At 40.5% G+C, this 72,089-nt stretch overlaps 1 protein-coding gene and 1 pseudogene across 1 annotated transcript; one reads left to right on the top strand and one right to left on the bottom strand.

The window, feature by feature from the left end:
- The first annotated feature begins 1,227 nt into the window (after positions 1-1,227).
- MRPS31 (mitochondrial ribosomal protein S31) lies at positions 1,228-33,671 on the top strand. Its single transcript, XM_058686585.1, has 7 exons — positions 1,228-1,460; positions 6,282-6,566; positions 14,064-14,222; positions 15,216-15,356; positions 18,288-18,367; positions 21,739-21,882; positions 32,475-33,671. The coding sequence occupies exons 1-7, from the start codon at positions 1,336-1,338 to the stop codon at positions 32,702-32,704; spliced, it is 1,164 nt and encodes a 387-aa protein (XP_058542568.1). The 5' UTR covers positions 1,228-1,335; the 3' UTR covers positions 32,705-33,671.
- On the bottom strand, positions 5,238-5,926 carry LOC131489226 (ubiquitin-ribosomal protein eS31 fusion protein-like; annotated as a pseudogene).
- Positions 33,672-72,089: the final 38,418 nt, after the last annotated feature.

A 72,089-nucleotide genomic window follows, 5' to 3' on the forward strand; every position in this document is an offset into this window, starting at 1 on the left:
ATTAAGCATCTGACTCTTAGTTTCAGCTCAGGTCATGACCTCACAGGTTCCTGGGTTCCAGCTCTGAGTTGGGCTCAGCACCCATAGCACTGGCAGCGCAGAGCCTGCTTAGGATTCTCCCTCCCTCTCTCTCTCTCTCTCTCTCTCTCTCTCTCTGCCCCTCGAGTGTGTGCACAAGCTTTCTCTCTATCTTTCTCAACATAAATAAATAGGGGCACCTGGATGGTTCAGCCAGTTGAGCCACCGACTCTTGGTTTCAGCTCAGGTCATGATCTCACGGGCTTGTGAATTTAAGACCCTGGTTGGGGGTCTGCGTTGACGGTGCAGAGACTCCTTAAGATTCTCTCTCTGATCCTCCCTCTCAAAAATAAAATAAAATATAAATTTTTAATTAAAAAAATATGGGCACCTGGGTGGCTCAGTCGGTTAAGCCTCCAACTTCGGCTTAAGTCACAATCTCACAGCTGGAGCCCCGCATCTGGCTCTGTGCTGACAGCTCAGAACCTGGAGCCTGCTTCAGATTCTGTATCTCCCTCTCTCTCTCCCCTCCCCCGCTTATGCTCTGTCTGTCTGTCTCTCTCTCTCTCAAATATAAACATTAAAATTTTTTTAATTGAAAAAAATGATAAACTTAAACATTAAGCCAGAGGTTCCCATGTGACCTATTAGCTGGCATCTTCCCAGAGGGTTTATGCTCACGCACTTCCAGGTTTGATCACCGCTCATCCACTGTTCACTGCCTTCATGAAGGGCAGGAAAAAGTCAAGCCTTTCTCTTGCAGATTTCTATCCGTAAAACCATTTTTGAAAAGACGAAACATGTATGTCTCACGTGTCTTGACTCTACAACAAGAACAGTGCCTGAAAAGAAATACTAATTTATCGGGCAGCGTGTCCTATGGTAATTTTTCTTTTTTAACCTTGGTGGCTACAGATCATCTAGAGGATGTGATAAACGCTGTGGATCCTCTCCCCCAAAACCGCCCAGTAAGGTCAGTTCTCCGCCTCCTTTTAGTGGCCCCCACAGTAGCATTTGCACAGTAACCCCCCCACCCCTCCACACCCTCCCTCCTCCATCTGGGTCCTGCCTCAACCAGCTTATCTTAGCTGAACTCAGGCATCGATTTTACCTCCTCGACTAGAATCTCCTGGAAGCAGCGCACGCAACGTGGCCGCCCGCGGGCGAGTCCGGAACGCAGTTACCCGCCCCTGTTGCCCACCGGAACCGGAAGAGAAGGAACGCGCCAGGCTGGGGAACGGAAGAGAGGGCGAGGGATGTGTTTAGCAGAGGGACCCGCCACTCCGTTGTGTGTGCGGTTGTGTTTGCTTCTCGGCGATGTTTCCAAGAGTCTCCGCGATCATACCTCTTCGCCTCCTCTCCCCTTTCCCTTTATGCCCTGGAGGCTCAGAGGCACCGGCAGCTGCGATTGTGCGACTCGGTGCTCCGCACGGAACGGTCAGGTACCGCATTTCGGCGCTGTGGGCCCCGCAGGTCTTCAGGCAACCCCTGGCCTCCCGCCGGTGTATTCAGTGATCTTTCTCCTGGGGTCGATGTTACTACCCGCGAGGTCCTAAAAGCCGTTGCTTTACATCTGAGGAAAGGGAAATCCCAGAAAGGTAAAATGACTTGCCCAAGGTCCTATGTGAGTGAGAAACAGAGCTACGGATACGTGCATGGTCTGTCCTGTGCTCTCTACTACGTACCGCGCCTCGTACCTCTTGACACTTCTCCCCTCATTCAATCCAGCCTCCAGAAGTAAAGTTGTCTTATTTTATTTTATTACTTGCCGAGAATATAGTGGTCTCATTCCAGCCTCCATTTATCCTCTGGTTCATTATTGAAAGTATTTACAATGTACCAACTCTGCTGTTAAGTCCCTAATAAAAACGATCCTGCCATCACGGAGCTTATGGTTCCACCAGGCAGGCAATTCAAGTACAGTGGAGTAAAGCTGAGATGGTGTAGGTAACACAGACTGCTTTATTAATACAAGTAACCGCTGGGTGAGCAAGTCGGGACAGCTAACCATTGTAGGAAAGAAAGGTTCAGAGTATCCTTTCTGGAAAAGAAATCTGATAAACTGTGGAGGGGAACTAAGGGTTGGAGCTAGCCAGGCAACAAAGGCTAGTTATGCATGCTTTATGTTGGTATTTCTTCTCTGAGAACTCTCATCATGATGAAAACTTAATTTTACTGCATTATAGTCCCTGCAGAACGATTTGGGGCCAGTCTGGTTAAGTGCAGCTCTAAGCAAGTTCGTAGCAGTGGGGATGGAAAGTAACAGCTGGATGGAGGAGAAAAATTGCACAGGTAGAATTGGTATGATGTGACATATGAGGAAATAAGGGTAAGGTAGTGAAAAGATTTCAGCTGGCTGCCTTGGAGGATTAGGGTACCATTAATGTTAACAGAAGAATGAGGAGCAGCTTTGAGAAGCCTTTTTAAAATACGTCACGGTTTTGAAAATACAAAATATCTACTATGGGAAGGAGCCCCTTCGGCACAGAAGGGTGAAAAATGGAAAGTCAGTAGGAGAGGGGACTCTTGAAGGTGGATTTGGATGTGTTGGATTTGAAGTGCTATGGAGGGGCGCCCGCGTGGCACAGTCGGTTAAGCGCCCGACTCTGGGTTTCAGCTCGGGTCACGATCTCACGCTTCGCCCGCATTGGGCTCTGTGCTGGCAGCACGAAGCCTGCTCCGGATTCTCTCTCTCCCTCTGTCCCTGCCCCTCCCCCACTTGCGCTGTCTCTGTCTCTCTCAAAATAAACAAATAAACTTAAACAACTTTTTCTTTTCTTAAATGAAGTGCTGAGGAGATGGAGGCTCTCAGCAGAAACAAGCCCAAGTGGGAGGTTACGACTGGAGTTTTATTATTTTAGTGTTATGAAGTTAGCTGCCTGTACCTGAGTTTCCTGTAATAAACACAGATTACTTTCTGTAGCCTTGTAACAGCCTTGGAAGGAAACATTGAAGGAGGGAGGTTATATGTGAGATTCATTCTCCTGATTGACACCTTTCTGTTATAACACCTTTAATGTTAATTTAACTTGTACATACAAAATAATAGAGCATTTTCCTAAATTGAATTGTACCACATGGTGAATGATATTATGATGAAGGTCGTGTGTACTGATTATGAGGATGCTAGTTATGTGCCTGGTTTTGCATTCTAGTTGTTAAGTGCCTGATTTGATAGCCTCTGTCATTTTTTTTTTAAATTTATTTATTTTGAGAGAGAGAGAGAGCATCATGGGAGCGGGAAAGGGGCAGAGAGAGAGAGGGAGAGAGAGAATCCCAAGCAGGCTCTGTGCTGTCAGCGCTGAGCCGACGTGGGGCTCGATCTCATGAACTCCTGAGATCATGACCTAAGCCAAAATCAAGAGTCGGACGCTTAACTGACTGAGCCACCCAGACACCTGAGCCTCTGGCATACATGCATGTATTTGTGTGTGTGTGTGTGTGTGTGTGTGTGTGTGTGTGTGTCTATTTATATATACACACACACACACACATATATAAAAGAGGCTTTGTGCCCAACGTGGGGCTTGAACTCACGACTCTGAGATCAAGAGTTGCATGCTTCACCAGCTGAGCCAGCCAGGCGCCCCACCTCTGAAATTTTTATCAGCAGATCAGATAATTTGGTTCCACATTTTTGGAAATAGCCATTTTGTCTTTCATTAAAAGGTCCCTAGCCTGGTACTCGCATTTGCAAGCTTTGAGAACTTGGTATAATAAGTAACCCAGGGTCTGATGTAGGGTCTTGAGATGAGTTATATCAGAATCACCTGGCATCTTGGTTAAATGTAGGCATGTCCTTGGGCCCCATTCCAAACTTAGCAACTAAGAATCTCAGGAATATGTTTTAAATAAGCTTCCTATGTAATTCATATGATCCCTAAAGGTTAAGAGCCACTGATTTAACATCTTTGAATGTTAAGTTTCTTCTATAATACAGTTTCTTCTTCTATAATACAAATAGTAAAACCGGTCCTATAAGATTGTAAGGATTAAATGACATACGTAGCATAGCTCCTCCAATGTGGTCCTCTGATGGGCAGTATCAGCGTTACTTGAAACTTGTTAGAAATGCAAACTCTGAGTCCCTCTTCAAAGCTACTGAATCAGTTCCTTGGTTGGACCACAGAACCTGTTTTTTAAAAGTCACTTAGGTAACTCTTAAGCATATTGAAGTTTGAGAAACAGTGTTCTAACCTGTTATCTTCATAAAGATAGGGATCATGAAATTCTTATTTACTAATGTATCACCAGTGTGTAGGGTAGCGCTGGGCACAAAGTAGATGCTCATTGTGTTTAATGAATGACTTTTCATACGTTATACTCTCTTAATCTAACACATTGATTAGTTTTTAAAGTTCTTCAGCATCAAGTATCAAAAGGTTTTTAACATCACAAAATAAAATTAGCTATTTGGGTTACTTAGATTTGGCAAATCTTTTGCATGAATTTGAAATAGATGTAATCATTTGTGTTGTTCTTTTTCACAAATGTATCTAATGAAGAAAGCAGAAAGTAGCCACTGAATATCCTTTTTTTGTTCCATTTTAGCTTAGTTTACAAATGGTGATTGGTTAAATGACACGCAGCTCAGGGAGAAAGTTAATCAGATTAGAATAATACCCAGACATGGCTTTTGTTTTTTTATTTTTTAAGTTTATTTTACTTATTTTGAGAGAGAGAGAGACAGAGAGAAAATGGGAGGGACAGAGAGAGAATCCCAAGTAGGCTTCACACTGCAGCGTGGAGCCTGACGTGGGGCTCGAACTCAACAACCATGAGATCATGACCTGAGCCAAAATCAATACTCGGCCACTTAATTGACTGAGCCACCCAGGCGCCCCTTTCATTTTTTTATTTTTAAACAATTATTTATTCTTGAGAGAGAGAACACACGTGTGGGGGGGAGTGGAGGGAGGGAGGGGGTGCAGAGAGGGAAAGAGAGAATCCCAAGCACACTTCTGCATTGTGGAGCCCAATGCAGGGGAGATCATAACCTCAGCTGAAATCCAGACGTGGACTTAACCAACTGAGCCACCCAGGAGCCCCTATCCAGACATGTTTTTTAAAGAAAGTAACCTTTCTTTGTTAATAGAAATGTTTATAGCTTTCAAAGAGGTATTATTATATCATGTTAAGGACACGGCAGTCAGTCAGTTTGGGGTTTGAAAATAATAAATAGAAATTTACTAACCCTGTCAGTGTTTTGCAACCTTTTTTTAAAAAAATGTTAGTTCCTGTCTTTTGTTAACCTGTAAACAATTCCTTGTTTTTGATTTGTTGAAGCAATAGGTCAGACAGCATATGTCACAATATCTGTCAAAGTGACTAGCCACATTCATCTGAAGGGCATTCCTGACAAAGGCAACTGATTTGCCATTTTCGTCCACTTAATAGTATTTCAGGACAGCTACCTTAACCTTCTTTCTCTTATGCTTATTCTTCTGGGAGTGGTATAAGACTTCTTCCTTTTCTTAACACCGCCATGAAGTCTTAACACAAGATGAAGGGTAGACTCCTTTTGAATGTTGTGACAGGCCCGGTATATCCATCTTCCAGTTGCCCGCCAGTGGAGATCGGTCTCCACTGATCAAGAGGAATTCCTCCCTTATCCTGGATCTTGGCCTTTCCATTTTCTCTTCTTTTTGAGGGATCAGCCTGGAGAGTGATGGTCTTCCCCATAAGGGTTTTCACAAAAATCTGCAGCTCGGCGGTCGTTCCGCTGCCAAGAGCAGATCAGAAAGTTGCGACCTTTTTTAATGTCATGGAACAAATAGAAAATGATCTTTGTATCAAACCCTGAGGTAAATGGAGGGAGGCAACAGTTAGGTGCACCAGCAGCCCAGGCCTCCCTCAGCTACCGCAAGGACAAGGTGATCAATCGGTATCTCAGCACATCTGTACCCATTTGTGACTCACCAGCGTGTCTTAGGTCTTAGTGAGCTTTAAGCTACATGACCTTGGGTAAATCGCTTCACTTCTCTGGTTTCCAGTTTCCTTATCTTTAGAATGGGGATAATACTTGCCTTATGGAGTTGATGTGGGTATGAGAAAATGTACATAAAATATGTTGCACCAGACTAGGCACATATTCTGTATTCAATAAATGTTAAAATTGCTTCATTATGGTTGCTGACAATAATAATAAAAAGCAAAAGGGAAGGGTTCGAATTGGAAAAATTTTAAAACAGAAGCAGTGGTTTTGAGTCACTTTATTATTTTGCATTGTATTTTTCATTTTTTTCTTTAATACATCTTTCTAGGACAAAAAATGAAGTCCACCGATATTTTGGCACGAACAACGTGATCTGTAACAAGAAAGATGAGCAGTCTGCTCCAACACGTGATATTTCCAAGGAAACAGAGACCCAAGAGAGTGTGAAGGAGAACACAAAAAAAGACTTGTTAGGTATTATTAAGGGCATGCGAGTTGAATTAAGCACAGCCAAAGTACAAACAACAAGGCCACCCAATGGAAGACAACTTAAGAGTATAGAAGCTACAACTGGCAGGCTTCACAAAGTTCCGGAAGATGCCCCAAAAAAGAGGTAAATTGAATGGAATTTCAACTGCGTTGAAAGTACTTTTTGAAACTCCTTTTTCTTTTAGAAAGGAATTTTAAATTAGAGGATCTGGGAGATACTGCATGAAGATTATCAGTTTGTCAACACGGAGACTTTAATACTTCCTTGAAAGATACTATTACCCTTCTGTATTTAAATAGGAAGGGAACATGTGCATACAATCTAGAGAGGAAAAAGTAGGGATCTAATTGAGAATTCCACATATTCTTTTACATATTCATCAGTGTTATTAACTGTCACTTAATTGCCTCTTTAAACTGTTAATCACCAAATTGTTTATATCCTGATTTGGAAGTAGCTTCGTGTCTCTGAAGGACTTGTTTCTTTGAAATTTCCATTTAAAAAATTCCACCTAGGATAGAATGTAAGCATGTTGATTACAACTGTTGTATATGATTTCCTTTGACCAGTAATTATCAGTGTTCTCTACTTACATGATTTCCTTAACATGTAATTATTTGTGCTTGTCAAAAGAGTATTATACTTCATTGATTCTAAGTGCAATCAGTAATATCTTAGCATTGTGTTGTGGTTTCAATGACAGTGTTTTGTTTTAATGATAGATAATGGTGTTTCTTACATCAATCAAGTAATAAGGTATGTGGCTTGAAGATCCCCATCTCTGACTTCTCTTAGCAGAATCAACAGATAATGTAGATTCCTATCTTCCAGAACGACTTAATATTTTCATGAAACTTCTTGTCTCTATACTGTATCATATTGTATCAAAACTACCTCTGGAAAGCATAATTGGGTGGTAGGAAAAAAGCTAGTTCAAAAAATGAGTGGCCATCAAAGCTACCTCCTTCTCTTTACTTTTTTTAAGTAATCTCTACACCTAACATGGGACTTGAACCCATAACCCTGAGGTCAAGAGTCAGATGCTCTACTGAGCCAGCCAGGTACCCCATCCTCTTCCTCCCTTTTAGAAACAAAATAAAACAAAAATACTACATAAAAGTATATGGAATTAGGGGCACCTGGGTGACTCAGTTGGTTGAGCAGCCAACTCTTGATTTCAGCTCAGGTCAGCATCCCAGGGTCATGGGATTGAGTTCCACATTGGGCTCTGTGCTGAGCTTGGAGGCTGCTTAAGATACATTCTCTCTCCCTCTCTCCCTTTCTATCTCTCTTCCCCTCTTCCCCCCACTGCTCCCTCTCTCCCTCCACTCCTCTGCCCTGCACGTGCACACACACACTCTCTTTCTCAAATAAAAATTAAAAAAATTTTTTTTGTTATTAAATTTTGTTTAATGTTTATTTTTGAGAGAGAGACAGAGACAGGGTGTGAGCAGGGGAGGGGTAGAGAGTGGGGGAGACACAGAATCGGAAGCAGGCTCCAGGCTCTGAGCTGTCAGCACAGAGCCCGACACAGGGCTTGAACTCAAACTGCGAAATCAGGACCTGAGCCAAAGTCAGATGGTTAACTGAGCCACCCAGGTGCCCCTCCCCCACCCCCATTTTTTTTTTTTAAGTACACAGAATTAGATAATACAGACACACGTGTATAAAAATACTTACCAAGAGTTTTTTTTAAACTTGTAGACCTGTTTGTGACCCATTGTGCTTTTTTTATAATTATACAATTTAATTATCTGTTATAGAAAAGGTTAAAATGAGCTGAATGTTTTGCAAAGACTCAGGAAAGGAAATTTTAAAAATTCCTTTCCAATTAGGTATGAATGAGACAAGTAGAAAAATGTAAGAAAATTCTGCATTCAGACTGCTTTGTAAGCATTTTTAAGTTCTTGCTGCATGTTTCTGCTTTAAAGAAACCAGAATTGGAACTCTTGGAGGATGTACTATGGGTGCAGCGTATATATAAAAGATATATGTTGGAACTTCTATTCAAAGAGGCTTTGGTCCTACATCGAAAGATTGGTGAACGAGACCTATTTGTTTTGAGTTTTTAAAAATGAATCTTTTAGGGTGCCTGGCTGGCCCAGTTGGTAGAGCATGCGACTCTTGATCTCAGAGTCATGAGTTCAAGCCCCACATTGGATATAGAGTTTACTTAATAAAAAATTTTTAATGTATCTTTTAATGATTTTGTTCCCCACTCTTTTTTTTTTTTTTTTTTTTTTAAGGGATCCCAGATGCACAGAATTGGGTAAATCATCTTTGATTCATGATGACTGTCATTGCTCTATGCATGGCCTGTTTTTTAGTTTTTTTATTTGTATTTATATACTGAACCCCCATTGATATAGTTAGTGTGGCTGCATAACAGTTGCCCCAAAATTTAGTGGCATAAAACAACCATTTTTTTATGCTCATGGATTCTGTGGGTCAGCAGTGTGGGCAGAGCACAGTGGAGAAGGGTAATCTCTGTTCCGTGCTGTCCTTACTCAGAAGACTTGCAAGTCCAGAGGCTGGAATCATCTGAAGGTTTGCTCATTCATTGCTCTGACAGTTGAAGCTGGCTGTTAGCTGAGACCTTAGCCAGGACTGTTACCAGAAACACCTACCTGTGGCCTCTCTGTGTGGCCCGGGCTTCCTCACTGCACGGCGGCTGGGTTCCTAGGGCGAGTGTCCCAAGAGAAAGGGAGCCGGGAGGAATTTGTATTGTTTTTATGATGAAGCCTTGGAATCAGATTGGACACTGCCACTCTCATTTCCTGTTTCATATTGACTTTTGAGGGGTACTGGCTTTTTATCATAGCAACTGCCAGAAAACCCATCTTCACAAAGATGATGTCAGCAAAAGGCGTGCGGTAGTCTAGTGTTAAAACCATGACTACCTTGCCTTAGTAGTTCAGTCACTGACAGGTTGCTGTATTTCCCTGTAGTGCTCCAGGGTTCCTTAGGGCATAGTTTGGGAACCAAGATCGTATTCTACATTGAGCTCCCTGTGCAAGGCTGTGGGACCAAACCCATAAGTTTCTTAGAATTCCTGTTTGTTTGAAAGACTCTCTGAGGCAGCATTTTAAATCTTGGGGTGCCTGGCCGGCTCATTCGGTGGAGCATGAAACTCTTGATCTTGGGGTTGTGGGCTCAAGCCCCAGGTTGGGTGTAGAGGTTACTTAAAAATAAAATCTTCAAAAAAATAATCTTTCTAAGATCTTAACAGAGGGTTTTGCAGTCATGCGTATAGTTTTCCTGACACTGCACTGAATTTGATTTCTGTTCAGAAACCATTTCTTTTTTTCAGAGAGAAAGAGTGCAGGAGCTTGAGCCAGTGAGGGAGGGGCAGAGGGAGAGAGACTCTTAAGCAGGCTCTACATACGTACGTAGCCTAGCACGGCTCTCCATCTCATGACCGGAGCCGAAATCGAGTCAGACGCTCAACCAACTGAGCCACCCAGGCGCCCCTGTTCAGAAACCATTTTAAATTTTAGCATTGTTTGCTGTCTGGAGGGGCTGAGAATGAGAAATGTTTTCTTGTGGATACCTGCAAGTCTTGGCTCCTTTATGTGGAACGGTTCTTTCTCATCTCTTCTCACATTTTACCATCTGCAACTAAGGTTCAACACTGGAAGTCTCCTTAGACTGGCTCATCCAGCTCATTGCGTGTGTTTCCTGTTTCCCACCTTACTAGAAGCAACAGTGCTGCCGAACAGAAGTCCCCTTTTCTGTAGCTTCCAGTAATGTTGATTTTCCTAAAGCTCTCCCTCACAGTGGCTTTGAGAGCCTTCAGCCTCTAAGTCTCTTTGAGGCCCTAAGTTCTCATCAATACTTGCCTCAAGGTCTTTCCAGTTTCTACCCACCGCCCAATACCCAAACCTCCTCCATACGTTTTAGGTTTTTTGTTACAGTAGCACCCAACTTCCAGGCACCAAAATGTGTTCCAGTTAAGTGTTGCTGCATAACAAACCATCCCAAAGCTTGGCCGCAGCATCTCTGCAGCGTAGGCAGAGGTAGCTGTGTCCGCCCCACTTGGCGCTAGTGAGAGCCGGTGCAAGGCCAAGGTCTCGTGAGTCTGAATGTGTTGTGGAACTAGTAAGAACCCTGGGGAGAACAGCAGTGACCACAGTTTCTAGCTCCTACTGTAACTTTCTCTTAGCCAAGCAACTACCAGTAAGAAGGATTCAGCTACTTATTAATTAATGAATCCACTAGTAGAAATTTAGATTATTTCTAGTTTTCCATTAGTACAAAATAATGCTATGATTAACGTCATTCATTCATTCAGCAACTTTAGATTGCCATTAGAGCTCAGGCACTGTCCAAAGGGATGGAGGTAGAACACGGAACAAAACAAAGTCTCTATTCCTTACAAATGGGGGAAGAGTCAGGGGGCGGAAGAGGATGTTTTTACGCCACACACAGACACATAGTACATTAGGTGATGAAACATGAGGAAAAATAAGAGTGATCGGTTAGAGAGGTGCTATTTTTTTAAAAAGGGATCATGGAAGAATAATGATTGAGCAAAGACCTGAAATAAAGTTATAGATAAAGCAATGCAGATATCTGAGAAATGCTTTGCCTGTCAGGCACAGGGGCTGGAACTGCTTGGACCTCGCATTTGGAGTGTGAAGGATCCCTCCAATTCTATGTGTACCTGCTTATTTTCTTTAGACAAATACTCCTGGAAGTGGAACTGGTGGGTAAAAGGATTGGGGTGTATTTTAGACTTTTAATGTATGTCATCAAATTGCCAAGAGTTACGGTGATTTGTGTCCACTCAGTAGTATCCTTCCCCTTATTAGAATTTCTTTTCTGAAATTGTGTATGCTGTATAGTTCATATTAAAGAAATTTAGGGAGTACAGAAGGGTATAAAGTATGTTTTCATGAAATAGTGTGAGTTATAGGATAGAATAGATTTTTAAGAGACATTTTAACAAGGTCTCATGACGTTTTTAAAATCTTGTAGAGGGGCGCCTGGGTGGCTCAGTCGGTTAAGCGTCCGACTTCGGCTCAGGTCACGATCTCGCGGTCCGCGAGTTCGAGCCCCGCGTCGGGCTCTGGGCTGATGGCTCAGAGCCTGGAGCCTGCTTCCGATTCTGTGTTTCCCTCTCTCTCTGCCCCTCCCCCGTTCATGCTGTGTCTCTCTCTGTCTCAAAAATAAAATAAATAAATAAATAAAATAAAATCTGTGTAGAGGGGCACCTGGGTGGCTCGGTCGGTTAAGTGTCCAACTCTTGATTTTGTCTCAGGTCATGATCTCATGGTTGTGAAATCAAGCCCCGCATAGGGCTTGGGATTTCTCTCTCTCTCTCTCTCTCTCTCCCCCCCCTACCCCCCCCCGCCCCTTCCCCACTCGCACTCTCTTGCTCTCAAAATAAATAAAATAGAAAAAATGATTTGGAGTGAAGTTCAAACCTTATTCACTGGCAACAGTTTTGAAAGTAGCTCATTTCTTTTTGACTAATTGTAATAGTCCCTCTTTTATTCTATTTTTCTTCCTTGGCCGTCAGATTCTAGATCTCTCCTATCTTAGTAGGCGAAGTCCTTAAATCTTTATCCAACAACCTCAGGGATTTGGGAACTTTGATTTGCATATTAGACAGCAGATCTTTATATAGAAAGTCAAGTACAGTAAAACGTTAACTTGAATCCCACTCATTGAGATGGCAATTCTTAGTTAATATGTAAATGATGTAGACAATTTCCTTTTATGTCTGGCACAGTTTTCTATTAATTTACCCTAATTTACTAAAGAGTAGCATTTTGGTTTTTTTTAGCTTTTTCTTATGGAAAACTTGAAACAAAATGTAATAAACTTGTACCTAAACTACACGACATACACAAAGTGTACCTACCTGTTACGCAGCTTCAGTAATCATTTTGCCATTCTTGTGTCATCTGTGTGTTCACCTACTTTGCGTCTCCTGCTAGATGATAACGATGATTTCTGGGCTTTGTTTTTGGGGTTTTTTTCAGGTAAAGTTTACATACTTTGAAGTGTACACATCTTAGCTGTAGGATTCTGGCAAATGCATATGCCCATGTGCTTATCAGATGCAGAGCATTTCTCATTTCTGTCTTTCCGTCAGTAGACTTCTGTCCTGAGACAACCACTACTCTGACTTTTTTCACCTTAGGTTAATTGTGCATCTTCTAGAACTTGGTGTAAATGGAATCGTACAATGCATACTCTTTTTTTTTTTTAATGTAACTTTTCATTGTTTCATTCACGTTGTAGGTGTGAGTTGAACTATTCCATCATATGAACTTATCATGATGTGCGAATAGGTTTAGTTACGTTAATATTTTCTTGCAGTATAGTTTCTGAAATACATTGGCGTCTCATTTAAAAATCCATAAATTGGGGCACGTGGGTGGCTCAGTCAGTTGAGCATCCAACTTCAGCTCAGGTCATGATTATCATGGGCTTGCTGCTGTCAGCACGAAGCCTGCTTTGGATCCTCTGTCCCCTTCTCTCTCTGCCACTTCCCCAGTTGTGCACACTCTCTCAAAAATAAACATTTAAACATAAAAAAACATTTAAACATAAAAAAAATAATAAAGTAATAAATAAAAAAATAATAATAATAAAATAAACATTTAAAAAAATAATAAAGTAATAAATAAAAAAATAAAAAAATAAAAAATATATAATAAAAAAAAAAAAAAACAATAAAAAAAAATAAGGGGCTCCTGGATGGCTCAGTCGGTTGAGCGTCCGACTTCGGCTCAGGTCATGATCTCACGGTCCGTGGGTTCGAGCCCCGCGTCGGGCTCTGTGCTGACAGCTCGGAGCCTGGAGCCTGCTTCGGATTCTGGGTCTCCCTCTCTGCCCCTCCCCCGTTCATACTCTGTCTCTCTCTGTCTCAAAAATAAATAAAACATTAAAATTTTAAAAAAATAATAAATAATAAAATAAAAATCCAGCAAATTATAATTAAGGCTGATCCCTCCCCCTCCCCTTTTATTTTTCTTTTCCTTACTTGTGCTTCAACAAGTATCCAGTAAGTTCAGCTTTCAACATTTTAAAGTTTATATAAAACTAACACCTAATATTTACAAATTCTTGATTTTGTTAGAAATTGATTTTTTTTAATGTTTTATTTTTAAGAAAGAGAGCGCACAAGCAGGGTAGGGGCAGAGTGAGAGGGCGGCAGAGGATCAGAGACCGATGTGGGACTTGAACTCACAAACCGTGGGATCATGACCTGAGCCGAAGTCAGACGTTCAACCGCCTGAGCCACCCAGGTGCCCCAGAAATTGATTTTTTTTAATGTTCTTATTTATTTTTGAGAGAGAGACACACAGAGACAGAGCACGGGTGGGGGAGGGGCAGAGAGAGAGAGGGAGACACAGAATCCGAAGCAGGGTCCAGGCTCTGAGCTGTCAGCACAGAGCCCGACGCGGGGCTCGAACTCACGAACCGTGAGATCGTGACCTGAGCTGAAGTCGGACACTTAACTGACTGAGCCACCCAGGCGCCCCTGACATTTTTTTGAATGACAGAGAAGTTTTCTCTGGAAAAAAATCATTTTACTTCCCACTAAACAAATGGCATAGTAAGTAATGCCTCCTTTTTTTCTCACTTGCGTCTCCTTTTCTTCGTCAGAACCAAGTCCCTGGGTCCTGAGTTGGTAGCAGCTGCAGCTGCTGTTGCAGATGTTCTCCCGTTCGATAAGCAGATGACCAAGTCAGAGCTGCTCAGGCAGCTCCAGCAGCACGAGGAAGTCTCAAAGGCACAGAAGGATGGAGAAAGGGCTAAAATTAGGTTAGTGGATCAAATAGTTCTGTCAGTAATGCTGGTTTCTCAAAATAGGCTGTTTTCATGTGAGTGGTGAGTAATGCGCAATTATATTCCTACATTTATATTTTATATAAAATATTTCTCCCAAGTGGAATATTAGTAATTAGGTTTTTTAACAATGATCTGAAGTAAGATTGCAGTTTGTAAAAGATCAATGGGATGGTTAAAATTTTCTTCTGCCAAGTGATACAATTCCTTGTTCCTAGAAAAGAAACTGTAAATTCGGTAATGTTATTAAAAACAAATACAGAATAAGACAGTTTCTCTGAGAAGATTCATTTTTTCCGTTAAATAATCTGTCGGTCGTGTCCAGAGTGCGATCGTCTTCAGGCCTGTTTCCTTCAGTTTTTTTTGCTCTTATCCTTACGTTTAGCTGACACCTTCCCATCCATCCTCTCGTCTCATACTTGACGCCCTGTTTGAAGTCGATATACAGCTTCAGATGTTTGATACTTTTCCGTTAGTGACACTTTTTTTTAAATAGACAACACTTTTAATTCATGTTTTAAATTCACATTTCTGAAGAACACCTTCAAAAGTTAGGTTTCAGAAGGAAACATAAATCTCGGTGGTCTGTGGAGTGTGAATGTTAATAATGTGTGTGTGACATGTAATCTTTCATTTAAGGGGTGCCTGAGTGGCTCAGTCGGTTAAGCACCTGACTCTTCATTTCAGCTCGGGTCATGATCTCACAGTTCGTGGGTTCGAGCCCCACATTGGGCTCTGCACTGACAGCGTGGAGCCTGCTTGGGATTCTCTCTCTCCCTCTCTCTCTGCCGCCCCCCACCCAATAAATAAATAAACTTAAAAAAAATCTTTCATTTAAACATAACATTTAATGCTATATTACTGCATAGAAGTGAAGTATAAACAAAGTGATATGAATCTCATGTGTAAGAAAGTTTTTTACTATTCTGTAGCTAAAATTTCTAATAACTGACCTTTTTCTTATTTCAGTGTCAGTAACATAATATCAGATATGAAAATTGCCAAATCTTCCACAGCTAGAGTTAGTACAAGACCAGTGCATCAAATTCAGTTTGATGAAGGATCTAACGATTACGTGGGCCAGAAGAAGACCAATGATCTTAAAAAAAGGTATTCAGGCTCTTTGCAGTCTCTTTGGTTTTGTTTGTTTCTCTGTAGGTTTACTTTATTCTGTGCCTGTTATTGCTGATAGGTGTTTGAGCATTATAGATGCAATTATATCTGTTTTCTCACTCTGCGTGTACCATGTCTTACAGAGGAAAAGGTGTTCTGGGTTTAGCAGTCTTATGCTTTTCTATACCATTAATCAAGTTGGGCCCTTTCTCCCATTTACCCACGATGAATAGAGGTCTCCTGATTTAGGATAAGTGGAGCTGATTTAATGCTGAACAAATGAACATCTTGTGAGAAGCATTATTTTTCATTCTGATTCATACATAACAATGTATATTCATAGAACCTTTATATTTATCTATATAATTATCATTATTCATATCTTAGAGAAATAAGCCATCATCAAAAAAAGAAAGAAAGGAAGATCCATTATAATATCTGAAAGTGGTAGATTATTTGTGGCAATTTGAATTTGGTAATTTGCAGACTTGAAGATGCTAAGCCATGTTTTACATAATTATTTTATAATACAAAGCTGTCTGTATTCACATGAAGTTTCTGCTTTCTCTCCTTCAAGCCCATAAAGTGAAAGTTGGGGACAGGGAACCAGAAATTTATAGCACGCTGTGACAAAAACTAACTGATCTTTGTAGGAGGAGGTGCCTACAGTGGAGTATTTTTGATGTGTTATGTATTCCGTGGATTTTCTTTTAATTATAATTCCAGCAACTTGAGTTAGCTCTTTTCAGAAGTTAAACTATGAATTTGTACGGGAAAATTGTAAAAGATGGTCAGCAGTTAACAAAGGAAGTTCAAGAGGTTACAATGACTTTGGGAAATTATTTGAATTACTAATTTAAAGTGATTTTATACCTATGACATATTATTAGATAAAATAGAATGAGTACTTGGAGTTTTACTTAAGATTCCTCAAGAATATTTAATTTCAGGGGCGCCTGGCTGGCTCAGTCAGTAGAGCATGCAATTCTTGATCTGGGGTCATGAGTTCAAACCCCACGTTGGGTATAGAACTTACTTTAAAAAAGAATATTTAATTTCAGTCTTGTTTGAATCATTCTTTGTTGAAATGATTCCATGATTCCATGCAATTATGTCAGAATGCTATATCATAATTTGATTCTTAATGATATTAGCTGTCATTAAAAACTAGAAGGTGACGGGCGCATGACTGGCTCGGTCAGTAGAGCTTGTGACTCTTGATCTGGGGGTCGTGAATTCAAGCCTCGCGTTGGGTGTAGAAATTACTTAAAAGTAAAATCTTACAGGGGCACCTAGGTGGCTCAGTCAGTTAAGTGTCCGACTTAGATTTAGGTCATGATCTCATGGTTCATGGGTTTGAACCCCATGTTGGGCTCTGTGCTGACAGCTCAGAGCCTGGAGCCTGCTTCAGATTCTGCGTCTCTCCCTCTCTCTCTGTCCCTCCCCTGCTCGCTCTCTCTCTCTCTCTCTCTCTCTCCCAAAAATAAACATTAAAAAAAAATTTTTTTTAAGTAAAATCTTAAAAGAAAAATTAGAAAGTGGGAAGGGAGTAGCTAAAAAAGTGGGACAGGGGTTTATGTGCATATAATGGCTATATTAAAAAACTGACTGAAGGACTCTAGAGTTAGGGAAAGCAGTGGTAAGACACCAAGTTGTTCTCCCTGCTCTGTCCTGGGACAGCCTGAGACAATCCACCATTAATATGCCCTGGGCTGATTCCTTCAGTAAGAGAACAGAGAAGTGTGAGGCACAGACCACTGGCCCTAGCATACCTCAGAGTCTTGGCACTGTGCTAGACTAATCCTGGGACTGCGGCAACTTGCATAGCCTCGTTGGTCTGTTTCCTCATCTAGGAGATGCTAACTTAAATGGCTTTCTTGAGAAATAGGAAAGGAATGTGCAGACTCTATATAGTAGATGCAATGAAAACGTCTGTTCCCTTCCTTTCCCTTTAGTACCTTCTAAAATTCCATACTTTAACAGATCATTCCCTCTTTACCATGAGTGACCTTAATCCATCATCCTGTTGACCTGATGCAAAGTTGGGGACTGCTGGGTGCAGAGAAGAATGCAAGCCCTGAGGATGGTTCTGGAGCATAAATACCTTTGTTTAAAATACTTGGGGACCTGCTAGCAAAAACCTGAAGTGATTTGAGATCACTTTATCTAATTTTAATATGGTATTTGCATTTTTTCAGTTAGTGTGATATTGTAGAAAAAAATAATGTGATCCAGAAAAGTATTCAAAATTATTTTAAAAGTAACTGTCCATTTTTTAAACTGGCTTTTAATCTGCCAGTAAATTTATGTAAGTATGAATGTAAGTTGATACATGAAGCAGTTGATTAAAATATACAAGGAAAAGTTATCTGTTAACTCTCTGACATTAATTTCAATAGTTAATTAAAAATGTTATATAAAGAAAGTTAATCATTATGTTAAAATTACAGAATGATTGCTTTTTAAGTGGGAATGTTTTGATTTATCTGTGCCATCTTTTATAATTATAGTTTGTAATTAAACATGCAGTGTTTTCTGCCCTTAAACTAAGACAAATGTTGACTTCAACAACTTTTAATTTAGCATATTTTAATAGCTGTCTAATGTTGAGTTTTCTAAAACCTTAATATGAAATGGATCACATAAAAATTATGGCAATTCAAACTAATCTTTTCAATTAGCTGTTTTAGACATTAAACTACTTAACCCGCTTTATTGTATCACGATGCAGAAATTCAAGTGCATTTGTTCCGGTTTTTCGTTGTCAGTTCTAAAGATGCAGAAATTTAGTTAAAATGTCTGGGTGTGAGTCAGTGGAATATTTTTAAACTTCTACATTGAGTATTTCATATACAATTTTCTTTTTCTAAAGAATTTTTTGTTGGCAGTGTATAAAAATATTAACTTAAATTGTTTTTTCTTTTCCAGCCTTAGGAAAAATATACTCAAGGGGAAGAGACTTAATATTTTTGACCTTAAGGCCGTTACTGAAGAGGCACCCGAAACAGGTTTGTTAAGAACAACACCATTGGGGGGTGCTGGGGTGTTAATAAGTTAAGGGTTCAAGTCTTGGTTTTGGCTCAGGTCATGATTTCTCAGTTTGCAGGATGAAGCACCACATCAAGCTCCGTGCTAACAGCATGGAGCCTACTTGGGACTCTCTCTCTCTCTCTCTCTCTCCCTTTCTCTCTTCCATGCACGCGTGCTCTTGCTCACTCTCTAAAAAAAAATAAACATAAAAAAAAAGAACAACACTGTTTCTCAAGTAGACAAACATTCCATCTTTCAACAACGTCCTTCACGTTTTGATTACATAATGTCAAGTATTTTAATAAGCCATCCTGTCATTGACCTGGGTCCTGCTTATGAACGTAGTTGTTGACATTGCCAGTCTTGGTCACATGTGTCCCTTGAAATGTTGCATGCTATGAGACAGCGGGAGGTAACTCCTACCAGCTTCCTGAATCCAGAGCTATCAGTTGGCTGCTGATTTGGGTTAGAACATTAATGATCACCTACCATTTGCAGCTGTGCTATTACAAAAGCTAAACTGTGGCTTCGGCCCTAGAGCAGCTTGCTGTCCAGAAGAGGAGATAGCATTTGTAGAAGTAACTTAGTGAGGTGATTTGGAGATTGTTTCGGAGCTGGGAAGAAGAGCATTCAGGAGATCTATTTAGCAGTCTCATGTTTTTTTCTTAATACATAGTTAGTCCTTGTTCTTTATTCTTCCCCCTTTCTTCTTTGGGTAAGAAGTCCAATCCTTCAAATTCATCATTTGAAGTCTAATTCAAAGAGATACGAGACGTCCTCTTGCTTGACGTTAAATATGGTTTAGTGATAACTTAAAATAGATGAGAAAATTCAATGCAAATGGTCTTCAGCTTACAAGTGACTTTCATTTCCAAAGATTCTAAGTTAGCTTTTGGGACTTCATAGAAATAATTTTATAATTGATTTTTAAGTTCTGAGGCCAGCCTCCAGTGTCTCATTTAATCTATCACTTACTTATATAAACATCTGATTTTTCCCAATATTCAATAAACCTTTAGATGTTGGGGCCTAGGTTTCACTGACTTTTGTATACCCAGCAGCACCTAGCCAAGTGGCTTACAGATCATAGGAATTAGTTATGTTAAATTGTAAATGCTTTTTTTGGAACAAATTGAGCTATAGAATATCTATCCATAGAGGAAAACTCAAGTGATTTGAGATCACTTTATCTAATTTTAATATGATATTTACATTAATCAATCAGTGTTTGTTCATTTAAAACTGAAAAGAAAGCTAAGAGAACAACCTCCTTTCTCTTATGTGAAAACTGCATTGTTTGAGCTTGCTGTCTCTCAAAATAAATAAATAAACATTTTTTTTCTTTTTTAAAGGGAATTTACTGTCAGGGCAGTCACTGTTGTCCACCTAATGGACAACCAGAAGAGGCACTTGTGTTCTTGAAGAAGCCAATTTGCTTTTTTTGATCAGAAATCCTGTTCCTAAAACTGAAATTAGCTGGCAAGGAAGTACTGAAATTTTATAAAACAGTATAAAATGATTGTACTTTAATAAGGAAAGTAATATGCAAATTTATGAAAATTTACTCTAATGAAGGTACTGTTTAATAAGTTATACTTGCATGAGTCTAAAGAACGTCTTTTGTTCCCAATTAAATACAGTAGCAGCAACATGCAGACTTAAATTTAGCATTTATTCACTGCTGTTTCCCTATCACCTAAAATAATGCCTGACATACAATTTACATTCAGTAATTATTTATTGATTGAATGAGTTCTTCTATCCCAGGATTCCCGCATTTTGCTCCCTCCATGTTCCTACCACTGCTGCAAAGGATATAGTCATAGACCCTACTCCTTATCCTGGAGTAATCTAGAGCCAAGAGGCCAGATAGCTTAATGGAAGGAGTTTCAGTATTTGATGTGGATTATTCAAATTCATATTCTGGCATACTGACCTCTTTGAGTTTTCCTTTCTCCATCTATAAAATAGGGCTGATACATACCTCTCAAGGATTAAATGAACTAATGTGTAATTGAAGTGTCAGGAGCACAATGGGCATTCAGTACATAGATGCAGCTATTAGCAACAACGATGATGGCGTTGAGGCACCTGGGTGGCTCAGTCGGTTAAGTGTCCGATTTCAGCTCATGTCATGATCTCACTGCTTGTGAGTTCAAGCCCCGCGTTGGCTCTGTGCTGGCATCTTGGAGCCTGGAGACTACTTCGGATTCTGTGTCTCCCTCTCTCTCTGTCCCTCCCTTGCTTATGCTTTGCCCCTCTCTCTCTCTCTCTCTCTCTCTCAAATATAAAATAAAACATTAAAAAAAAATTTTAAATAGAAAAAAATGTAATGATGATGGTGTTGATGATCATGGAAAAGACATAGGTTCATCAGTGTCCACCGAATAAATCTATAAAATGGGACTATGATAATTATTTTGCTGTTATGATTACTCTGGAAATGTGGCTAATTAAGCCTAACTGCTATGATCTTTTCTCTGTATGAGATGTTCTAGGCCAACATACTTAATATCTAGCAGTCAGTGTGCAGTCAGACGTGGCTGTACATGAATTTTCGTATACAAGTCTGTGTGGACATATGTTTTCTCTCAGGTAAATATCTAGGAGTCAAATGGTTGTATGCGAAGTGTATTTTCTAATTTTTAAAGTAACGGCCAAACTATTTTTCAAAGAGGTTGTGCCATTTTACATTCCCACCAACAGTGACTGGTGGAAATGCTGTTCATTCTTGCAAAGTGTCTTACATGTCCAAAGCAAATAAGATGATTAAAATGTGATATGATGGTGATTATAAGCTAACATGATATTAACTTACTTAGAGGGTTGGTTGTGAGGATTAAATGAACTAATGTAGAAAAAGCATTAGCACAGAGTAAGTGCTCCGTATCTGTTAGTAGTATGGTTATTATGTTAATTTAATTTCTTTGGTCTTTATTAGTTGTATATTGGTGACTTATCTTGACAGACTAAAAGGTAAACAGGCTGGACTTTAAATATCAAAGTCACATGTCTTATAAAAAATATTCACATTCGTGGAAACATCCTTAAACAAAATACATATTTTTTTTTCCTTTCCAGTAGAGGGGGCAGTGAGACTTCAGGGCTTGCTTGCCTAGCAGTGTAGTAAAACAGAAGCCAAGGCTTGCAATTATGGTTGCTGCAGGCTTTTTATGTCATTTTTGAACAGTTTGAGCTCTCAGAGAATGACCTTCCATTATATACTGTTTATGTATATCCCTCAGGACCTGAAATGTTTCACCAATTTGGAGTTGATTATAACATTTTTGTAAAAATAAAGATATATACGCATTGACTTGTGATTATTTGAAATGTTTTTATTATACAGAAACAGCACCTTCACTTTGGGATGTGGAATTTGCTAAGCAGTTAGCTGAGGTAAATGAACAGCCCCTTCAGAATGGTTTTGAAGAGATGATCCAGTGGACCAAAGAGGGGAAACTGTGGGAGTTTCCGATTAACAACGAAGCAGGTAAATCTTAATTTCAGAGTTTTATACAATTCAGTGATGGAGATTAAATCTGGCAGGTGTTCAGTCATAGAGTCTGGATACTTACATGAATTTCAGAACTTTGTATAAATTTCTTCGTGGTGTCTGAAAAGAAATTTCACAATGTTTTTAAAAGGAACGTTAGAGGGGCACCTGGCTGGCTCAGTTAATGGAGCATGCAACTCTTGATCTCAGGGTTGTGAGTTCAAGACCCATGTTGGGTGTAGAGTTTACTTAAAAATAAAATCTTTAGAAAATAAAATAAAAGGAATGTTAGAACTTCCCTGAATTCTAGATGTTTGATAAGGAAACTAAAGAAGTAAAGTTATATGGCAGAAATGCATCATGAATCGCTTTGTGACATGAAAGTGTTGACTGCAAATGATGACAGTTCTCTGGTTGCTCAGCCAGGATTATCTGGAAAATCTCATACATTTAATCCTGGGAATGACATCATATTTCAATTTTAGAGAACATTACAACTCTTACAAAGCCTTAACTGGTTATCTTTTACTCATAAAACCATTGCATTAATGAGGTGCAAGGTTCTTGTACTTGAAAACCACTCAAAGCAAAAATGTCGGAAGGCTTCGAAATTTCTTGGAACTCTGGCAGCATACCTAGATGCTTTGGTGCTATTACCTACTTTCCTGGAGATTATTCTGGAGATGACACCTCTTCCTCACTCAAAAGGAAAACAGTATTACTGTGCTACTTATGTTTTGTGGTATTTTTTATATTATCATCAGCTAAACGTTTTAGATGTATTTTCAATTAGAAGAGGTGCGTTTACTTTTATGGTACAATTAGGTAGGAGTTGCAAACACCTCAGTAAATCTTGGGAAAGTATAGTCCACATTTTAACCTTTGTAGTATTATACGGTCACCTTAATGTTTTATTTTTTGATGACATTTGATTTGTTTGGATTAACAAATGGAACAGAAACTTAAATATAAGAAATATTTTGTCTTCTATCTTGATGAAGTGTTACTTTGTTTAGGAAAACTTTTTAGAGACTTAATTCTTTAGCAAATTCGTAATATTTTGTGTATTTGTGTGGTATATGCAGTAATAAAGGATGCTGTGTTTCATCTGTTACATAACATGTATATTTGCCAAAGTATTATGCTTTCCATACTCTGGTAGGTGTCAGGAAAAAAAACCCCAAGGACTTTTCAGTTGTACAAACCAGAGTACAGATCTGAACTCTCCCATTGCTTAGCCATTTGCCTTTGAGGAAACTAACCTCTTGAACCTTAGTTTCCTCATCTGTAAAATTTAAGATACCTCACTGGAAGAGTATAAGAAATAAAACAAAGTTATTGGTTTGCTCAGCACAGTTCTTGGCATATAAGACATGTGAATAATGGTTAATTCATTTCCCCTTCTGTATGGACATAGGATTTTAAAAGGAGTAAAAAGCTGGGGCCTGGGTGGCTCAGTTGGTTAAGAAACCACCTGCAGCTCAGATCATGATCTCACGGTTCGTGAGTTCGAGCTCCACGTCAGGCTCTGTGCTGACAGCTCAGAGCCTGGATCTGCTTCAGATTCTGTGTCTCCCTCTCTCTCTTCCCCTCCCCCACTTGTGCTCTTTTTCTCTCAAAAATAAACATTAAAAAAATTCAGAGAGGGGCACCTGCATGGCTCAGTCAGTTGAGTGTCCAATTTCGGCTCAGGTCATGATCTCGCAGCTTGTGGGTTCAGACCCTGCGTCAGGCTCCATGCTGACAGCCTGGAGCCTGCTTCAGATTCTGTGTCTGCCTCTCTCTCTGCCCCTCCCCTGCTTGCGCTCTCTCTCTCTCTCGCTCTCTCTCTCTCTCTCAAAAATAAATACACATTAAATTTTTTTTTTTAATTTTAGAGAAAAAAAATTAACAGAATACAGTATGTAATATTAAGGGAAGATTTCATTATTTGATGAAATTTGGATGTTCCAAGTCCTTACAGTTAAAAACATGGTTTTAAAACCCAATATTGAGGTAGAATAAATGTGACTTTATTTAGGAGAGACAGTGGTTAAGGGTTCCAGTTTTGAGTGAGTTGTATGCTTAACCTCTCTAAGCCTCACTTCTCCTGTCTATGAAATGATGGGAACAATAATAGGACTTATTTTATGGGATTCTTCTGAGAAACAAGTGAGGTTATTATACAAGTAAAGGATCATCAACCTCATCATTCCCTGTTCCTACAACAACAATATTGTGAGAGGATTTTACTGTAAGGATTTTAAATCTTAAACTATTAGTGACGATACGTATTTTCTAGGAACCACCAAGTAGGGTATTAGGAAAGTATGGGTTGGTATACATTGTCATCAGTAAAACACTTAAGATCATCAAAATCTTGAATGTCCATACTCCACAGGAACTTATCTTAAATTTGACCTGATTTTTAAGAGAGTTTATTTTTTACAAAAGGAAAAAAACACGTATTTTGGTTAGGTTGGGGAGATAAATGTGACAAGTTTCCATACACATGGTACATATTATTGATGCTTCAGGGTGGGAAAGGGAGGTATCTCATTTCCAGCTCCTTAAGCCAATTGTTATCTGAATGAAAAACAGGAAAGGAACTGTGGAAACTTTCTCACTTTGATCACTCCCCTCAATATACACTTAGGAACTTCAGAATACTTTAAGAGACTGGCATTAGAATTTGGAGCCTCAGCAGTTCAATAAGATTCTTCTAGATTTCTTATTTTTAAATTTTAAGATGAATAAAACGTCATGCTGTCTCTACTAACAGTTAGCTTTATGAAGATTTACTTTGATGCTTTTGGGGAAAGGGGTTTTATTTCTAAGGGCAGGCCATGCCGGTTTCTGAACGTAATACTGAAAATGACAAAATGACGTGTCCTGTGTTTATAACTTCGCTTCCCAGTGTTGTGTTTTTCATTTATGTAAAAAAATTGCAGTTTGTTGTTTTGCCGTGTAAAACATATAAATTATTTTCTGATTTGAAGGATCTTTTTTCAGTTTTTTTGTTTTGTTTTTTGTTTTGTTTTGTTTTAAGAACTGGTTTGTCCCTTCTGTTTTGCTTTGCCAGCATAGAGATTTGCAAGAGCAGTTAGGTGGCATTATTACCACTTAGATTTTGTAGTAGTGATTTTATATTGGATTGATAATAAAAACATTTTTATTTTAGCTTTGACTTTGACTTTAAACTTAATCATATTTTTACCAGTACCCAGTTAACAGTCTTGCTCTTGAATGTTCTTTAGCCATAGATATGCCACCAAATTGTGTTCCGAAATGTATCAGTTTTTGCTGCATAATGTGCCACCCCAAAACTTAATAAAACAACAACTAAGTTTGGAACTGCTCATGAATTTTGGGGTTTTCTGGATGGTTTTGGCAGCTTCGCTGAGGGTGGGTCCTTCTAGAGTGGCTGGTCTCACATGTCTGGCTGTTGGCGCTGGCTGTTGTCAGGGAAGATGGAGATACCTGGGTTATATGTCACTCACCATCTCACAGACCAGCTTGGGCTTCTTCACATGGCCGCGGTAGAGTTCCTAACAGTAAGGAAGAGCAAGGATTGATGTGTAAGTGTTTTTCAAGCCTTTGTTTGCACTGTGTTTAGTAATACCCCATTGACAAAGCAGGTCACTTGGCCAACCCTGAATTCACCGGTTTGAGAGACAGGCTGCACCTATTTATGGGAAGAATGGCAAAGCCACACTGTAAAGGGCATGAATAGAAACATAGGGGTGATGTGTGGCCATTTGTTAATCTACCACCTTGATTTTTTTTTATTTACTTTTGTTTTACTTTTTTTTTTTTTTTTTTTAATTTTTTTAGTTTATTTATTTTTGAGAGAGACAGAGTGCAGGCAGGAGAGGAACAGAGAGAGAGGGAGACACAGAATCTGAAGAAAGCTCCAGGCTCTGAGCTGTCAGCACAGAGCCTGATGCGGGGCTCAAACTCATGAACTGTGAGATCATGGCCTGAGCCAAAGTCGGATGCTTAACTGACTGAACCACGCAGGCGCCCCTTTTATTTACATTTGTTTTAATAAAAATAACATATAGATCTTTAAATGTCCAAATAAATTTTTTAAAAATCTCTCAGTAAATATAAACTAACTCCAAGTGTGATTAGAAAGCATTTTTTAATTTTTTTAATGTTCACTATTTTTGAGAGAGAGAGACAGACAGACAGAGTGCAAGCAGGGGAAGGGCAGAGAGAGAGGGAGACACAGAATCCGAAGCAGGCTCCAGGCTCTGAGCTGTCAGCACAGCGCCTGAGGTGGGGCTCAAACTCATGGACCGCGAGATCATGACCTGAGCCCAGGTCGACGCTTAACTTACTGAGCCACCCAGGTGCCCCAGAAAGCATTTTTCAAGCCTCCTATTTTGAGATCATTGTAGATTCACATGCCACTGAAGAAATAATAAGTATCCTGGACAGCCTCTACCCATTTTCTCCCAATAGTTACTTCCTGCATAACCAGACTACATACAACATTACAGCCAGGCCATTGGCATTGATAGTTCTTCAACCATGTTCAGATGTCACCAGTTTTACAAGTAGTCCTTTGTATGTACATATTTAGTTCTGTACAATTTTATCACATATGTAGAGTCATGTGACCACCACCCCAGTCAAGCTCCGACTCAAGGAGCTCTTGTATACATACACCTTTTATGACCACACCCGTTTGCCACCCACTGCCTCCCCTCCTTTGTCCTGGATCTCTGACAATCATTAAAACGCTTCTACATTTCCTATTATTTTCCCAGTTCAGGAAATAGATACAGGGGCACCTGGGTGGCTCAGTCAGTTAAGCATCTAACTCTTGATTTCAGCTCAGGTCATGATCTGTCCATTCCTGAGATTGAGCCCCACGTCATTAGCTTGGAGCCTACTTGGGGTTCTCTCTCTGCCCCTCCCCTGTGTGCTTGCACGAGCACTCTCTTTCTCTCTCTTCTCTCAAAATAAATAAATAGACTTAAAATATATACAAATAGAATCATATATAATGTGTAACCTTTGGGGATTGGCTTTTTTTCAACTCCGCCTGATTAATTCTCTGGAGATGTATCCAAGCTGTTGCATGTATCAGTACGTTTGTGGGTTTGTTTGTTTTAATTGAATATGCCATATAGTTTAGCCATTCACCTGATAAAAGATACCCGGGTTGTTACCAGTTTTGGGCTATTGTGAATAAAGGTACTATAAATACTCGTGGACAGAGTTTTGTATGAATACAGATTTCCATTTCCCTAGGGTGAATACTTAGGTGCGAAATTGTTGGGTCATATGGTAGTTCCGTGTTCACTTTTTAAAGAAACTTCTAAACTGATTTCTAGAGTAGCTGTGCCATTTTATATTCCTTCCAGCAATGTGTGAACAGTCTTTGCTTCTCATTCTCACCAGCAGTTGATGTCGTCACTGTTGTCTTTAGATTTATTTACCTTCTGATGAATGTGTGTTAATAGCTCATTATGGTTTGAATCTGCATTTCGTTCATCGCTGCAGAGGTTGACCGTGTTTTGTGTGTGTGTGTGTGTGTTTGCCATCTGTTTATTTTCTTCAGTGACATGTCTGTTTCTGTTTTTTGCCCATTTTCTAATTGGGGTGTCTGGTTTTCTTTTGAGTTTTAAGAGGTTTTTTTATATTTACATTCCAGATACTAGCCCTTTCTTGAATATTCGGTTTGCAAATATTTTTTCCCCTGTCTATAGTTGTCGTTTCATCCTCTTAACAGGGTCTTTGACAGAGGAAAATTTTTAATTTTGATGGGGTCCGGTTTTTCCTCTTACGGATGGTGCTTTTGGTGTCAGGTTCTTTGCCAGCCCTTGAACCAGAAGATTTTCCCCTATGTTTTCTTCTGTTCTTTTTTTACGATTTTATTTTTGAGGCACCTGGGTGGCTCAGTCAGTTAAGCATCCGACTTCAGCTCAGGTCATGATGTCACAGTTCGTGAGTTTGAGCCCCGCGTCCGGCTCTCTGCTGTCAACCCAGAGCTGCTTTGGATCCTCTGTCTACCTCTTTTTCTGCCCCTCCCTTGCTGGTTCTCTCTCTCTCTCTCTTTCAAAATAAATGGATAAACTTAGGTGCACCTGGGTGGCTCAGTCAGTTAAGCGTCCAACTTTGGCTCAGGTCATGATCTCGTGGTTCATGAGTTCAAGCCCTGTGTGGAGCCTGCTTGGGATTCTGTGTCTCCCTCTCTCTCTGCCCCTCCCCCGCTCATGTTCTGTGTGTCTCTCTCTCTGAAAAATAAACATTTAAAAAAAAAAAGATTTTATTTTTAAGTAATCTCTACACCCGACATAAGGCTCGAATGCACAGCCCCGAGATCAAGAGTCTCCTGCTCCACCAACTGATCCAGGCACCCATCCCCTATTTTTTTTCTATATGATGTATAGTTTTAGATTTAAATTCATGATCCATTTGGGGTTCATTTGTATGAAGTGTGAGGTTTAGGTTGAGGTTCTTTCTGTGTGTTTGTCAATAGATACCCAGTTGCTCTGGCACCGTTTGTTGAAACGGCTACCCTTTCTTCATTGAATTGGTTTTGTGCTTTGTTTAAAAAACTGGGCCTAATTGTGTGGGTCTGTTCTTACTCAGGCAGGGCTGCCATAACAAAATACCATGGATGGCTCGCTTAAACAACAGATTGATTTTTTTCATAGTTCTGGAGGTTGGAAGTCCAAGATCAAGGTACCAGCAGGTTTTGTTTCTCCAGGCCCTCTCGGTTTGCAGATATTTTCCTCCTTGTATCTTCGCGTGATTTTTTTTTCTCTCTGTGCATTCTTGGTGTCTCTTCCTCTTCTTATAAGGACACCAGTGCTATTGGATCAGAGCTCCACTGTTACAACTTCATCTAACCTTAATTACCTCTTTAAAGGTCCTATCTCTAAATATAGTCATTGGGAATTAGGACCTCAACCTGTTGATTTTGGGGGGACACCGTTCAGTCCATAACAGGGTCTATTTCTGGCCCTCACTTCTGTTCCATCAATCTGTGTGTTTGTCCCTCTGCCAATATGATGCTTTTGATTATTATAGCTATTTCAGTAAGTCTTAGCATTATTGTTTCTATTTTATTCTTCTCTGTCAAGATTGTGCCTTTCCTTACCAATTTTAGAATAGACTTATCTGTAGCAAAACCTCACTGAGGTTTTGATAGGAAGAGCATTAAACCTATAGATAAATTTGGAGAGAATTGACATCTTAATAGGTTGAGTCTTCCAATTTACATTTAATTAGAAATGTGATTGATTTTTTGTGTTGATTTTGTATCCTGTAACCTTACTGAACTCACTAATTAGTTCTAGGAGGGTTTTTTTGTAGATTCTTTGGGATTTTCTATGTAGACAAACATGTCATCTACAAATAGGGATGGTTTTATTTCTTCCTTTGCCATCTCTGTGCCTTTTCTTCCTCACTGCAGTGGCTAAAATTTTTAGTACTGTTTTGGGTAAGATTGGTAAGAGCTGACTTTGGTTTTGTGCTCATGAACTTAAGGGAAAAGCTGCAGTCTTTCACCATGAAGTATGATATTAGCTGTAGATTTTTTATAGATGCTCTTTAGCAAGTTGAAATTGTTTTTCTTACTCTAACTTGGTGAAAGTTTTTATCAAAAATGGGTGTTGTGTCACATGACTTTTCTTCTTCAGCCTGTTGATATGGATGACATTGTTTTTCAAATGTTGAACCAACCCTGCATAGCTGGCATAAATCCCACTTAATCCTGGCATTTAAGTCTTTTTATACATTGTTGGATTTGTTTGCTAATTTTGTTTAAAGTTTTTGCCTCTAAGTTCATGAGAGATAATGGCTCGTAGTTCTCTCTCTTTTTATTTGTTTTGTTGTTGTGTCTTTGTCTGGTTTTGGTAACCAGGTAATACTGGCCTTATACAATGAGTTTGGAGGGGTCTAGTTTCTGGAAAAGATTGTGTAAAACTGATGTTAGTTTTTCCTTTGGTGTTTAATAAGATTCTCAAGTGAAGCTATCTGGGCTTAGGGATTTCTTTTTTGAGACCTTTTAAACTACAAATTTCTTGAATAGTTATAAGTATTCAGGTTATATATTTTGGTTTGAACTTTGGTAGTTTAATCGATTTTTAAGTTGTCCATTTTTTTCTTCCCCAGGTTGTTGAATTTTTAGTATATAATTGTTTGTGGTATTCTTTTATTATGCTGTGAATGATTTCAGGATTTGTAGTGATAATCCCCTCTTCATTTCTATTTCATTCCTCTCCTTTTTTCTTTATCAGACTTAATAGAGACTTATGAATTTTACTGGTTTTCTTTAAAGAACTAAGTATTGGGGGGCACTTGGGTGGATTAAGACACCGACTTGGTTAAGCATCTGCCTTTTGATTTCGTCTTGAGTCGTGTTCTCATGGTTCCTGAAATCGAGCCCCACATCTGGCTCTGTGCTGACAGTGAGGAGCCTGCTTGGGATTCTCTCTCTGCCTCTCTCTCTGCCCCTCCACCACTTGCACTCTCTCTGTCGCTCTCAAAAATAAAGATTTTTTTAAAAAGAACTAAGTATTTGTTTCACTGACTTTTCTCTATTTTCCTGTTTTCAGTTTTATCGATTTTAAATGTTTACTTCCTTCCTTTGCTTGCTTTGGGACTATTTTGCTCTTTTGGTAGGTTCTTGAGGTGGAACTTAGACTATTGATTTGAGTGGGCCACCTGGCTCAAGTCGTGGTCTCACGGTTTATGAGTTTGAGCCCTCTGTCGGGCTCTGTGCTGACAGCTCAGAGCCTGGAGCCTGCTTCGATTTCTGTGTCTCCCTCTTTCTCTGCCCCTCCCTCACTCACACTCTGTCTCTCCCCAAAAAATAAATAAACGTTAAAAAAAAAGATGATTTGGGGGCGCCTGGGTGGCTCAGTCGGTTGGGCGTCCGACTTCGGCTCAGGTCACGATCTCATGGTGCGTGAGTTCGAGCCCCGCGTTGGGCTCTGTGCTGGCAGCTCAGAGCCTGGAGCCTGTTTCGGAATCTGTGTCTCCCTCTCTCTCTGGCCTTCCCCCATTCATGCTCTGTCTCTCTCTATCTCAAAAATGAATAAACATGAAAAAAAAATTAAAAAAAAAAGATGATTGATTTGAGACTTTTCCTCTTATGTAAGTGCATTTAGTACTGTGTGTTTCCTTTTTTAGGACTGCTTTAGCTGTGTCCCACAAATTGTGATATGTTGTGTATTCATTTTCATTCAGAGTTTTTTTTTTTTAATTATCTTTGAGATTTCTTCTATGACCTATGAATTCTTTTTAAGTATATTTAAGTTTTAACTGTTTCCTATTGTCTTCCTCTTACTGATTTCTGGTTTGATTCCATTATGATCAGAGAATCTACTATGTATTACTCCAGTTATTTTCATTTGTGACCTAGGATGTGGTCTAGCTAGGTGAATGTTCCATGAATGCTTGAACAGAATTTGTCCTCTGAAATGGTTTGGTGGAGTGTTGTATAGATGTCAGTTTGATACCGTTTGTTGATGTTGTTCACTTCTTCTCTGTCGTGGCTAATTTTCTATTGTGCAGTTTTCAGAATTGCTGACGGTGGCCTTTTGAAATGCCCAACTATCACTGTGGGTTTTTCTATTTCTCTTTCATTTCTATCATTTTTTTCTTTCACATATTTAGAAACTCTGTTGTTTGGTGCATACATAATTCAGAGCACTGTATCTTCTTGGTGGATTGACCCATTTGTTATGTAATGTTTTTATCTCTCCCCAGTAATTTTCTTTGCTCTGAAGTCTATTTTATGTGATAATCATATAACCACTCATGCTTCCTTTTTTTTTTAAACATTAATGTTAACAGGATATATTTTTCTTCATCCTTTTACTTTCAACCTACCTATGTTGTATTTGAAGTGAGCTTCTTATAGAAAGCATACAGTTGCATGTATGTTTTTATATCCACTCTGCCAATCTCTGTCTTTTGATTGGTGTATTTAGACCATTACATTTGAAGTGATTATTCATTGGGGTGCTTGGCTGGCTGAGTTGGTAGAGTGTATGACTCTTGATCTGGGGGTTGTGAGTTCAAGCCCCACTTATTATAAATCTTAAAAATAAAATCTTTTTAAAAAAAGTAATTATTGATTTGTTAGGACTTAAGTCTCTCATTTTATTAGTTGTCTTCTGTTCATTTTCTCCATTTCTCATTCCTCTTTTTTTTAGCTTCCTATGGGCTGCTTGAACATGTTTTAGGATTCTATCTTGTTTTGTTTATGTAAAATTTTTTTAGTTTAATTATATGGTTTTCTTAGTAGTTGCTTTAGGTATTAAAATACTCACTAGCAGCAACTGCTGCTACCCTTTAAACATGTATTATATGCTAAGCCTTATAAAAGAGTTTTATAAGCTTTGTGTCTATGTAATCTTTACGGAAACCCCTTGAGGAAGGTTCTATTTTAATCCTCATTTTATACCTGAAAACTGATGTTCAGAGAACTTTACTTAATTTGCACAATCACACGGTTGTTAAATTGGTGGGAAAACCCAGGTCTTACTACAGAGTTCATGCCTTTAACTGTAAACCCATTAATCTTAATTTTATGAGAGAGGTTTTACATGAAAATTGTAATGTATTTTTATCTCATTTCCTAGGTTTTGATGATGATGGTTCAGAATTTCATGAACATGTATTTCTGGATAAATATCTGGAAGATTTTCCAAAACAAGGACCAATTCGCCACTTCATGGAGCTGGTGACCTGTGGCCTTTCCAAAAATCCATATCTGAGTGTTAAACAGAAGGTTGAACATATAGAGTGGTTTAGAAATTATTTTAATGAAAAACAAGACATTCTAAAAGAAAGTGGCATACAGTTCAATTGAAGACCATGGAAATTTTTGTTTCAAGCTGGAGATAGATACTATAACTAAATTAAATAATTTTACTAGAAGTTTTCCTATATTATGTCAATTATTACATCTGATTTGAATGGTATAAATGTTAAATTGCTTAAAAGTATATATAGTAACTGAAGAATATTCTTGCATGAAGAAAAGTCAACATTCACAGAATCAACTAGTAATTCTTAACAAGAAGAATATCTTAGAATTAGTAATAAGTTTAAGGCTGCTTTCTCCAACATTTTTCTTTTCAGTGACCATACTTCTTTGAAATATAATTATTAACCACATACCTGATGATGCCAGGATGCTGTAACAGTTGAGATGATTTATAGACAGGTTTATATGCTGTGAATATGTATATCTACATACACATATGTTTTATATATTTGAATATATATACATATATATTTTTATATATTTCACCATAAATTAATGACCCTTGTGTAAGTCTGGGTCACCAGCGAGAAGCAACCTTGTAAAAATAAACAGCTTATTCTAACCCCCTCTAGCCCTTTAGGTCTTCATGCCAAAGTTAGAACTGTTTATTTTTCTATTATGGTGCTTAGCAGTGTGACTCAATTTCATACAACTCAAAGGATTGTAGATTCTAAAAGACTCAAAACAAGAATTTAGTTTACAGCAGCCCCAGCCTAGTAGTGTTTCAGGCCCCCGGCAAATGAAAATCCTGTGAAGGAACCCATCATAAACTCAGGATTCAAATTATAAAACATATAAGGAAACAAAGCAGCATGATTGCACACAAGCAGAAACAGATAACAAAAGCAGACTTTGTAAAGCCTTTAAATATTCATACTATGAACTATATATAAGAAAGTATAGAGCAAGAGACGAAAGTGATTGGATTTTGGAAAAAAAATTTAGTGAAGAAGTGTAACAACAGATCAGATACTGGAAAATAGATCTCAAGAAATCCATATGTAGTAGAGAGAAGAAAAGAGAAAAGTATGAAAGCAAGGTAAAGATTGGTATAAGAAGGCAACATTTGTTAGGCACCTGGCTGGCTCAGTCAGTAAGTAGAGCATGCGACTCTTGATCTCAGTTCAAGGCCCATGTTGGGCATGGAGCCTACTTTTAAAAAAGTAAAAAAAAGTAGTATTTGTGCAATCAGATTTCCAGAAATGGGTCAGAATTCGTCTTTGGATAGTTCATGGATGCAAAATTTTTACGATTTATGAGTGACATCAGTTCACAGTGGAGTGTGGAGAGAACCTGAGATTTGCTTCTAGCAAATAGACTATGGTAAAGGTGACTCCCTTCGTTGGGTTATGTTCTGTGGCAAAAGCGAAAGAATCAGTCACTCTTGTGATTATAGTACGTTACGTAAGACTCCTTGTTAGCCAACTGGGTGAGAATTCTACTGGCTTTGAAGAAGCTGCCATATCATGAAAAGGCCTATGCATGGGCCACATGGCGGGGAACTGCAGGGCCACCAGGAGCTGGGAGCAACCTCCCGCTGACAGCCTGCCACGAAATGGGGATATCCGTTCTACAGCCTCCAATAACAATTCTGCCAACAACTGTGGAAGAGGACCCTAAGCTCTGCAAAGGCACACAGCCTAGCTGACGCCTGGCTTGCAGCCTTGTGAAACTTTGAAGAGAGACCCAGCTGAGTGACCCACAGAAACTGGGAGATAATGTGCATGTTGTTGTAAGCCACTAAGTTTGACATTATTTGTCATACACCAGTGGAAAATTGATACAGAAGAGGAGAAACGAAATTGTCAGTATGATTCTCTGGAAAAAAAGAATCTATAAATTACAAGAACTAATAGAACTTAGCAAGTTTGCAGCTGTGTTTCTACATGCCAGCAACAGATAAAATGTGATTTAGAAGATACTGTTTATAGTAGCATCAAAAGTGTAAATGAATAAAATCTTAGATATGTAGGATCTTTGTGAAGCAATCTTCTTAAAACTTTAATGAAACACGGGCCCCTGGGTGGCTCAGTCGGTTAAGCGTCGGACTTCAGCTCAAGTCATCATCCTTGCGATTCAGGAGTTTGAGCCCCGCATCAGGCTCTGCACTGCTTGGGATTCTGTCTCCTTCTCTCTCTCTGTCCCTTCCCCACTTGTGCACGCGCTCTCTCTCTCAAAATAAATAAACTTAAAAAAAAAAAAAAAGACTTTAATGAAACATAGTACGTAATAAATAGGAAAAAAAGAGCACCTGACTGGCTCTGTCTGTTGAGCATGCGACCCCTGATCTCAGGGTTGTGAGTTCGACCCCCACGATGGGAAGCAATCAGTCTCCAAGGAAAAGATTCATAAATTTGTTTAAAAAATTTTTTAACTTTCTTTATTTTGAGAGAGAGAGCAGGGGAGGGGCAGAGAGGGAGAATATCAAGCAGGCTTCACGCTGTCAGCACGGAGCCTGACACAGGGCTCAAATCTGTGAAACTGTGAGATCATGACTTGAGTTGACATCAAAAGTCGGACGCTCAACCAACTGAGCCACCCAGGCGGCCCCCGACTGTTAACATTTAGAACTTTTAGGGGTACCTGGGTGGCTCAGTCAGTTGGGCGTCTGACTTCAGCTCAGGTCATCATCTTGCAGTCTGTGAGTTCAAGCCCCATGTCGGGCTCTGTGCTGACAGCTCAGAGCCTGGAGCGTGCTTCAGATTGTGTCTCTATCTCTCTCTGCCCCTCCCTACTCTCACTGTGTCTCTCTCTCAAAAATAAAATAAAAACATTTAAAAAATTAAAAAAAAAAACTTCTAATTAAAAAAGGCAGTGCCACGAGTGAAAAGACAAGCATCAAACAAAGATAAGTACCTTACATATAGTCACGAAATAATTTGTATATAGAATATACAGAGAGCTCCTAAAAATCAAATAGAAGGAAACAAATCAACCAAAAGAATATGGCCAAAAGACAAAGATAGGCTTTTCATAGAAGAAAAAATATAAATAGCTAACAAATATATGAAAGAATACTCAGGGAAATGCAAATTAAAACCATATCGTGATAACATTTGTGTACTCTTTAGATGGGTGAGAAATTAAAAGGCAATGTCATTTATACACTGCTGGAGGGGGTGTAAATTGGCAACCACTTTTGGAATTATATACATATATAACAATTCTACACATAGCAATTGTATATATACATTATATACATAATATAAATATATACAATTGTGTGTATATAAATTTATTTTACATGTATAATTATATAACCTTATGAACAATCAATTTCTCCTGGAGTACACACCCAAAGAAACCCTTGTAGATATGTGCTGAGAGGCATGTACATATTGTTCACAGTAGGGGCACCTAGTTGGCTGAGTTGATAGAGCATACAACTCTTTTATTTATTTATTTTTTTTTAAATTTTTTTTTTTTCAACGTTTTTTATTTATTTTTGGGACAGAGAGAGACAGAGCATGAACGGGGGAGGGGCAGAGAGAGAGGGAGACACAGAATCGGAAACAGGCTCCAGGCTCCGAGCCATCAGCCCAGAGCCCGACGCGGGGCTCGAACTCACGGACCGCGAGATCGTGACCTGGCTGAAGTCGGACGCTTAACCGACTGCGCCACCCAGGCGCCCCGATAGAGCATACAACTCTTAATCTCGGGGCTGTGAGTTCAAGCCCCACGTTGGGTGTGGAGCTTACTTTAAAAATGTGAAAAAAAAACAACTGTTCAAAGTAATAAAAAACAGTGGAGAAAATGCCCGTCGCCTAGAGAACTGATAAATTATAGCTTATTTATGCAATGTAACACTATGCCGAAATGAAAATTACTAACATAGAGCTATACACATCAACATGGATGATTTCAGAAACTATGTTGAGTGAAAAATAAGTTACAGAGGAATGCATATAATACAGGTCCAAGTACATAAAATTCAAAAGCCAAATTTTGAATATATTGCCTGACACCATAACTTGGATTTAAAAAGCATGGGAATTGTGAGCACAACACCGTATTTCAGGGAGGCAGGAGAGATGGCCATGTGCTTGAGGAGGGACACACAGGGAGCTTCAATAATACTAACAATCTAGTCAGCTGGATGATAGGTTCACAGGTGGTCATCTTACTGTGCTTTATTTTTATATTATTTATATTACAAATATTCTTTTGTATGTAACATTTCATAATATTTTAAGGAATGAACGGAAATGGCAGAGCTTAGCCAATAGTAGCGAAAGGTGATACAGATGATAAGTCCGCAGCTGAGACTGACGTTAAACACATCCTTTATTTGGCCATTTACTGACTTGATTTTAAAGAATGTATTTATTATCTTTAGATTCTTGGTTCTAAAGAATGTATTGTCCTTAGATTCTTGCCTTGTTACCATTCTTAAAATTGATCCAAAATTTCTTTGAGTAATCAACTTTAAATTATGCAAATAAAGACAACAAAACCCTCTTAATCCTAAAGTTGCTTTTAAAATCCATGCATTTATACATGTATGCAAATCGACTATTAAATTAGGAAGATTTCATTCTAAGTAACAGAGTCATAGGGGCTAAAGCAGACCTGCTTTCCAGAATATATTAATTCAAGGACTAAGCAATTTCTGCAAAGTGAATAATTTACTGTGTCTCTGAATATCTCCTTGAACTAGAATATCGGTGATGGTGGCAGAGAAGGGCAAGTAGCTTGTCCTGTATTAGGAAAAGCAAACAGCTGTTGGAGTACGCTTGTAATTTAGAGCCTCTTAAAACCCTGTTCACTGCACAAGAAAGAAAGGACTAACGTATTCTGAGATTTCAGTAGTATTTTTATGGAGAATGAAATATGGGTGCTCCTGTTGAACATAGTACACTTGGTCATGGTCTCTGGCACGTTACCCCTAAAAGGGAGCATTTCATATATCTGAGAGTGGTTTACCTGTACTAATTTTAATCATAACAAATTTAATGTTCCTGTCTTGCTTTTAAATGGAAGGCAACAGGGAATCCTGGGTGGCTCAGTTGGTTAAACAACTGACTCTTGATTTTGTCTCAGATCATGATCTCATGGTTTGTGAGTTTGCCCGCCCCCCCCCCCCCCCCCCCCCGGCCTTGGGCTCTGCACTGCTTGAGATTCTCCCTCTTTCTCTTCCCCTCCCCCACTTGCACACATGCGCTCTTTCTGTCTCAAAAATAAATATTTAGGGGTACCTGGGTGGCTCAGTCGTACTTCAGCCCAGGTCATGTATCTCACGGTTCCTGAGTTTAAGCCCTGCGTCTGGCTCTGTGCTGACAGCTCGGAGCCTGGAGCCTGCTTTGGATTCTGTGTCTCCCTCTCTCTCTGCACCTCCCCAGCTCATGCTTGCATTCTGTCTCTGTCAAAAATAAATAAACTTAAAAAAAAATAAAAAATAAATAAATACTTAAAAATGTAATAAAAATACAGGAGGCATCTTTTAAAAATAGGTAAGCGTCAAGCGACAGCTGGTCTAAAATAGTTAGCTTTGTATGCTGTATTTACTGAACAGTTCAGAGAGCAAAGAAGCAAACAAATGCACTGATGATTCCTTTGCTCGCCAGCTCCCAAATTGTTGACAATTCTGCAGTGCCCATCCTGTACTTTTCTCTCGTTTCTTTGGTTTTCTTCTCTGCTTTGGAGTCAGAAGCTTCAGTTCAGATCCCCGCTTTGTCAGTAGGCGCTGTGATCCTGAGAACACGGCTTAATCTCTCAGCCTGTTTCCTCCCTTGTGAACGAGGCTTCTAATTCCCATCTTGCTGGACTTGCAGGTGTTAGAATCGAAAGAGGCGACGTCCACCACAGTGACCGGCGCATCCTATGTACTTCAAAGATAATGTCCGTCTCCTTTCTCTGTCCTCCTCCCCAGGGCCCTGATGTCAGGAAGGACATTTAGTGCGCCATTCGCTATCCACCATTTGCTTGGGACTGGCAGCTTGCTCCTTTACGGTATCTCATCTGCTACCATTAACCATCCATCAGTGGAACGGAATACTTCATTTTATTTATGATGTATTGTCCTCACATCCTCCGAGATCCATAAACAGTCTTAATTACCATCGTCATCACTGTGTAGTAGACTCCTGCCTCCGCAGGTGGAAATGGGGACAGGCGGATGTTGGGATAGAAGGGCCTCCTCTCTGGTGGCTCGGGGCTCAGTTCTCTACCTGACAGCTCCAGCCTCACTCCTGGTGAGAAGGAGCCCTGTTCCGTCCAAATGGGCAGATCCTTAATGAATGTCTTTTTCCTGTGGTCTGTCTCAACATCGCTTTGGGCATGCCAGGGATGTAGAATAAAAGTAGATCTGCCCATAGCAGCAAATGACAATGGTTAACACTTGGGCGCTGTGTTTATAGCGTATGAAGTGTCTTTACGGCTATCACTCATCCATCATTTAGCATTGCCGAGCTCTGCCATATGCCAGGCCTCTGCTAGACACCAGAATGTAGATACACCGGGGAGGCTCTCCCTGGCCTTGAAGTGTCACCTTAGAAGTCACTCCCCAAGAAAGCCTTCTCTCCCCGCTCCCTGTCTAGACAACGCAGCACTCTGTTGACTTCCTTTACGGTATTCCCGATCCTGGTCTTAAGGGTAAATAGAGATTGTGTCAGCACAGTTGCCTGTGCCCAAGACCTAGCATATTGCTAGCTCCCAAATAGGTGCTTAATGAAGCCACTTGGTTGAGGAGAAGAATGGACAATGGCACAGAAGAGAGAAAGATTCCATTGCTGCACAGCGTGATGGATGCCCTGGCCAAGAAAGGGGTTGGGGATATAAAAGACAAGCATTTAACCAGACTGCATGTCTGCTGAAATGTGTAACTTCCTGGAGGAAGAGAGCTGTGTCAGGCCAGCACTGTCTGTGGGTGGCTGGGTAGATCGGCCCAAATCTGTGGTGCAGAATTCAGAGGGCCATCTACCCGCAAGTGGAGGAAAGCTGCATTCTCCAAAATCAGCCTTATTCCTAGTAAACGTAATACTGCGGTCTCCATATGCCATACTTTCTATAGTGTATCTCATGAATGGTTTAGAACTCGGAGAGGGAAGAAAACACTATTACTCCCTCCCCTACTTTTTTCATGAAGTATCCACTTCTTATGTATCCTTTTTCTGCTCTTATCACTTAAAAAAATAGATCACACTGACATCATATTTGAAGAATATGCTTTTTCTCTTTTGGAAAAGAAAACAAAAGGGGTAGATGGCTGGGGTGCCTGGGTGGCTCAGTCGGTTGAGTGTCCGACTTTGGCTCAGGTCATGATCTTGGAGTTTGTGAGTTCGAGCCCCACATCAAGCTCTGTGCTGACAGCTCAAAGCCTGGAGCCTGCTTCAGATTCTGTGTCTCTCTCTCTCTCTGTCCCTCCTTCTCTCACACTCTGTCTCTCTCCCTCTCTCTCTCAAAAATAAACATTAAAAAAAAAAAAACAGCCTGGAGCCTGGTTCGGATTCTGTCTCTCTCTCTCTCTCTCTCTCTCTCTCTCTCTCTCTGTCCCTCCTTCTCTCGCACTCTGTCTCCCTCTCTCTCTCAAAAATAAATAAACATTAAAAAAAAAAAAAAAAACAAAGCCTGGAGCCTGCTTCAGATTCTGTGTCTCCCTCTCTCTCCCTCTCTGCCCTTTCCCTGCTAGTGCTCTGTCTCTCTCTCAAGAATAAATAAACATTAAAAAAATTTTTTAAAAGTGGGGGGTAGATGACTTAACATTGTCTACTCAGAAATCCCAGTCTTTGTGGTTGCCACAAAATGAGTAAATGGCCCAAAATAAAATAAAAATTCTTCCCTAATTCTCTTCCTGGGATTCTGTGTATTGGTGTGATAAAACATAACAGGTGTGAAAATAAAGATATAAAATGCTGCAGAATGTAGGAGTGCCTGGGTGGCTCAGCTGAGCGTCTGACTTCGACTCAGGTCATGATCTCACGGTTTGTGAGTTCAAGCCCCACATCAGGCTCTCTGCTGTCAGTGCAGAGCCCGCTTCAGGTCCTCTGTCTCCCTCTCTCTCTGCCTCTCTCCAGCTTGCACGCTCTCTCTCAAAAATAAAAATTAAAGGGGCGCCTGGGTGGCTCAGTCAGTTGAGTGTCCAACTTCGGCTCAGGTCATGATCTCACAGTTTGTGAGTTCGAGCCCCGCATGGGGCTCTGTGCTGACAGCTCAGAGCTTAGAGCCTGCTTCTGCTTCTGTGTCTCCCTCTCTCTCTGCCCCTAACCCACTTGCATTCTGTCTCTGTCTCTCTCAAAAATAAATAAACATTAAAAAAAAAAAAAAAGATCTGTGTAAAAAAAATAATTAAAAATTTAAAAAATACTTCAATAAATGCTGTCGAATGTAAAATACAATAAAATGACAATAGCCAAAAGGTGGAAACAATCCAAATGTCTGTGAACAGATCAACACAATGTGACATATATGTCCAATAGAATAGAATTCAGCCCTAAGAAGAGCTGAGTGGACGAACCTTGAGGGTATTATGCTAAGTAAAGTAAGCCAGACACAAACGGTCACATCCTGTAGGTTTCCGCTTACGTGATATACCTACAATAGTGAAGTTTATAGAGACAGAAGGTAGAATCGTGGTTGTCAGGGGCTGCAGCAGGGAGGGAGTGGAGAGTTATTATTTAATGGGTACAGAGTTTGTTTGGGAAGACGAAAAAAAATTCTGGCTAACGGTGATAGTAAGCTGTGAATGTACTTAATAGCACTGAGCTAGGCACTTAAAATGGCTAAGGGGTAGATCTTACTACAATAAAAATTGTATGAGAAAGTGCGGACCATGAGCATCATAAAGATACTCCAGGGGCACCTGGCTGGCTCAGCGGGTAGAGCCCAGAGCCTGCTTCGGGTCTTCTGTCTCCCTCTCTCTCTGTGCCTCCCCAGTTCGTGCTTACTCTCTCTCTGTAAAATAAATAAATCAATCTTTAAAAAAGTAAAAGCAATAAAATAAAAACAATAAAATAGGATGCATAAAATGAAATCCAATTATAAAAAGATACTCCAAACATTTGAAGGAGGAATGCTCCGTTCTCAAGCCACAGAGGACCACATAACATCCCAGGAAAAGAGCACATGTTAGCTAAAGGTGCAGGAAAGGGGAAGGGGTATGGTCTGGTGACTGAGGTCAGTAGAGGGGATTGCTCTGTTCATATGAGTCTCTGGGTAATTACCATCATCATTATCATGGTTAGTGTCCCGGCTACCATGGTAAGAGAAGGGTCCTTCTCAACCGAGGCCTGGTGCGATGTCCCTCACATATATTATCTCACTGAATTTTTGGAACATCTTCGGAGGTAGGTATCACTCCCATTTGCAGGAATTTAATAACATTTCCAAGGTTGCCAATAAATGATGCAGTCAGGATTGAAATCTTAGATAGCAACTCCAAAACGCAAGTATTTTTTCCAGTACCCCTTAGGAGTAGATTCTAGGAACAATTACATGGATAATCTGGAGTAAAGGGAATAGGAATTTCTTCATTAGGGTTTAGTGAGATGTACCAATGGGATGACGACAAACATAGGAACTTTGGAATGGTAGTTAATGTTTAGATGAAAAATCATTAAAGAGTTTAAAGAGTGGACATAACAGTGCAATCAAAGAGTTCCTGGAGGCTAATTGGTAGGGCTCTTTGGGACAGATTGAGGGGGGGAAATATTAAAGCCAGAAAGCTCAGTGGAACAAATGCCACAGTGGCCACAATGAAAAGAGAATTTTAAAAATGGGCTGGTAAGTGAGAAACAGCAAGTGGAAAGGGAAGTAACTTTTCCAGTGTCGTTACGGGCACACGCAAAATTGTTCTTCTAGACTAGTCACTTTGTGATAATCCAGAGATCGGTGACTTAGGCCACTGGTTTTTCTGACTGGGAGTCTGTCTCTATCCCCTATACCGTCACCAACAGGGATCAGGGAACGAAGAGAAAAGAAAGGAGCTGGTGTGCCATACTTCTGACTGCTGATAACACTTACATAGGAAGGGAGTCCGCAATGTCCGAAAATGAACTTTCTGATTTGAATGGGTCGAATTTCACCATGTGAAAGTAGCTCATTGCTATTCATTACTGTGTCACATCAAGAGATTTCAATGAGATTAAGATCTTTCAAAAAGAGCTCTTTATTAAACTTTCTGAGCTATTACAGATTAAGGCTCTGATTACCTCCGCCACATAAATAGATTTTGGTTAATGTGTTGACATACTGAGCCACAATCTGGCATTTATATTTTGGCAAGTGACTTCTAGGCCAAAGTTTGTTAGCCTCACTTGAAGGCGAAGGCCAAGCCAAGTCGGGAATTATGAAGAACAAAGCACGGATTCTCAAGTTGAGAAAGACAAATATCTTCTTCTAATTCTCCCACTGGGTAGGTGTGGGAAATTGAGGCCCAGAGGGAGTAACTTGCCAGTGATTTTGCTGTTCATTTATGGCAGAGCGGAAACAGCCTCAGATCCCAGATCAGGGACGGGTCCGCTCTGTCATACATTAGTTCAAGTTGGTAAGAATTATTTTCTGAATGAACAACAGGGACTCAATAAACTCAGAAGATGACAGAAGAGGGGTGCCTGGGTGGCTCAGTCGGTTAAAGCTTCTGACTCTTAGGGCGCCTGGGTGGCTCAGTGGCTAAGCGGCCAACTTCAGCTCAGGTCATGATCCTGGTTCATGAGTTCCAGCCCCATGCTGGGCTCTGTGCTGACAGCTCAGAGCCTGGAGCCTGCTTCGGTTTTGGTGTCTCCCACTCTCTGCCCCTCCCCTCCTCACACTCTGTCTCTCAAAAATAAATAAACATCAAAAAAAATTTTTTTTTTAAATTTTTTAAAAAAGCCTCTCTGACTCTTGATTTCCGCTCAGGTCATGACCTCACGGTTTGTGGATTCGAGCCCCGCATCCGGCTCCATGCTGACAGTGCGGAGCCTGCTTGGGATTTTCTCTCTCCCTCTCTCTTTGCCCCTTCCCTGTGCGTGCGCGCTCTCTCTCTCTGTCTCAAAACAAATAAATAAACTTTAAAAAAAAGAAAAAATTAAAAATAAAATTTAAAAAGACATTTCAGCATTTTTTGAAAACACATAGTTTAGATAAAGAGCATTCCAGTACTAGGGGAAATTCTGAATAAGATTCAAATCCTCCGCACAGCCATGATCAGGAGGATGTGGCATTTTTTTTAATAAGATTTTTTTTGATGTTTATTTATTTTTTAAAAAAATTTTTAACTTTTATTTATTTTTGAGACAGAGAGAGACAGAGCATGAATGGGGGAGGGTCAGAGAGAGGGAGACACAGAATCCGAAACAGGCTCCAGGCTCTGAGCTGTCAGCACAGAGCCCAACGCGGGGCTCGAACTCATGGACCGTGAGATCATGACCTGAGCCGAAGTCGGCCGCTCAACCGACTGAGCCACCCAGGCGCCCCGATGTTTATTTATTTTTGAGAGAGAGAGCATCCGATGAGAGAGTGGGGAGGGGCTGAGAGAGAAGGAGAGAATCTCAAGCAGACTCCATGCTGTCAGTGCAGAGCCAGATGGAAGGCTCGAACTCATGAATTGTGAGATCATGACCTGAGCCAAAATCAAGAGCCAGACGCTGAACCAGCTGAACCAACCCAGGTGCCCCAGGAGCATGTGTTTTTTTTAATGTGCACTATGAAAAGTACTCTTCAGATGAGGCTTATTCTTATTTGTAACTAATATTTTTATTTTTATTTTTTTCTAAAATAATTTTAGACCAACAGAAAAGTTGCTAAAGTAATATAGAGTTTACATACATCTTCATCCAGCTTCCTCCCAATGTCAAAATTTTATATAACCATAATTCACGATCAAAATCAGAAAATGGACATGGCTCAATACTATCAATTAAGCGACAGACTGTCTTTGAGTTTCACCATTTCCCCCCATGATGTCCTTTTCGTGTTCCAGCCTAGAACCCAAGATCCCATGTTGCATTTAGTTCCTGCGTCTTCTTAGTCTCCTCCAATCCGTGCTGGTTTCTCAGTCTTTGCTTGTCTTTCATGGACTCTTTTGAGGAGTACTTGTCAGCCATTTTTAGAATATCCTTCAATTTGAGTTTGTCCAATGTTTTTCTCATGGTTGGAGTGAGGTTACAGGCTCGGAGGAAGAACATATCAGAGGTGAAGTACTCTTCTCGTTACTTCATATTCGGGGTACACGATGTCAACATGACTTACTACTAGTGAAGTTTGATCACTTGGTTAAGGTGGGATCTGACCAGTTTGCCAACTGTAACCTTACGATTTTTCTCTTTGTCATGATAACTATCTTGGAGAGGTGCTTTGAGACTGCTAACATCCTATCTCCGCAAACTCTTGCCAGTTGATTGTAACAGCCATCTGAGGTCTAGCCTGAAGCAAGATGGTCTAATGGGGATTCTGTATTTTCCTCATTCCTTCTACATTTAGTAGTTACAGTTCTTCTGAGAGATGAGTTGGCCTTCTCTCTCACGTTTATGTATTCAATTATTTACATCAGGATGGACCTAGGGATATTTGTTTTCTTTTATGGCTTATAATCTAACACTATTATTATTTACTTCTTATTTTTTTAGTAAAAGGCAAAAGATTTATTTGATCTGAAGAGAAACCAAAGTATTAACACCATTATTATTTATTTGTTTCTCAAGTTGTTCTCCTTTAGCCTTTGGAAGCTTTCTCGGGTTGGCTCTTGTGTCCTTTTGACATGTTCCCATCCTTTTAAAGTATTTCCTTGTTGTCTGGTACCGTAAGATGCTCCAGGCTCATCCTGTCCCTGCCCTAGCCCAGAATCAATCATTTCTTTCAGAAACCCTGGTTTCTCTTACTGGAGAATAAAATTTAGAACCCAAGATGTGCACACCGGGTGGAAGCTTATTCTTTGATGATCGTACAGCTTACATATCAGAAAATTTACCAATTACAGGATCTTGCAGTCTCTTCAGTAATAATTCCGAAGCAGAGTGGCCAGATATATATGAGTTAGCTTTAATGTGGTTTAAAATGTTCCGCTTGCGGGGCGCCTGGGTGGCTCAGTCGGTTGAGCGCCGACTTCGGCTCAGGTCACGATCTCGCGGTCCGTGAGTTCGAGCCCTGCATCGGGCCCCTGTGCTGACAGCTCAGAGCCCGGAGCCTGTTTCGGATTCTGTGTCTCCCTCTCTCTGACCCTCCCCCATTCATGCTCTGTCTCTCTCTGTCTCAAAAATAAAATAAAAACGTTAAAAAAAAATTAAAAAAAAAAAAAATGTTCTGCTTGCTCCAAGAGGTGCTTTGGGCATGAATGCCATTTGTATCAAAGTTGGGAAGGTGCTTTTCCTTCCTAAAATGCTCCTTTTCTTTCTTTCTTTCTTTCTTTCTTTCTTTCTTTCTTTCTTTCTCTCTCTCTCTTTCTTTCTTTCTTTCTTTCTTTTGAAAAAGAGAGAGAGAGAGAGTGCAAGTGGGGGGGGAGGGGCAGAGGGAGAGAGAGAGAGAGAGAGAGAGAGAAGAGAGAGAGAATCCCAAGCAGGCTCCACACTGTCAGCACAGAGCCCAACTCGGAGCTCAATCCCCCAACCCCCAGATTGTGAGCTGAGCCGAAATCAGGAGTCAGAGGCTCAACTGACTGAGCCACCCAGGTGCCCCATCTCCTTTATTCTTTTTTTTTTTTTTAAGTATATTTATTTATTTTGGGAGAGAGAGAGAGAAAATGCAAGTGGGGCAGGGGCAGAGAGACAGGAAAGAGCAAGAATCCCAAAAAGGCTCTGAACCAGTGCAAAACCTGATGTGGGACTCAAACCCACAAACTGTGAGATCATGACCTGAGTCAAAGACACTTAACCTACTGAGCCACCCCAGGCACCCCCATCTCCTTTATTCTTTAGTAGAAAGATTAATTTTCTTCTCCTCTCAGTAGCATAGCCTTCTATCTATAATGACAAAGTAATCACATCTTACATTTTATTTATTTATTTATTTACTTACTTATGTATTGAGAAAGAGAGAGAGAGAGAGAAAACAAATGGGGGTGGGGCAGAGAGAGAGAGGGAGAGACAGAATCTCGAGCAGGCTCCAAGCTGCCAGCACAGAGGCCAATGCAGGGCTTGAACTCACAAACCATGAGATCATGACCAGACCCAAAATCAAGGGTTGGACATGTAATCAACTGGGCCAGCCAAGTGTCCCACATCTTACATTTTAAATCAGAGAATGGTAAAATGTTCAATCTCATCAATAATCAAAGATATGCAAAGTTAGCAATGTGGTTATTGCCATATTACGAAAATATTAACAAATATTGAAAAGATTGGTAATATCCAGTATTGTTAAGAGTGTGAGAAAGCAGGTCCTCTATGGCACCTTCTTGAGAACAACTGGTAGTGTTGATTGAAATGTGAAACGTACATTTGTCTTAGCCGTTTCACGTCTAGAAATGGATCTATCAGAGATGTTAGTACAAGTATAAAAACACATGGTGTGTGTGTGTGTGTGTGTGTGTGTGTGTGTGTCTGCATTGCTGGGATTGATGAAAAACTGGAGAGACCACTTAAAATGTCATCAAGGGAGGGCTGGTTCTGGGCGCCTGGCTGGCTCAGTCAGTGGAGCATGGGACTCTTGATCTTGGGGTTGTGAATTCAAGCCCCCATGTTGAGTATAGAGATTACTTTAAAAAGACCTTTTATTTATTTATTTTTTTTAAATTTTTTTTTTTTTTCAACGTTTTTATTTTTGGACAGAGAGAGACACAGCATGAACGGGGGAGGGGCAGAGAGAGAGGGAGACACAGAATCGGAAACAGGCTCCAGGCTCCGAGCCATCAGCCCAGAGCCTGACGCGGGGCTCGAACTCACGGACCGCGAGATCGTGACCTGGCTGAAGTCGGACGCTTAACCGACTGCGCCACCCAGGCGCCCCTAAAAAGACCTTTTAAAAACAAAAGAGGGCTGGTTAAATACTTTGCACTTACTGTACTGTGCAGCTGGGGAGAGTTGTGGAAGACTTCCTAGAAGCCTGTTTAAGTTGTGCACTAAAAAATTAATAGGGTACACCTGACTGGCTCCGTTGGTAGAGTGTGTGAGTCTTGACTTCGGGGTTGTAAGTTCAGGCCTCATGTTGGGTGTAGAGATTACTTACAAATATCATCTTAAAAAAAAAAGAAGAACTAGGAATAGACCTTGTGAAGTGTATGTGTGTGTATGTGTCGGAAGTGAGGAGAGGACATTCAAGAAGAAGCTGTAAAACATAGGGTAGGAAAGAAGGTTTTTTTCCAAGACACAAAGATTAAGATGGAGTGATAGGGGAGTGGCTTAAGAAGGGACTGCAGGGGTGCCTGGGTGGCTCAGTCAGTTAGGTGCCCGACTGTGGCTCAGGTCATGATCTCACAGCTTGTGAGTTCGAGCCCCGCATCGGGCTCTGTGCTGACAGCTCGGAGCTCGGAGCTCGGAGCCCGGAGCCTGGAGCCTGCTTCAGATTCTGTGTCTCCCTCTCTCTCTCTGCCCCTCCCCCACTCTGCCCCTCCCCCACTCTGCCCCTCCCCCACTCTGCCCCTCCCCCACTGGTACTCTGTCTCTCTCTAAAATAAACACTAAAACAAGAAAAAAAAAAAAAGAGTAGACTGCTTAACCGACTGAGCCACCCAGGCGCCCCACCTTGCAGCTCTTTTTTTCTTCATGTTTAGCACAGACTGGTGTTGAATAAACAGCTATTGAATTAAATACATTTGACCTTTAAACAACACAGGTTTGAACTGCGGGGTCCACTTCTACGTGGAATTTTTCAATAAATGTAGTACACTTTTGTAAATGTATTTTCTCCTCCTTATGAGTGTCTTTTCCTTTCATCTTTTTTTTTTTCTTTTCTTTTTTTGGTAAGCTTTCTGACCAACGTGAAGCTTGAGCTCACAACCCTGAGGTCAAGTGTCCCCTGCTCCACTCAGTGGGCCAGCCAGGTGCCTCCCCCTTTTTTCTTCCTTATGATTTCCTTAATCACATTTTCCTTTCTCTAGCTTAATTTATTGTAAGAACATGTACTATATAGATAACATACAAAATATGTGTTAATCAACTGTTTATGTTATCAGTGAGGCTTCGGTCAGCAGTAGGCAATTAGTATGTTTTTAAAAAATATTTCCAATGTTTATTTATTCATTTTGAGAGAGACAGAGAGAGCCGGGGAGGGGCAGAGAGAGGGAGAGAGAGAGAACCCCAAGCAGGGTCCATGCTGTCAGCACAGAGCTCGATGTAGGACTCGAACTCACACACGGTAAGATGGTGACCTGAGCTGAAATCAAGAGTCTGACACTTAACCCACCCAGGTGCCCCTAAGCTTGAGGAAGTCAAAAGTTATATGTGGATTTTCATATACATATACCGGGTTGGTGCCCCTAACCCCCAAGTTGTTCAAGGCTCAGCTATATTCAACTGTCTATCGTTGGAATGTAGGGTCTCAACCTGAGGTCAGGGTCTTTTTAAGAGAGGAGGTGTGTCTGGGAAAGAGTTCAGGGTGGAGGAGTGTCTGTGAACTTAGGGAAAAATATCCTTATTTCCACTTACCTCTAACAGAAAATTAGCATTTCCTTCACTTATTAATGTGTACATCCCAACACAGTCTGTTTTTTAAAAAAATTTTAGTGTTTTATTCATTTTCTGAGAGAGAAAGAGAGAAAGAGCAGAGGAGGGGCAGAGAGAGAGGGAGACACAGAATCCGAAGCAGGCTCCACGGCCCGGAGCCTGATGTGGGGCTCGAACTCATGAACCACGAGATCATGACCTGAGCTGTAGTCAGACGTTTAACTGACTGAGCCAGCCAGGCACCCCCCAACACAGTCTTAATAGCAGTACTATGACTTTGTCACCCACAGAAGTCACAGCTATTTTCATATCCCATTAGAATGTTGTTGCAGATATCTCAAAATATAATTTATGCTCATTACTATTTGAAAATTACAGTAATTATTAGACCCGCCGCTAGATCTTATTATTTAATGTGTCAATAAAGTAAGAGCTCTTATTATTATATTACATTTCAAAAATATTTTGATAACTATATTTCAACATAATTAGCTCTTTTATAATCCTATATATTTTAGTGTATGCATTTTAAAACATTATTCTGAGAGGAAGTCTAAAGAAAAGGTCCATGGTACAAGTGGTTAAGAACCCTACTCTGAGGGGGGCGCCTAGGCGGCTCAGTCGGTTAAGCATCCAACTTCGGCTCAGGTCACGATCTCACGTTCCGTGAGTTCGAGCCCCGCGTCGGGCTCTGTGCTGACAGCTCAGAGCCTGGATCCTGTTTCAGATTCTGTGTCTCCCTCTCTCTCTGACCCTCCCCCGTTCATGCTGTCTCCCCCTGTCTCAAAAATAAAATAAACGTTAAAAAAAAATTAGAAAAAAAAACCCCTACTCTGAGGGCATAGCTTATACAAAATTTATACTACACTCTCCATGATAAAGTATCGTAATGGAAATTGCAAGTATCATAACCCAACTCCCTTCCTGTCAAATAGGTACCACTTTTACTCTCCCCATCCCCCAACTCGGTACATTCTGGTCTCTTTCTACTGTCTTTAGTTGGACAAATCCCTCACTCTAATGTTTTCAATTCCTACTTCCACAAGAACAATTATTAAATATAAATAGCCAGGCTGACCCTCTCTGAGCCCTAATCCTGTAGTAACAATTGTCTTTATTTCTTGTGGTGTGCCCAACATTATCTCAAGTTCTCCATCTTTCTCTGCCAATTACCTCTTTTTCCTAATACAGTAAAACCTTGGTTTGCAAGTATAATTCATTCGGGAAACATGCTTGTAATCCAAAGCACTTGTGTATCAACGCGAATCTCTCCATAGAAATAATGGAAACTCAGACGTTCATTTCACAACCCAAAAATACTCCTATAAAAATGATTACACTACCGCAATAGGATAGTAAATAATAAAGAAAATACAAAATATAAAGAAAGATAAATTAAACCCACCCTTACCTTTGAAAACCTTCATGGCTGGTGTGAGGGAGACGAGAGAGAGGAAGGTTATGGTGTAGATGATTTTCACTATCAGTAACAGGATCACCCCGATCTATTGGCTCAATGGAATCTTTTTCTTTTTGTGCAACTATAACAAGGAACCTACCCAGTCACACTTGCTTTTGCCTCCTCTTGAGGATTTCGTGGACATGTGAAATCGCATTGTCTGTCTTTAAACAGACTCATCACTTGCACTGCCACAGCCTTATTCCCACATTTTACACAACCCAACTCTATGCATTTATGCAATAAATTTATGTATAAATAAATAAATAAATAAATAAATGTATGTGTATATATACACATATGCATATATATGTGTATGTATGCATACACATATATATGCATACACACGTTTGTGTATATATATACATACATACATTTATGTATATATAAATTATAATAGACATATGCATTTTATTGCATACATTTTACGCAACCCAAGGTTTTACTGTATTTCTCTTCTCTTCTTCTCCCAAGGGCAAAATGCACCTGTCAGCTCTGCGTGTTTTGTCTAGTTGGCCAACAAAACACATTAATTCTCCTAGACCTCTGAGTTTCACTGCGTCGAATTGTCTGTATAACGATTTATTTTAAAATACTTTAGTATTAACAGTGTGTGATGTATGGGTGTGTAAATTAACTTTAATCTACACCCTAGAGGCTGTGCACATTGAAGTACCCTAACTAGGAACCCACTCTCTAGGGGAGGGATTAGTTAGCATTTGAAGTACCCTAATCAGAAATTCATTACTTGAGGTAGTTATGCAAACACTTCAAATCCATCACTGATTTACAGATGAAATGATATAATGCCTGGGATTTGCCTCAAAATAATCCAGGAGGTGGGGCAAATAGGTAGGGATGTGGATTGAAACAAGATAGACTTTGAATTGGTAGTTGTTGAAACTGGTGATAGGTAATGTGGCGATGGGTTGTTAACATGATATGTATTTTGTATATATTTCAAACTTTCCATAACAAAAACTTTTGAAATATATCATACTTGCAACCTACACCGGGGTTTCTGTCTAAAGATAACAGACGGAACACATGCCATCTACCTTCCTTCCTGAAACCTCACTAAATGACTGTAAAAGGATTTTTTTTTTCCTTAAAAAAAAAAAAAAAAAAAGAGGCCAGGGGCCCCTGGGTGGCTCAGTCGATTAAGCATCCAACTTCAGATCAGGTCATGATCTCACGGTTCGTGAATCCGAGCCCCATATTCGGTTCTGTGCTGACAGCTCAGAGCCCAGAATCTGCTTTGGATTCTCTGTCTCCCTCTCTCTCTGCCCCTCCCCTCCTCGTTCTCTCCCTCTCTCCCTCTCTCCCTCTCAAAAATAAATAAACAACTTTAAAAATAATAATAATAAAAAGAGGCCTAAGTGCATAAAGTTGGACAGAATGGAAGAAGAGATGAAAACATTTTGGAGGCTGGATGGACGATGGGTGAGTGATAAGGTATTAGGAGACCAGGAAAATGGGACCAACCTCTTTTATGCTACAGAATCTACCCACTTCCCCCAATCGGTGGTTGATTGCACCAGATTTCTCTGGAGGTGAGAGTAGAAGGAAACAGGTAAAGTAAGGAAGATTGGTTGAAAATCTGTTTAAGAAGCCAGGTGGGGTGCCTGGCTGGCTTGCTTAGTCGGTAGAGTATGTGACTCTTGATCTTAGGTTCATGAATTTGAGCCCCACATTGGGGGTAGCGTTCACTTAAAAAAAAAAAAAGACAATAACAACAAACACTGGAAGCTAGGTGCCTGTCTCACCTACCTCCGGAGATGTGTTCCAGAGAAGTAAAACAAAAGGTTTGGGCAGGAAGATACCAGGCTTTGATAAGAGGTACTGTACCAATAACAGAGAAATTAAATGAAAACTCCCTATAGGTCTAGATCTCTCCTCTGAAGATATTGAGATGCTTCTCGTGTTATCCGTTTCACCTTCCTGAGGGAGGCTTCCCTGGGAGCTCTTCACCTGCTCTGGACTGGTTGAGCAAAGCACATGGTGAATACCGCTATCCTGGGATCTCTGTTCATGTCTTCCTAAGGGCACCTCTCTCCTATGTTGCTTATATTTCTTCCTATATTGCTTACATATTCCTCTTTCTTAGTTTACTTCATCTTTTGCTGAAGCGCCTCCTTCAATGACTTTCTGAGGGAGTATTGGTTAGTTCTTGCTATAACATGATGCATAACAACCAGCCTCAAAACCTTAAGGGGGCACCAGCGCCCAGCATGAGGACTGGACGTCGCTGCCCTTCCTTTAAACTAGTAACCCTGATAGGTTATGCGCATCGCTGGGATGTTGCTTAATGCAGATTCCCACCCACCCCCCTCCCCCCAAGCAGGCGTATTGGAGCCAGCTGGGGAATCTGACAAAAATACAAATGCTGCCCATTCAGCCCCAGAGACTCTGATTTCAGAGGGTCTGATGTGAGGCTCGGGAATCTGGAGTTTTAACAATACTCCCTCTCCCCAGATGATTCTGAAAATACAGCCAGGAGTCATGGGAGCAACACATTAGCAATACTACCAGTTAATTCAACTACTTATTATCTTTCCATTGATATTGACCTTTCCTGTGTTCAAGATACTTCCTGTTATTTGCAGGTCTCCTGTGGGAGATAAAAGTGAATGAGTTATGATCCCTAACTACAATAGCTTCATTCTGGAGGGAAAGACAGGCGTGCAAACAATTAGCTATAAAACAATACTCATCAGGGGTCAGTATATTTTAACCCAATCAGATTATGTATCCTTCCAATTATACCACACGTATGTACCATATATATTTATTGAGTGCCTGTTTTGTGCTAAGTACTATACAGTTTGAACAGTTGACACTCCTCCAAATCCATATATGAATTTTGGGGACATGGGCAGATTTTGGGGGGGGGGGTGGTTAATTGCAATCTGAATCATGATTTCCGGTTCTGATGTGGTATCCTTTTTTTTTTTTTTTTTTTTTTTTTGAAAATCAGTTAATTCTCTATTTTACTGCAGGTGATATATGGACATTTCAGGACATTAACTTAAAATTCTATCTAAACTCACTGTGAAATGGTAGCACCCCACTCAGAGGATATTTGGGAATGTGTGTGTCAGGAGGATAGTTTTTGATTTTTGGTTGTCACCATGACTCTCAGGGGATAGTGATGTTACTGGGGCGGTGGGGGGGCGGGGGGCAGCACTACTAAATAAACACCTTGTAATACACAGGACAGTCCAGCGTGTTGAACTGCCCCAAATGCCTATATTTCCCCTGTGGAAATACAGTGGCAGCATCTTTCTTTCTTTCTTTCTTTCTTTCTTTCTTTCTTTCTTTCTTTCTTTCTCTCTTTCTTTCTTTTTTAATGTTTCTTTCTTTATTTATTCAGAGAGAGAAAGAGTGTGTGAGCAGGGAGGGGCAGAGGTCGAGAATCCCGAACAGGATCCACATTGTCAGCACAGAGCCCCAGGCAGGGCTCAATCTCACAACCTTCGAGATCACGACCTGAGCCAAAATCAAGAGTCAGACGCTTAACCGACTGAGCCACCCAGGTGCCCCTCTTTTTTTTTTTTTTAATTTTAATTTTTAATTTATTTTTTTAAGTAAACTCTACCGCCAACGTGGGGGTTGAACTCACAACCCCAAGATGAAGAGTCACATGCTGTACAGACAGAACCAGCCAGAGGCCCATCAGGTCCTTTTTCTTGATTCCCCAACTTGGGAGACACTGACAGCCCAACCCCACGTATGCTGGGCTGCCCAGCCTCCTTTCCCAGTGTTGTATCCAGCACAGGTGGTGAAAGGATCAAACCTCTGATCTCTCTCAGTCCTCACCACCTTTGCAAATACCAGCTCAGCATATTCAAGTCTGTGACATCATCCTATAATCTATAAGCACCCAGTGGGCTAAATCCAGATTTAGGTAAGAGGGGTTCCCCTAATGGAAACATAATTTACTGGAGCATAGTCCTATAAGAAGATAATAGCAGAACACTTTGCATTTCTTCCTGAAGCATCACATTCCTGTCTCCTCTAGAAAAATGAGGATGAATTTGCTTCTCTGTGCATAACTAAAAGAACCCAAAATAGATCACACACTTTCTCGAGTGATCTCGTTTTTAAAAGCACGGTGTTGATAGGCTTCTCTTCAATATAGCTCTCCCCCACCCAATCTCCCCCACCAAGCCTTCCATAACCTTGCTTTGATTAAAACGCAAACATTTTTAAAGTTTATTTATTTATTTTAAGAGAGAGAGCAGGAGAGAGGCGGAGAGAGAGGGAGAGAGAGAGAGAGAGAGAGAATCCCAAGCAGTCTCTGTGATGACAACACTGACCTGGGGCTCCAACCCATGAACCGTGAGGCCATGACCTGAGCAGAAATCAGGAGTTGGACACCCAACCGACTGAGACACCCCAGGTGCCCCAAATGGCAAACATTTTTATTTTTCCATGTGCTATTCCATGTCTGGAGCACAGACCTCCTTCTCTAATTGAGAAACACCTTACCATTTCCAAAAGACACAGCTTAGCAGTGGCTGCTCGGAGATTCCCTTCCAGGATCTCCCTACAGAGCTGGCCCTCGTCTCCCCCTTGCCCCCATGGGACAGTGTCAATGCAGCACACGACTCTTAGATCACAAGCACAGGAAGCCCAGCCCCATGACAAGCTCCGTCATTGTGTATAAATGATTTCCCACCTCCGTGCCTTAGTTCGCTTATTTGATAGTGATTGGAAAACTTGTTCCTACCCTGTAGGGTGGTTGTGATATGTTGTATAAGATGAATAAAGTACCTGGCACATAGTAAGCACAGACCCAATGTCAGCCCTTATTCATATATCTCTACTATAGCCTTAAATATTGTGCATAAGCAAGCTTCAGTGAATTTCTTATTGAACAATCATGTAATCCTAGGTTTTTCCTAAGCTAATGGTAGAACTCAGCATAAAGAAAATCAGGGCAGGGGCACCTGGGTGGCTCAGTTGAGCATCCAATTTTGGCCCAGGTCATGATCTCACGGTGTGTGGGTTCAAGCCCGGTGTTGGGCTCTGTGCTGTCAGCTCAGAGCCTGGAACCTGCTTCAGATTCTGTGTCTCCCTCTCTCTTTGCCTCTCCCCACTCACGCTCTGTCTCTCTCTGTCAAAGAGTGAATAAACGTTTAAAAAACTAAAAAAAAAAAAAAGAAAGAAAGAAAATCAGGGCAGATGGTAGCTATACTTGTGGGGAGCAGAGCAAAATGCATAAACTTGTTGAGTCACTACGTCGTACGCCTAAATCTAATGTAACGTTGTGCGTCGACCGTACTCTAATTTAAAAAAGAAGAAAGTAAAGAAAAAAAATTAGGACAACCGCTTTTTACATCAGGGTTTCCAACTTTCCCGACCTGTAGGAGTTATGCCTTTAAAGCACATTTAAGACCGCATAAGCCGTAATGTGTTTGTGGGGGATGGTCTATTTTTTACCCTTTCTTCCAGCTAGGTATTACAGTCAAACTATGGAGCGCAGATGAAGTTGAACTCCTTCATGAGAATGATCTGTATGCTAATAGGCTTGCTTATAAAAAAAAAAAAAAAAAAAATCGTCCTGTCCCTTCCCCTCCCCTGGAGCTTGAGCTGAGATGTACAGCTCAAATTTATCATGTGCTTCTGACCTTATGAGAAATATAAACCCCAGAGTCAAGCGTGGATTTCCAAGTTGTCTAAGTCCTGTGAAGTTATAACGGGTAGGTTTGATTTCAGGAGAACTGTCAGTTACGGCAGCTTTCTCCCTACAGTATGACTAATAGTGGTCATTATTAACATTGAAGCCAGAATACCTAGAATTAAGACTTTGGCAGAAATCGAGACACATGGAGACATTCCACAGTTTTGGACCCTTAAGTATATGTCTCAGTGAAACGTCCGCTTCTCACGTAACAGATTTTAAAAGCAAGAGGTGGAAAAAAAGTGACAGAAATGAGAGGAATATGACAAACGTACCTCCAAGGCTCTCCTCCAACGAATTTTAAAATTAAAATTAGGATGAAGATAAAAAGCATGAGAAGATCAGGTCTAGAGGATTTGAAAACAGCTTAGCAAATCCTCGAGGAACTAACAGGAGAGTATTTTAGGCAATTTAAATTTCCTGGGAAGCTTTGCTCCTTGTGAAGACATAATACTCGGAGAGTGTTTTTCACTGTCAGGGCTAATCTTCCAAATCTGGCACAAGGTGATAAGTGAAATGATTTCACTTGGCATATTTTTGACATGAATCTGTCTCTAGTTTCCCTCTGGTTTTGCAAAAACAGGCCCGCCTATCCACGACTAAAGTGGAAACCCCTAAATTAGTGTCTTTCCCCTCCATGGGCCCCTGGGACCCATCGCTGCAGATCAGGCTCCACTTGGCTGTGGAGGGGCGCTTGGACGCTGCCTTAACGTTTTCTCCTCTTCCTTCTGGCTAAGAGTGGACAGAGAGCTGTAGGCCATAGAGGGTCCTTTTTGCCCCAGTTGGCTGTACATTCTACCCAGACGCAATGAGAAAAAAATGCTTTCTCTGTGCAAATTGATGTTGCAAAATTATTTTACTATCTATAGCAGGGCTTGCTTTATTAAGGACAAAAATCTTTGTCCCATTTTTTTAAAAAAAATATTTATTTATTTTTGAGAGAGAGAGAGAGACAGAGCACCAGTGGGGGAGGGACAGAGAGAGAGGGAGACACAGAATCTGAAGCAGGCTCCAGGCTCTGAGCTGTCAGCACAGAGCCCGACGCAGGGCTCGAACTCACAAGCTGTGAGATCGTGACCTGAGCAGAAGTCAGATGCTCAACCGATTGAACCACACAGAAGCCCCAATCTTTCTCCCCATTTAATTGTCATCCTAGTTCCAAGTCACCACCCACCCTGTTTGCCTCAGTTCCTCTCCCTTTCATTCATAGTCTCTCATGTGTCATGGGGTATTTGTCTGTTATCCTTCTAGGGGTTTGGGGTTTTATCGTAATGGCTATTCATTAATATACTTCCATGATCATCATTGTTTATGAAAATCTGAGGCATAAATTTCCTTTAAAGATTGATTCATTCTCAAAGCCTACTTCCTCCCTTTTCCTCAAGCAGAACAATGCTATTTTTAGATTAATAAAAAAAAGATGCTTCAGGGCTGTGAAGATCTAAGGAAAATTTTCTCTTAATAAGTATATTTATGTATTAAGTAAAATTGACCCAGTTTCCAAAAATGCAACGGATATAGTTTCCCCCCCAAAATGAAAGATTAGACTGAATAAAAAAATTAATGGAGAATTCAAGACACTTAACGTTGAAGTATGCCTATATTATGAATAATAATGAAAATTGTGGAGTATTTGTTACCCTCAAGATATTTTAAAAATTAAACAATTTCAGGCACCTGGGTGGCTCAGTGGGTTGAGCATCTGACTCTTGATTTCAGCTCAGGCCACGATCCCAGGGTCATGCGATTGAGCCCCACATCGGGCTCCTCACTGAGTGTGGAGCCTGCTTCAGATTCTCTCTTTCCCTCTCTCTCTCTCTCTCTCTCCCCCACTCCCACTCTCTCTTCTCTCTAAAATAAATAAATAATTTTAGAAAAATCTTCAAAAGGAACTAAGTAATTTCTAATCGTTTAGAATTAACTGGCTCAGTTGATAGAGTATGCAATGCTTTTTTTTTTTTTTAATGTTTACTTATTTTTGAACAAGATAGATAAAATGCAAGTGGGGGAGGGGCAGAGAGAGAGGGAGACCCAGAATCCGAAGCAGGCTCCGGGCTCTGGGCTGTCAGCACAGAGCCCAACGAGGATCTTGAAATCACAAACCGTGAGATCATGACCTGAGTCTAAGTCAGATGCTTAACCAACTGAGCCACCCAGACGCCTGCTAGACTGTGCAAACTCTATCTCAGGGTAATGAGTTCAAGCGTCACATTGGGTGTGGAGCCTACTAAAACATTAAAAAATTTCGAGGTACCTGGGTGACTCAGTTGGTTAAGCACTGACTCCTGATTTTGGCTCAGGTCATGTTCTCACAGTTCATGGGATTGAGCCCTGTGTCAGCACGGAGCCTTCTTGGGATTCTCTCTCCCTCTCTCTCTGCCCCTGCCCTACTCATGCACACTCTTTCTCTCAAAATAAATAAATAAATTTGAAAAAATTAAACAATTTCTTTAAAAAATTTTTAAAAAGTTATTTGTTTGAGAGAGAGAGAGAGAGAGAGGGCACAGAGAGAGGCGGAGATAGAGAGAATCCCAAGCAGGCTCAGCACTGTCAATGCAGAGCCCAGTTCAGGACTCAAACCCATGCACCATGAGATCATGCCTTGAGCTGAAACCAAGAGTCCAACGCTTAACTGACTGAGCCACCCAGGTGCCCCCAAATTAAACAATTTCTAAAAGGCTGATAAAAGACTTTTTTTTTTTTTTTAACTTTTCTCTGAGGTTTTTTTTTTTTTTTTTTGCAAAACTTTTTTTGCCAATGGACTACTAATGTTACATACCAGTAGGGGGCACTAAAACACTGCTTTTAAACATCATTAAAACTATCAAAGTGAAAAAAGGACTTTTTGGCTATTTTTCTTTGCCCCTTCTCATTCATCAGAAAACAATGAAGGACATTGGAAAGGGAGAGAAACATCGTTCAGGTAGAAGATCAAAGCTAGCAAATAACCATAACTAAGTTTGAAAAGAATCATTTTCTGTGTAAAAGCAGCATAACTATGTTTAGTATGTTCAGTATTAGTGACTGTCTCATGAACATAATACTTGATGCTAGCTCTCTGATGCCCCACAATGACTGTAGGCAATTACGCATGAGGATCCCCCAAATGGAAACAAATGGCAAGACTCGATTGCATGTGGTCAGTGGCACCTCTTGATGGTCTAGAATATGTAACTTTTTATTTTTTTATTTTTATTTTTTAACATTTATTTTGAGACAGAGAGAGACAGAGCGTGAATAGGGGAGGGTCAGAGAGAGAGGGAGACACAGAATCTGAAACAGGCTCCAGGCTCTGAGCGGTCAGCACAGAGCCCGACGCGGGGCTCGAACTCATGGACCGTGAGATCATGACCTGAGCCGAAGTCAGATGCTTAACCGACTGAGCCACCCAGGCGCCCCTAGAATATGTAACTTTAAAAAATACTAGATTGGAATCGTTTTCAGATAGATGGTAGTTTGGGCCTGGAACATCTAGCTGTCCACTTGAGGAGTGGCAAGAGTGTAGGAAGAATGGCCAGATGACATTCTTGGGTGTTGCATGCCATATTTACCTGGGAAGGCTGGACTACTGGGGGCCTTGACTACTGGCTGGGATGACCAGCACCGTGAGGTAAATGAACATCTTAAAAAAGTAGAGGGCTCAATTTTTTGCAGTGTGTATTTCTATGAGAACAGAGGTAACATCAAACCCATGCATTTCCCTTTGGCCATGCCACACAGCTAGAGAAAGTGTGCTGTATGTAGCCCAGCCCGAGGCATTTTGTCCTTTGTTCTACAAGTTTTAGTAGCATAGAAAGAAGCCAACAGCACAGAAAAAAAACTCTTATGGCTCTGAATATGTTAAGATTTAGCTCAAATAGGGTGCCCAGCCTGGGGTACCTGGGTGGCTCAGTCGGTTAAGCATCTGACTCTTGATTTCAGTTCAGGTCATGATCTCACAGATCACGGACTCGAGCCCAGCATCAGGCTCTGCGCCTACAGCTAGGAGCCTGCTTGGGATTCTCTCCCTGCCCCTCCCCCGCTCCTGTTTTCTTTCTCTCTTTCTCAAAATAAATAAATAAACTTAAAAAAAAAAATACAAGTCCCAGCCTTGCTAGTCTCCTGTGGGGGTAAGCTTGGTGCTCTGTGCCTGCCAAGATGTTAAGAGCTCTCTCCGCAAAATAATTAAGCCTCAACCTCACAGGAGATGAGAGGACAGGAGATGAGAGGGGTTTAGATCCTGACATGGGAGTAGCTACAATAACCGAGCTGGTGGGAAAGCAACCATCTGTAGGGAGTGTCGATTTCAAAAGTGGGTTCTCAGAAGAGTTTTTCTCTTCTCATCCCGAGGAGGCCTGTGCTAAGATCAAGAGTAGGAAGGGAATTGAGTAAATGTTCTCCTCAGCCCAAACAGGTACATGGCAGAGGAATGGACAGTGTTGCTGTGGCCAAGGCTCAGAGATGGGGGTGACTGCCTGACAACTCACATTACCAAGTGCGATTCCATAAGGTCCAAGCTGGGGGAGGCCTGGGAGGAAGCCACAGAAGTTCACCTGGAGGGCCAGTGTTTACAACTTGGGTGGACTGGGTCTAACACTGACACGTCCCAGGCCCACTCTGGGGAAGACTGGTGACCTTAGAGTGCCTCACGGCCACTTGGACCATGGAGAGCAATGAGCCTGAATGCACTCTGGGAAGTTGGGTGTGGGAGGGAGGAGCTTCGGGCCGGTTTAGTAGGATCCCACAAAGCGCTGCCATAACATCTAGTCTTGTGCTTGCCTTATTCAATAGGCTGGCCTTCCATTTCTTTTTCTTAAAAAAAAATTTTTTTTAATTTTTAAGCAAATTCTCACCTAATGTGGGGCTTGAACTCACAACCCTGAGATCAAGAGTTGCATGCTATACTGACAGCCAGTCAGGCACCCCAGCCTTCCTTTTCTCTCAGAGCCCCCCTCACCTATGTTTTTCCTCCAAAGACTGCTTTTCCTAAAGCTGGTGTTTCTAAGGGCTTTGCAGAAGCCTAGGGGAGGCTAGAGAGAAGGCTCCAGGGGCTAGGAAAAGGTGAGCGGGGACCTCTTTTTCCTCCCATCCTTACTTGCCCACAAAATGGTTTACAGGAGGCAAAGGTGGACCTGTGTGGATGGCATAGTTGAGCCCTCATGGACTGTAGAGGTAAGACCAACTGATAGGGGCTATAAACCCCTGATGGAACTAAGACCACCATGGATTCCCACTCAACAGAGAACCCCTCTAAATATTTTCAAAAGGAATCACAGGCCCTGTAAACACGCCTCCAATGCATGGGGCTAATCCCACCTGCAAAGCACCTTCATCTAATTGTCTGAGCTGACCCCCACAGCAGGTAGGCATTATCTTTCCCATAAAGGGATATCACTATCATTCAGATAAGGAAGCTACCTGGAGAGATAAGGGGCTGAGCTTGAATTCGGATCTTTTAACTTCCCCTCTGACTTCTACCTGATGTGTGCTGGGTTGGTGAGGAAGGATGAGAAGTATTAGATTCCTAATTAAGGAAGCCGCTTAGATTACTGGTGAAGAGCAAAGATTCTGGACTGCCTCAGTTAGTATCCCAGCTCTCACACCTGCTAGCTAGGTGACCTTGTGCCAGCGACTCAACCTCCCTGTGCCGCCATTTCCTCACCTGTGAGACAGTAATACTCCCTGCCCCCCCCCCCAACCTAGGGTTTTGTGAAGATGAAATGAGTTTATACGGTACTGTGCTTAGAACAATTACCTGGCATAGTTTTCCTTCGGATGCTGACCATGCTGCTTGTTAATAAACCTAACATCAGCCGAATGGATTTGGTCGAGACCTTGGCTCTCAAATTTGTGTTTCATTGACTTAACTGTCTTTCTGGGTTAGGGCCCTTTAGTTCCTCAATGGAATGTTAAAAATCTAACCTAACTGTTGGAAAAACAGAACTGGTCATTTAGTTCAGTGCCTGCCCGTACAAAATGCCACAGACTGGCGGGCTTGAACAGCAGAAATTAATTTTCTCACAGTTCTGGAGGCTGCAAGTCCAAGATCATGGCTGATCAAGATCAGCAGGTTTGGTTTTTCAAAGGCCTCTGTCCTTGGCTGGCAGATGCCCTCCTCTCTCTATGTCCTCAAATCATCTTTCCCCTGTGCGTGCACATATGCCTCTGGGGTCTCTCCTGTGTACAAATTTCCACTTAAAAGATTGGATCTGGGGCCACCCTAACAACCTCATTTAATTACCTCTTTAAAGACTCTATCTCCAAATGCAGTCACATTCTAAGGTTCTGGGGGCTTGAATATATGGATTTGCAGTGGGGGTTCACAGTTCAGCCCAGTACAGATTCATTAAGCAAAAACAAAACCAAAAAATCCAGATGAGGTTACATCAATCAAAGAATGGGACATGTGTCTTTTTTTTTTTTTTGAGTTTACTGATTTATTTTGAGAGAGAAAGTGAGAGTGGGGGAGGGGAAGGGAGAGAGAGCCCAAAGCAGGCTCCACACTGGCAGCACATAGCCCTACACAGGGCTCGAACTCATGAGCTGTGAGATCATGACCGGAGCCAAGGTGAAGAGTCAGATGCTTAACCGACTGAGCCCCTATTTTATTTTATATTAAAAAAAAATTAGTTTAAAGCAATCTCTACCCTTAAGGTGAGGTTTGAACTCACAACCCCGAGATCAGGACTTGCATGCTGTACTGACTGAGCCAGTCAGGTGCCCCTACCCATTATTACTATTTTAATAATTTCTCCATCATGACCCATTTAAAAATAATTTTTCCATCATGACCACTTTAAGAATTTGGTAGCAAAGGTAGCTAAGAAGACCCTTACTAAAAACCAACCTCTATGTCTTTAAATGTTTTGGGATAACATTTACAAATTCCTACCTTGACTGTGTGATTTTATCAACTTTTTTTTTTTTTTTTTTAATTTCAGGTCCACCTGACTTCTAATTTAAGAGGTTTCCATGGTTCTCATCAACTTTTTTTATTAGTGACTAAATTTGCTGTATGTTTTAATTGGGTTGTAAAAGTAAGGTGGCGATTTGTGATCTTTTAATAGAATCCTGGTACGTAACACATAGGAACATGCATGCACACACACACACACACACACACACACACACACACTGACATGTCGTTTTACAGCACCACTGCCAAGAATAACTAATCTAGGAATAACTGCAGAATCTGATAATACAGGTGGTGTTTCTTTTTAGAAATAATTTGTCTACATGAACAGACATGAGTCCTTTTTCATTTCAAAAGTGAATATTAGGGGCGCCTGGGTGGCGCAGTCGGTTAAGCGTCTGACTTCAGCCAGGTCACGATCTCGCGGTCTGTGAGTTCGAGCCCCGCGTCAGGCTTTGGGCTGATGGCTCGGAGCCTGGAGCCTGTTTCCGATTCTGTGTCTCCCTCTCTCTCTGCCCCTCCCCCGTTCATGCTCTGTCTCTCTCTGTCCCAAAAATAAATTTAAAAAGTTGAAAAAAAAATTTAAAAAAAAAGTGAATATTAAAATTAAGCTACTGACTCCTTCCTAAATAAGATTTAAATAGTCTTTAAAAAAATCATACTAAAAAAAAAAAAAAAAAGGATCCAAGACTTAGAAGCCTTATATTCCAAATCTATTTAAGTGGAATACTTATTGTTATTGTTGCTCTGTAGATTTTCTTTTCTTTTTTTGAGCAGGCTGATTTTGTAGGATGTTTTGTTTGTTTTCTCTTCATGAGAAAGTCACTTGTGTTCTGTTTCTATGTTTCTTAGATGCAACATCTACCTCTTACAAAATATGTTGAGGTGTCTAAGTGGGTTTAGTTTTTAAGAATTCTATTGTAAAGAAGAACCACAAAATACCAAAGACTATATTGTATCAATTCTGTATTGCGATTATTTTAGAGAAATTTTCTCTATTGTTAAAGTTGGGCTGCCTTTTGTGATAACATTATCTGTTGAAGTTGAAGCTGCCAGTAACATCATCAGCTAAACTCCCAAAATGAGTCAGCTAACTTTATTTTTAACTGCTTTTTAATTGTCTGCTGAAACTATCAAGAATAATAAGATTTCTAAGGCATTTATAGCAAAGTTTTGGTATATTAGACCAAATTAAAAGGTGGATCAAATGTTCCGAATCCTCAAGTCATTTTTATATATTGTTTTCTTTTTAAACTCAGCTGTAGGGCACGGATAGGTAGTAAAAATCCTTGGTTTGAGATTTTTCCTAAATTCGTGCTATGATATTCCATGGGTATTACACGCATTATTTCTGAATTCACAAAAAATCGGTTGGATTTGGGCAAACGATGTTCATAACACTCAAATATGAAGGAGCCATCGTAGGCTTTAGAACAAATGTGAGTGATTTAGAAATTGTATGTTTACCTAAGTTAAAATAATTCTCAATGTAAGAAAAACCTACCCACGAGGTTGTACCGATGTCAAAGAACAAACATTTCGTCCCTGTTTCAAAGCACTTTAAGACATTATTTTAATCCTTACCTCATTGAGGTATGTAGGTGGCAAGTCATACCGAGATAAAAATTCAAAATGCACAATAAATTGAACATTGCGTAGGGAATGAAAGAGCTTCTTAGTTGATCATGCCTTGTTGATTTTCTGCTTTTCTTGGAAGATCATTGGTGCTTTCACTTTATCATATTTTGCATGTAGGGCCAACAAGCATCTCAGCACACTCGATAAAACGGCTACCAAATCTGTAAGAGAGCCACTACGTCTCCACAGTTTCCTCTTTACCCAAGCCCCGGTCCGACACAACCCCAGGAACGCAGCAGGGCGTACTTTTATATTCAAGTGGAGGCTTTCGGCTACTTTCTCCATCCTGCTTCCCCAGGCCTTATCAGGGTTCTGATATGGCTGTGTCTATAATGAAAAGTGAAAAATCCAATCAAAGATAAAATATAGGGATATTAAAGAAACGAGATAATGTATTTGGATGATTGATTTTCCTTGATTATCATACAAAGATTGGCACTAATCTTCAACATTTGCTGGCTCTCACAGCAAGTTCAATGGGTCATTAAAACTAGGATATCTCCTGGAGATTCTAAAGCAGTGAGGAGTGATTTGCCTTTTGTGATTCATTGGCAATTGAAACTGTTCCTGGCTGAAAGGAAGGTAGCCACAGATAAGTTCTTCTGACTAATTCTGACCGGTAGTCTGTGGTTTGTAGAGGGGGCTTTACTTCCCCGTGACAAGAGAATGCACCCTAAACCCTTAGCTAAAGGTTTTATTCACGCTTATGAGAACTGGGGGCATTGAGATATGACCCCATACCATTCCCACAGTAGGGAGCTTTACAAATGTTTCTGATATTTTATGCTCACTTGATGGTGGAGGAGGCATTTTCCAATTCATGTTGAAGTTGACTTTAAAATAGAAAGGAACACAGGATTTTATTTGTTTTGCTTATAATATTGTTTATTGTCCCAGGAAAGTAGACCTTCAGGCTTTGACCAATCCCCGGCAGGTTCAGCCATAGAGCTGGATTTTAAATAATATAGGAGGAAGGCCTCCACCTGAACTGTAAAATACATGTTCGTGTGTTCTAATTTAAATCCAAGCTTCTGAAACTCAGATGAAACAAGGCTTTTAGGTAAAAATCCAATGCAAATGACCTTCTTCGGTAGGTAGGGATAGAGCTCAATCTAGTGGTTCAGTTTGGTTTGATGTGCTTTTATTCAGGATAAGAAGAGCTTTGGAAAGAGTTCCAGATAAGCCAACCATTCCGGAAGGGCTAGTTGCTCTTCTTGTATATGGTCCGTTCAAATAAGCAAGTGCTAATGGCTTGAAATCCCCCACATCATTCGAGTTATACAAATGCAAACATCAGCATTATTATTGTTATTTATGTTCTATCTCTAGGCTTCTCTCATTAACATAAACTCAACTGGTTTCAGGCAGAGCCGATTGCAGATAACCCCCCCCCACCACCACCACCAAAATAAAGTCCCAAAGTCAATTTTCTGTTCCAAAAAACCCTGAATCATTGAATTAATCTCTGGTTAATTTCTAGTTCTCTTTAAAAGAATCCCAACATTTTATGGAGGCAGCAATTTAGTGTTAAACAGGAGATAAGCTCTGGATTTTAATAATGGTCTACCTATAATTAGATAAACGTGTAAGATAAGACCATAAGTAAGTTCCTTAGGTCTTTGTACCTCTGTTTCAATTTCTGTAAAATGCAAATCATAATGTCTCCTACATTATTGGGTGGTTTTGAAGACTCATTCAGATGAAAGCTGTTGAAAAAAATAGTCATTTTTATTCACCCCGGGGCACAAAGAAAATAACATTTATGTATATATTCTGATTCTGGGTAAAAAGTCATCTATGGCTTATATATGAACATATCTTGAAATAAAAATATATGTTTATATTTGTCAATTTATATATCATCTTGTTTCAGATGATATGTAAATCTGAAAAACAGGAGGAAGAGATCTCACCAAGCTTAGTCTTGGATTGCGGAAGGAGTTTTTCCTGTTGGATTCTTCCAGAGTGCAGACATGCAATATAGCTGTCAAATGTTCCGTTTTTAGTTTGTTGTCCAAACACAAACTCATTTAAAGCACACATGGCATCGTATGAGACAAATCAATTTCTCCTCCAGCATGATATCAGTGATCAACTCATTAGAAATTCCATTTTTAAATGTTAAACCTCAGAATATAGAATATTTCAATGTGTTTTAAAGGCTGTATTTACCACCAAATAGAAACCTGATACCCTAGAAAAATACTCACTATTCATCTATGTTTACTCTCTGGCACAGCAGACGTTGCATATGGGTGGGCCCTGTGAGTCAGCCAAATCTGAAATTTGATAAAACTCTTACCTCCTGTTTTTACACCTTAACTGATACAGTCAGTGACTATACATATCATTAAAAACACATGTACTCTACACAGTCATTACCTCTTGTTATTGATTCTTATCAACAAATGACAAGCAACATGGTCAGTTAGCATAAAATGCTAACAGTTTCTTGTTCATTCTTTTATTACTGTCAAGGACTCTCCGGGGTAGCTTTGACTCCCTTTCCTTTCTAATGTTATGGAAATAGGGAGATTTTATTTGAAAAAAAAAAACCACAACTGATTATTGTAAAGCAGCAATTAATTCTTACTGCTTAACTTGAACATTCAGACATATTAGTTTTCCAAGTAAATAAGTAAAATGCCTCGTTAAACTTCCTTTCTGCCAAAAATGTATTACCATCTGTGTTCTACATGGCAGCGTTTTCTTATTTAATACATATGTCCCCCCTTTTTTGGAAGCATGTGAAGAGCTTTAATATGACACAAAACAGAAATAAAATAGTGAAAACACATTGTGCTTAAGCACGGATGCAACATTCAGATTTGTGACATTCAAAGAATTGGGATTTCATGTGCCATCCGTGAATTTTATGGCAATTCTATGAGTCCTTAATGTTAGAAAAAAATTTTAATGGTACCATTTACACAGCTTGGAGTTTGGGAGAGTTATTTTATTGTCTCAAAGATAAAGACCTAGTGTTTATTTAAAATAGGTTGAATTTAAGGGGCGGCTGCTTCACTCGGTAAAGCATGCAATTCTCGATTTCTGAGAGGTGAATTCAACACTGGTCACAGAGGTTACTTCAAGAAGAAAAAAAAAAAGGTTGAATTTTAAATTAATTAATTAATTAACTAATTGATTAAAGTAGGTTGAACTTCATCAAACAGTCTGAAAATCTCCGGTTAGAAAGGTACTGTCATGAAAACCAATGCATGAAAACCAGTTTTGGCCTGAATGCTAAGAGGTCTGAATTCTGGTCCCAGTAACTGCACAGCCTTGGGCTAATCACTTAAATTCTCAGTGTCTCTGTTTTCTTACGTGTAAAACGGAGGAGTTTGTGTTGTATCAACAATGATCACCTATAAATCCATCACCCAGATACAATCACTGCTAACATTTCTTCCAACCTTTTAAATATTGTATCCCCAGTATCAACATAGTCACAATGTCATTACAAATGCTTTGTCTATTTTATTTTATTTTATTTTATTTTATTTTATTTTATTTTATTTTCTAAATGTTTATTTATTTATTTTGAGAGAGAGAGAGAGAGAGAGAGAGAGAGCACGTGTGAGCGAGCTTGGGTGCACAAGCCAGGGGGTGGAGGGGTGGAGAGAGAGAGTCCCAATCAGGCTCCATGCCTTCAATACAGAGCCCTACCCGGGCTTGATCTCATGAACCGTGAGATCATAACCTGAGCCCAAACCAAGAGTTGGATGCTTAACTGACTGAATCACCCAGGCACCTCTCATTTTGTTTTATTTTATTTTATTTTATTTATTTTATTTTATTTTTAATGTTTATTTTTGAGAGAGAGAATGTGAACGGGAGAGGGGCAGACAGAGAGGGAGACAGAGGATCCTAGCAGGCTCTGTGCTGTCAGTGCAGAGCCCGATGTGGGGCTCCAACTCACCAACCAAAAGATCATGACCTGAGCCCACGTGGGACTCTTGACCAACTGAGCCACCCATGCGCCCCTCACTTTATTTTCAACGACTACATAAGATTCTACCTTACGGAGATGCCATTATTCATTTAACCATTCTGTACTGCTGCTCATTTAAATTATCTACAAATATATTTTAGTATTCCTGTAGAGATCCACAAGTAGTCTCTCCCTAACACTTCAAAGTGAGGGAACAAGTTTATTGAAAGTAACAAACTTTGGCTCTTCATAACTGAAAATATTGACGATCTGGTTCATGATTTGCCCAATGCCTCTCTCCAGTTACAGGTTGGTAAGCATTGTCTTTATTTGTGGCAGGCAAATAACCTGATGCAGCTTGTGGCTTTTGTCCGTTTGAAGCAAGATAATCTAAACTGCAAGCTTGGTGGCCAAAGCTCATACTCCCAATGCCTGTGGACGGCACATTTTATTTAGCTTTTCTAGCTCGTCTTATTTTTCTTCGAAATTGATGATAATATTTCAATTTTTTCCTGCCTTAGCATTCCTAGTATCGACCAAATACTTTGTGTGTGTGTGTGTGTAATTCCTCCAAATAAATATGGTTAATATGCATTGGTTATTTAAGAGTATCATAGCCTTAACTCTGACATCGCAATCGTATAAAAGAAAATAAAATAAACTGTGCACTCAAGGAATTTGCCATCAAAACGATGTACCCTAAGAGGCACAGTACCTGGTATCTACATGGTAGGCACTCTATAAATATTTGTTGGAACAATAACAAAATCCAAAGGAAATTATCCCTCAGGGAAAAGAAATGACTCCTTCTACCATTGCCGTAGCTACCGCTTAGTATGTCAGGTTTCAGGACATTGGTTTAAGAACCTGAAGCTGTGTTTTTTCAGATTATTTTCTACGGACAAAGTGAAGAAAGGCTGTTTTAGGTTGATAGCAGTACCTCTTAATAATGTAGACGATGGGGCGCCTGGGTGGCTCAGTCGGTTAAGCGGCCGACTTCGGCTCAGGTCATGATCTTGCGGTCCGTGAGTTCGAGCCCCGCGTCGGGCTCTGTGCTGACAGCTCAGAGCCTGGAGCCTGTTTCGGATTCTGTGTCTCCCTCTCGCTGACCCTCCCCTGTTCATGCTCTGTCTCTCTCTGTCTCAAAAATTAAAAAATAATAATAATAATAATGTAGACAAAATGGTGGAAATGGGCAATGGTTGGGGAAAGGGAATGTGAAGTATGAAGCTAAATGCCATGCCTGAAAAATAAACATCCAGACCTTTCATTTACTCATTAAATCGGACTTAAATGACCTATTTTGACATGTAAGAATTGAAACCAGAGATGAGGGTGTTGGTGGTGAGGGGTAAATGCAGAAGTTTCTGCCAGGGAATTGATGGAAGGCAACCATCCCTCAGTCTTCCCATCAAGGATGAGGCAATAATTACCCTGCAAACCAGGCAGAGAAAAGAACACATTGGTTTGTGAGATGGGCTTTGTGATGATGCGTTTCCTTTTTCATTTTAATTTCTCTTACCTGACATGAAACCTTTTTCTGCCCAGTTGGGCCATGTGTACCAACTAGTGAGTGATAAACATTAGAAACAGCCTTCAAAGCAGAGGGCTACCACAAAAAATACTGAAGAAAAGAAATGAGCTTCTTTCTCTTAAGCAGAACCAGTGCCAACCTAAATACTTTGGCATCCTTCACAGAGAGAAAACGGGTACGCTTTTGACTAAAAAACCCCAAACCACTTCTTGTAATCTTCTTCCTTTCGTTATCTTCCCGTCACCATCATCTTCTTGTGTCTGCTTTTCCAATCTTTTAAATTTTTTTTTTTTTTTCAACATTTTTTATTTTTGGGACAGAGAGAGACAGAGCATGAACGGGGGAGGGGCAGAGAGAGAGGGAGACACAGAATCGGAAACAGGCTCCAGGCTCCGAGCCATCAGCCCAGAGCCCGACGCGGGGCTCGAACTCACGGACCGGGAGATCGTGACCTGGCTGAAGTCGGACGCTTAACCGACTGCGCCACCCAGGCGCCCCATCCAATCTTTTAAATGAAAACTTCATTTAGTTCGGTGCAATTCATTTAACTAAAATTACTAAAACCTGTGGAGTGGACTGGAAGGAAATATACCGCAGAGTTTTATACAGTGGTTGTTGCTATATTGGAACTGCAGGTATTTCTAATTTTCTGTGTGTCCAGAAGATTACTGATGGGAAGGCCGGAAACTGGGGTTCCAGCTCTGGCAGCACCGCTCAGGTCTGTGTGACCTTGGACAAATCAGCCTCTGGTGGGGTTGGGAGGGGGGCTCAGTTTCCTTGTGGAGAAAGTAAAGGAGGCCACCGAGGTGACCCCTGTCTACTTTCAGTTGTAACATTCTGTGGTTCTAGCTGGAAAGAAAGTTTAGCAGGATACAACCCTCATGGAGGGCAATTTGACTGTGTGTCTCCAAATTACAAATGCATTTAACTGCCGACCCAGTGATCTCTTTTCTGGAAATTCCTCCTGTGTATATACTTTCACAGATGCAAAATGAGTTATGTAAGGTTATTCATTACTGAATAGCTCCTACAAGCTAAAGATTGGAAACAAGCCAAATGTTCACCAGCACCCTAAGGTTCAGTAAATTGACGCATACAGTGGTACCGTAGGCAGCTAGAAACACCTTTTATCATACCTTGAGTTTTTGGGAACTATGTGTCTGGGACATTGGCGCTATAAGTATTCTGTGCCTGTTTCCGGTCAAATTTTTTATTTTTATTTAAAAAATATTATTTATTTTGAGAGTGAGAAAGAAGGAGAGGGGCAGAGAGAGAGAGAGAGAGAGAGAGAATGCCAAGCAGGCTCCAGACTAGTTAGCGCAGAGCACGACATGGAACTCCATCCCAGGAACCTCGAGATGGTGACCTGAGCTGAAATCAAGAGTCCCACGCTCAACGGATTGAGCCACCCAGGCGCCCCTCAACTCAACTTTTTTTTTTAAAAAAGACCAAAAAAACCCCAAAAAAACAAAAAACCCACCACTGTAACATCCAAAGGAGGCAGGATAGTCCAGATTTCAAGGACCTGAGGAAAGTCTGTAAGAAAACTGCCTTAACCAAATACTCTCCTCCGACTGAAGCCATGAAAAACCGGAATTGAAAGGAAGGCAAGGCCAAATTTGCAGCTGGTTTCCTTTGCCAAGAATGATGCACTAGGGCACCGCCTATTTGTAGGGTGCGGCCATCCGAATGGGGGCTGCCTCTGCAGAGCTTACTTGAGGCTATCAACAGTTCTGCATTAGCGCCTTCCTTTGAGCTCGTCGTCCGGGTTAC

This window comes from Neofelis nebulosa, chromosome 1 (genome assembly GCF_028018385.1).
Source record: "Neofelis nebulosa isolate mNeoNeb1 chromosome 1, mNeoNeb1.pri, whole genome shotgun sequence".
NCBI lineage: Eukaryota > Metazoa > Chordata > Mammalia > Carnivora > Felidae > Neofelis > Neofelis nebulosa.

Coding starts and splice junctions, on each gene's coding strand:
- MRPS31 (XM_058686585.1), top strand. CDS start 1,336: ATGTTTCCAAGAGTCTCCGCGATCATACCTCTTCGCCTCCTCTCCCCT. Junction 1,461..6,281: donor GCTCCGCACGGAACGGTCAG/GTACCGCATTTC, acceptor ACATCTTTCTAG/GACAAAAAATGAAGTCCACC. Junction 6,567..14,063: donor GAAGATGCCCCAAAAAAGAG/GTAAATTGAATG, acceptor TTTCTTCGTCAG/AACCAAGTCCCTGGGTCCTG.